The 72089-nt window shown below is 40.2% G+C and overlaps 1 protein-coding gene across 1 annotated transcript; it reads left to right on the top strand.

The window, feature by feature from the left end:
- Positions 1 to 17218: 17218 nt before the first annotated feature.
- Positions 17219 to 44810, top strand: LOC306887785 (angiopoietin-1-like; the record flags this gene model as incomplete). Its single annotated transcript, XM_079445799.1, has 9 exons — positions 17219 to 17542; positions 24738 to 24896; positions 25089 to 25210; positions 25336 to 25568; positions 26868 to 26995; positions 28037 to 28138; positions 33984 to 34150; positions 43404 to 43534; positions 43720 to 44810. 9 exons carry the CDS (start codon positions 17219 to 17221, stop codon positions 43878 to 43880), a joined length of 1527 nt encoding a protein of 508 aa, XP_079301925.1. The 3' UTR covers positions 43881 to 44810.
- Positions 44811 to 72089: the final 27279 nt, after the last annotated feature.

Below are 72089 nucleotides of genomic sequence, written 5' to 3'. Positions count from 1 at the left end.
TTAGTGATCATGTCAGGGGAGCAGAAGTATGTTATAAACAACAGTAACACTTTAGTGTAGGGGCCAATTCTCACTATTAACTAGTTGCTTATTAGCATGCCTATTATTAACATATTGGCTGTTTATTAGTAAAGCACGACCATAATCTACATCCCTAATCAGACCAATACCTAAATTTAACAACTACCTTACTAACTATTAATAAGCATTAAATTAGGAGTTTATTGAGGCAAAAGTCAAAGTTAATAATTTGTTAATAGTGAAAATTGGACCTTAAAATAAAGTCACCTAAACAAATGTTACAAATAACCTATTATATACCATAAAATCAGCATCTTGACCTAGGTAGCTGATATTACTGATCAACTGAATCACATAGTCAGCTGTCAAAATGTGTTCAGACTTAATGGATTCAGTTCAGAGTTCAGAAATATCATGGAAGCGATTGCAGCAAACAGTAATGCTGTCTATCAGTATCAGTGCTACACTGAGGTTAATGTTAGGGGTTAGTATTTGTTTCAGCATTGTATACACGATTGGCATGACCAATGAAATCTTTAGAATCAGCTACGGGGAAAATAAAATCATGTTTTAAAATATACCACCTAAGAGGTCTTGACCTTCTCAACAGCTCAATATCACGACAATTCGTACATATTTCACGAGGTGGCTAATTCGTATGAATACGTACAACCTCATTCGTATAAATTCATAAGATTTTTGCTAAATTGTACGTATTTTATGAGTTGCCAATTTGTATGAATTTGTACGAATGACCTACACCTAACCCCGCCCCTAAACCTACCCGTCACTGGGGTTTAGATAAATCGTACTAAATTGTACGCGTGAGGTCGTACGAATTCGTATGAATTAGCCACCTTGTAAAATATGTACGAATTCGTTGTGAGATAGCGTTGTTCTCAACAGTAAGCTCATACAACATCATTTGAAATAATCATTTGGATTCATACTCAAATTAAAAAGTATTTCACAATATTTGACCAAAAAAGTGTATCCTACATTTTTAATGCAACCGTTTTTTGCATGATTCATGCTCAAGCATTTAATGTTGTAAGAAAGCATTGAAGCATTTATGTTGTAAGAAATAAATGATCAATATTCTTTATTTATGGGAAATATATATCAGTCAACTAATGACAGTGTATTTAGGATAAATTTGAAATCCTTGTTACTCCTTCAGTTTTTTTATATATATATATATACTGTTTATTTTGAACAATTAAAAAAATTACATTGTATCTTGTTTTTCACATTTTAAACTGTATTAAACATACTAAATGAGTTATCCATAGAAAATTAATTATAATTTAAATCAATAGAAAATGCAACAGCCTATGTACTTTCTGAGGTTGATAATGAAAATGTTCTGGAGGTAAAGCAAACTTTTTTGTGTGTGTGTGAAAAGTGGTTTAAAATGTACAGACAGGTTTTATCTTCTTAAAGATAAAATGTTTTATATTTGCAACCAAAACCAGACAAGCCTTGTCTCTTTGGATAAAGAGAGGGTATTCCAAAGACAAGCCTGTTTTCCATTCAATTTTACTGAAGCAGCTAAATGAATATTTCATGCAATATATCTCAGACAGGATTAATCTCTTATGTATCCAATTTGAGCAATCTATGACTACTTTTTGAAGTTAGCTCAACCCATTAGGTAACATATATTGTGAACATATTTCAGTAGGAAGGCACTAAATGTAAGGTTTAACAAATGTTTTTGTGCCATCAGGGTAACTGAAATCAGGTCGAGTTATCATTTCAGTTCCCTGTGAGATTTGTTGTAGCTGGATGATATGTTCAGATGTGGCTGCCAGTGCAGCTAGTTCGTCTCATTTTAGGGTTTTCATCTGGCTTCCAAACATTCAGTGTGTGCTCAACCCTCCACTTTGATTGACACGTTCAGTAAGTAAATTCTGCTGTGTTTGCCTGAGAGTTGGAAGCTATAAGGGAGGACCAGTTCCTATTAATGCTAACGCTAATGCTAATGCCCTGCTGGTGTTTTGGTGTCCTCAAGAAATTTCTGCCTTCAAGAATTTTGTGCTGCATTTATTTTTTTCCGACTTTATCTTTACATGGTTTAGGGTAGGCTTTTTGTATCTGCTGTAGAAATGGACTGAAACCTAATCAAAAGAATCAAGAAAAAGCGATTCAAATTGAGTTCAAGTTCATTTGGCATGTAATAGTTTTTCGCCAATCTGCTTTCGATAAACAGTTCCCTTTAGACTTAAATCATTATTCTCGTTATGTGTTTTCTGAATAAAATATAAACACTGAAAGAAGTAAAAAAATGTATAATAACTGAATGGCTTGAGAAACCATTGAGTAGCTTAACTGGATGGTTTTCTCTCTTTCTGCTCCTATAACTTTGGTGAGTGGATCTGTGACTGCTCTTTAGATGAGTTTCCCACAGCCTCATCTTTTCTCATGGTACAATGGAAGAGAAGGCCACAGCAATCCAGTCTTTTCAATAAAATGTGCAACAGATGCTACAGATCAAAATCCTAGGATTCTGTGAAGCTTAAGTAGAGAACATGGCTAGTTTTGCTGTCTATTCAACATGAAATGAAAAGCTGAAAGCGTGTCCCTGAGAAATACATATCAAATCCTCTTTTGTCCTTTAATAAAACTGAGCCTTTAACATCAATGATAGTCTAGATGCAGCTTATGCCCCGGTGACCGTTTGTGGAGGGGTATTAGATATCTAACGGGTCATGCCCACCACATGAGTAAATCAATATTTAACCTTTCAGTTTAATTATAATCATTTATTTAAATCGACTTTAAGTCATATTTGTCCACAGACAGTATTAGAATTTGTGAAAATGAGCAGAGACAGTTTTTAGGTCTGCCCTATTGGAGAACAGATCTGCTCCACCAGCCTTCAGAAAGTTCATTTGTCCTGACACGGTTTTGACTTTTCTCTGACAGGTTGAAGTGCACACCCACTTAAACTTATATGGCTGATTTTATGAGGCACTTGTCACTTTTTCCTTATTGAAATTGATTTCAAGACCCTGTTATTCTTGAGATTTAGGAAGGAGCGACTAGACTATTGAAACGGAGGCTGTGCTGATGCAATTTAGTGCAATCGAGCGGTATGATAGTAAAACAGCCTGTTCTCCTGCCTATTGTCTGTAATGATTTTCCTCTTCTTTGCTGCATTTTTTTCAGTTTCACTTATAGTAGTCAATCATCCAAATTGTGTAAAGCCGTAGAGGCTATTTATCATTATAGAATTGCACGGGAAAGACTATTGTTTGTGTCTTTTGCAAAAATTATACAATCTTTGTAACATAAGTGTATATGTCTGACGATCATTAACAGCTCTCAGCTCTGTGCAGTTTCATCATTGTCTCACAGCTGGCAACATAGCTAAATGATGTTGTGCTGTTGAATATTTACATTTGCTTCATACTGAGCAATAAAAAGGATGTAAGATGAATTGTTTTGTAGAATTTATCTGTTACAGATGTGCACTCTTCACAAGTTGCTTTGTTGAAAAACAGTCTTCACATTCGCAAACTCTTGTAGGGGAGATGGAGAAGTGCTGTAATACGGGATTAGTTGTACCACCATCACTTTAACCAGTTAGGAATGAGCAATAGGGATGAAATCATTACAATATATGATTGTTACCCCCTGATGTGATAGTAGAAGTTGTAAAACTCTGAGAAGTACAGTAGGTACAAAAATAATTTGGCACAACTTCCGCACAAGCTTTTCATCTACTTCAGAGATGCCCAAAACAAGACCTGCAGGCCAAAGTTGGCCCATGATGACCTTTGATGTGGCCCGTCATGCCATAGCACAAGAAATTATTAATTTAATGTTTTAAAAATGTAATTCATTTGAAAATAACAATTACTTTTGACCTATAGCCTTTCATGTTAAAAAGTCTAGGCATCTGATGTAAATAAATTTATAAACAGTCAAACCAAAATTTATTTAGACACTTTCAACATTTCTCACATTATATCACAGTTTATTCGCTATAGTTTAGAAAATGGTAATAAAATATGACAAGAACTGTTGGGATGTTTTTTAAATTAAAAAAAATGAAAACTAAAAGACTTTCAAATCACATGAGCCAATATTTTATTCACAATAGAACAAAGAGAACATAACAAATGTTTAAATTGGGAAATGTTATACTTTTATCTAAATGAGCTCATTTCAAATTTGATGCCTGCTACAGATCTCAAAAAAGTTGGCACAGGGGCAACAAAGGGCTGAAAAAGCAAGACATTTTGAAAGGATTCAGCTGGGAGAACATCTAGCAACTAATTAAGTTAACTGACATCAGGTCTGTTATAGGATTAGCTGTAAAAGGAATGTCTTAGAGAGGCAGAGTCTCTCAGAAGTAAAGATGGGCAGAGGCTCTCCAATCTGTAACAGATTGCGTATAAAGATTGTGAAATACTTTAAAAACAACGTTCCTCAACGTCAAATTGCAAAGACTTTGCAAATCTCATCATCTACAGCAGGGGTTTTCAACCTTTTAGGACATGCGCCCCCCCAAGTTTGTCTAATTTCACTCGCGCCCCCCCTCAACACAACCATCCCCACCCCCCCCGCCGCGCGAGCCCAAAGTGTGCGAACATCATTCACATATTGTTTGCTGCGATTCCAGTGCATAGCATTAAGAAACATAAACATATAACCAGCTTACCTGATTCAGTGTGATGGCTGAGCCTGTTTCTGAGATAACAACACGCCAATCCGTGGTTGGATTTCTGACATGACTAACCGTAAATCATTTTACACCATTCTCACTGTCGCCTAACAGCGGGAGTCAGATTGCCCCCTAGCGGATGGCTGAAGATTTGAAAGCTCGTATTCATAAATCTTCAAGGCAATGTCTCTGAATTAATTGATGCTCGCGCCCCCCTTGACAGGTGCTGGCGCCCCCCTGGCGCCCCACAGGTTGAAACCCCCTGATCTATAGTGCATAACATCATCAAAAGATTCAGAGAAACTGGAGAAATCTCTGCGTAAGAGACAAGGCCGAAGACTTTTGTTGGATGACCGTGGTCTTCGGGCCCTCAGACGACACTGCATCACTCATCAGCATGATTCTGTCATTGACATTACTAAATGGGCCCAGGAATACTTCCAAAAACCACTGTCGGTAAACACAATCTGCCGTGCCATTTGCAGATGCCAACTAAAGCCATATGTGAACATGGTCCAGACGCGCCGTCGTGTCCTATGGGCCAAGGCTCAATTGAAATGGAAAAGTGTTCTATGGTCAGAGGAGTCCAAATTTGACATTCTTGTTGGAAATCACAGACGCCGTGTCCTCCGGGCTAAAAAGGCGGGAGGCCTTCCAGCACGTTATCAGCATTCAGTTCAAAACCCAGCATCTCTGATGGTATGGGGGTGCATAAGTGCATACGGTATGGGCAGCTTGCATGTTTTGGAAGGTACTATGAATGCTGAAAGGTATATAAAGGTTTTAGAGCAACATATGCTCCCCTCCAGACAACATATATTTCAGGGAAGGACAATGCAAAACCACTTCAGATATTACAACAGCATGGCTTTGTAGTAGAAGAGTCCGGGTGCTGAATTGGCCTGCCTGCAGTCCAGATCTTTCACCTATAGAGAACATTTGGCACATCATTAAAAGAAAACTACATGTCCAGTATTCGGGATGTATGTATGTATGCAAGTATATATTTATTTTCATTATTTTAGTGTTCTGTGTTACCTTGATGTTTTGTCTTTGAATGTACAGTGTTTGGGCAGGTCCATTAGCATTCATCCTTTCAGGTAGATCATTATATATCATACTGTGTCTCTTTATGAAAAATATATATTTTAGAAGTTTTGAAAAATACAGTCAAATGCCATCCCATACAACCATAGTGTTACCATTTTTAAATGGTGAATTTCTGCCAGAGCTGAACCACAGAAAATCATAGCTGCCACTGTAACATAATTTGTACAGTGCTGACATAATTTTAATTAAAATTATTCCTATATGCATTTTTTTTTATATATATATATTTTGTACATACTACAATAGTTTACACAAACTGTTTTCTGTTAGGGTTTAACCCATGCCAGTTGTGGGCTAGGATGTAACAACCGCCTTCATGTAACATTAATTTTCCAAGTATATGAATAAGTAGATGTTTTAAACTATTTCCACATTCATCTGCTACAAAATAGTTTATCACATTTTGAGCAAAAAGCACTTTCAGATTGAGTTTCAGCTCCTCAAACTCTCCCCAATCACCTATGCTTCACATTGTGCTCATTAAAAATGCAGGTCTGCCTTGTCACACAGTCTGCCACATAGTTAGCTGGATATGTCAAAGTGACATGGTCAAAGGTCAGAGGTGGTGTGAGTGTGTGTCAGAGCGAAGTTGAGTCACTAGTGATGAGAAGAGTAAGATCACATGCTTCAATATCTTCTCTTTTCCCACTCCCACACACACTGCAGTCTCTCAGCTATGACCTTTGTGATATAATTTTCTAAATTTGTGTTTCAATTTCCACCTACACAAATTAACTGTTTTTCCATTTCTTTTGCATATATAGGTTTTTCACTTCTGTAGACTAAAAATAAACAGCAAACCAAGGGGAGAAAGTATTAGATGCCAGTTTCACTATGTGCTACATAAGTGTAGTTTAAGCAGTGGTTTGGGGGGGCAGGGGGATGTGGTTATAACTGCTGTCTCCCTCCTCTTCACGGTTAATTCCAGCACTAGCTTACAGACTTCTTGTCTTGATTGACCATTTGCGGTGGTGTAAATGATTACAGTAACGTCATGTGAATGATGCTCCCGGGGTTGTGGTAAGTGATGCAGCTGGAATGATGGAGTGCATGATGAAGTTTCCATGTATTCATCCCTGACCCAAACTGTCCAGAGCTTGTGCCCTGCTCATGTTTAAAATGAGTCTGTGTAAAACACAACAATAAGAGGAAAGTTCACCCCAAACATATACATTCTGTCATTTACTTACCCTTGTGATGGTCAGAATCCTATAATTGTTCTTCTTCCATGAAACAAAAAATGACTTTTAGCAGAATCCTGACGCTGCTTTTATTTCCATACAATTTCATTATGAGCTGTCAAGCTCCAAAAGACAAAAAAAGTGCTCTATATGATTCAGAATGTCGTATATTCCAAGTCTCCTAAAGCAAAAACAATACCTTTGTGTCAGGAAGAGACTGAAATTTAAGTTATTTACACACACACACAAAATTCACTCTTTGAAATCTCATTTGCACTTCCACATATTCAAACTGGATATGTGGCGACTGGTTACAAGATATGCAACAACCAGTGACATTTTCATCGTCAAAACATTACATCCAGTATATTACAGTATATATAATTTGCATTCAGATATGTCAAACCAGACAGAATCCATCCTCATTCACTTTTGTTGTGCAGAAAATAAGCAGTGTGAACATTCTGCTAAACATCTCCTTCATTTGTCACAGTGAAAAAAACAAAAAAGGGCTTCTGAACACATATTAATGTAAGTAAATGGGTGAACCAGCCATATAAACTTCTTCATTTTAAAGTGAATGAAAAAACTTTTCACACATTGAATGATTATTTTATTTGACTATCTTCCATCTAGAAGATTCACGTTTTTACTAAAGCATATGTATATTGATCATACATTCTTTTACTCTTAAATTGAGAAAGAGGTTTCATATTCATCAAAGGCAGGTCCAAGCAATCTGTCTATCAGCTCAGTGTACAATATGCAGTGTGTTAGAAGTAAATGTTTGCTTGATGTAAACACTAGTGTTTTGAAGATTTTGATTAATGATCAGACTTGGTGTAGATGTGGAAAGGCCTGGTCTAACAGTCCATTGTATAATCCTGACATGGAAAGAAAGAAAAACTTTGATGAATCTCTTACAATCGAGCTACGCCAGAAGCTGCAAGATCAGCTCTCTGTGTGAACAACAAATTAAAGAAAAATGGGGGGGGGGGGGAGAATTGCAGCAAACTATGAATACAAATGAACAGTTTAGGAACAGCCGTAAGTGATGGATAGCTCAATATTTCCGGGGTTTTGATGAGTGCATTGCAGTACATCCATAATTTCCATGCCAGGCAGAAACATAGCCTGGGCATCTTAGACATTGTATAAAAACTTTTGCGGGGATTGAAATATATGCCACACTTTTATGAATTCATGATATGTTTACCTCCCAGCGTGGCTTTGCTGAGACAAGCTGTATTTTCTGAATGCAGATGTTTAGTATTTACATTTCAAAACACTTCCAGGAGTGAATGATTCACATTGTCGTATATATGCTCCTGTCATTTGAAACAAATATCTTTCATCTGCAATTATGTTCTTCTCTTGGCGGAGAAAAAACAAGATCCTTAAACTAGAAACAAAGAATGTTTCTGTCTCCGTTACCTGTATTTCACCCTGCAGAATGTAAAGTTGAAGCTGCCTTGCACAGACTGTCTGTTTCATTCAGCTGGTCTCCTCCTGGGCTGATGAGTGGGTGGCACGCTGTGGATTTTCCGCTTCTGTTGTTGATGCTGCAGATCCTATCAGTTTCTGGAACTGGAAACATTATTCCAGTGTTTCATTGAGCAAAAATGCATAAATATTTATGGTGTGTTTCTTGCAAATCCCTTAATATCTAAATATGGCAAATCACGTACTCATCATAGTTTCGTATCGCATCATCACTTCTGTATGACTAAAAAGGTCTGTGTGCCAACAGTAACTAATTTCCCCACAGGGTTTTTTTGGGGGGGTTTTTCCCCTGTCTCTGAAGACATGCTTCAAGACCCTCTGAAACAATTAGGGAAAAATGTCACTTTGAATAAACTATTTTAGGGCTTATGATGTTAAAACATTGTGTACATTCAGGGCTGTAACCACCACAGACATTTATTCAAATTTAGTGGTCAATCAATGTAGCTTTTCAATAGAAAGACTGAATCTTTTTTTATTTGTCCATGCTGTGATCTGTGCTCAAACCAAACTGGGCTCTTCTTTGGAAACCATTTCTAAGGATTCTCTTTTCATTTCAAAACATTTCATGCATCGGATGCAGTTTGCATTTAATTGACTTCAATCTATAGCGTCTGTCCTCCATGTTTCCTTCAACGTAAAATGGCTATATAGATAAACACGGCTGAATTGTACAGCCAAATCAAGCCGGAGGCAGGTGAATTATGGCCCTGTCACCATGTTACTTCAGTTTTTCGGAAACATCTCCTCGTGTTACCCTCCATTTCCTTCAACCGCCTGTCAGCTTCATGCAAATAATCTCTCAGACCTTTCACGGAAGGCTTTTTATATGTAAATCTACTCTGAATCATCTGCTCTTCTCCTTGTAAACATGTTTTATTTGTTGGTTCATCAGTTTATAAGATCCCTGTATAGAATGGGCTCATTATGCGGAAGTGTGAAACACTACATATTGTGGTTATTTGAGATATGGCCTTTTGAGGCAACTGATTTCCGGGACAGAGTAAATTAGAACAGCGTTTGATTTTCATGCAGTTTATGGTGACATCTAGTGAATGATTTAGTAAACAACAAGCGATTTGTATAAAAAAGAGTGGGCCTAAATGTTTGTGAGAGTATAAACATTCTTTCAGAGAAATAATAATGTGTTTAAGTGCAAATAAATTACATTAAGACTAAGTAATGATGAATTTATGATGAAATAAATGTTGTCATCTTCTTCTTTTAGTTTTGAAGTTTTTTTGCTCAAGTTTGTAAACCCAGGTGGTTCTTAGGGACAGAACTTAATGCTGACATTTCTGCAAACCCTCTCTTTGTTGTCGTAGCCTATATTGTTAAAAAACAATGGTACTGTAAAAGGATTGGGATCTTAAAGCAATATAATGATAAAAAGCCAGCAAACTTATGATGAAATAATGCAGAAAACAGACATTGTCCTTGAAGTGACCTTGAACTTGAAATGATGAAATGAAGTCGTCAGCTAAAATGGGCTATCAGGTAAAGTGGGCCAAATAAGGTTGTAGCATCATATCTCTTTAAATTTTTACAGAAAATCACTGATCTTGCATTGTTGCTACAACACTTTATTGGGCTGAGTTTTTTTAAGGCCGGCAGGGCAGAGTGTTACATGAAGCTTGTCAGACAAATTGTAAGGTAACTGAGCCTGACAGAGAAAATTTCATTGATCACTAATAAGTGTACTAAAGCAATTATAAGTAAGCTTACCAACAAAGCAAAGGTTTATGAACAATGTTTTGACATGCTCTTTCAAATAAAAAAAAAGTTTCATTTATAAAAGAAACTTTGATTTTTGTGAAAAAGCTCATTTTAGGTAGAAATGGCTGGTTAATGGCTGGCTAAAATGGGCTGCATACACACACACACACACACACACTTTTAGACAGAAATTGAGGGTGAAAATAGGTTTATAGGCCTAGATATGTATCCATACAAAATCTTAACAGTCTTTTATTGCAGACAGTATGGCAGGAGAACAAGCAAAGAAAGGAAACAGAGACAAGAAGAGAAAGGGAAAGAAAGGAAGATGTCAATAAAATGGGCTGCATACACACACACACACACACACACATGTACAACATGATCAGTTTATTTTTAATTGCATTGTTTAATTAAACATTCATTCAACTATTTAACTTTCTATTTAATGAAATACATTTATGGTGTTGCTAATGCACACTAAAGACAATAGTGTCAGTTTACTGTTAAAAATGAAATGATTTAAGCTGAAATGACCTGTGTTGTTCTCTTTTTATGTTGGCCCATTTTACCTGAATGTTGTGCTGTGGCTCAAGAAGGTACCTGCTCTCATCATTTTAAAATGATACTTTTTCACATTTAAAAAATATAAATATATTTAAGAGACCCATGCTAATTTATAAGAATATCATTAGAGCTCATGCATCAAGCTTATCTGATGATATTATAAGTCATTTACCAAAACGTGGCCCATTTTAGCTGACTTCACCCTATGTTATGCAAAGTAAATCTAAATTTATATAAAAGACATTTTTTTTTGCGTATTTGAAGAAATAAAAAGACATCTAAAATTAGCATAAAATAAAGGTACTGAATTGTAGAATAGGCTATAAGCTTTCACACATCACAAATAATTTTATACTTTATATATTGCGTCCATCTGCTTGCCTGTACAAAATGTGCATCATCAATAAAGTATTTGCTGAATTTGGCCTTTTAATGTCACTGTATTAATACACTAATAGGCCTACTTAATACAAACCTTGTAAAAATAACAGGCGGTCAGTGGAGGAAAGCTTTGTTTTGAAGTCACATGAAAACTATGAATTCATAGTGTAGATCAGTGATGACAGGGGAGTAAAATGTACTGTTCTTTATCTCTCCAGCAGAAGGCAGTGTTGGTTATTACATGTGAGACAGCTGACTTCAAAATGTGTATTAGTTTGCATTATATCTGCGTGCGTACTGATGTTTCTTTACCTACTGTTTTGTTTGTAAAACGTCTGTAAAATATAAAATATATTGTTTCAGGTCTGTGGATTGCACACAATGTGATATTTTAGAGATGCCTCTTATCAGTGGTTTTTATTAAGTGTCTTATCATTTGCCTTAATATCCAGTGTTAACTCTCCTGTCTCTATTATAAAACAGATGATAGACAAAATGGGATATCCTGTACACAATATTTAAACATTAGACTGTGACACATTTACAATGAGTAAATATATGCAGGATTACCAAGAAAAATTCTGTTATATTTAGTTTATAGCCCTTAACTTTACATTTTATCAAGGAAACTAGTGTTGTGAAAGTTATTTGTGCACAGATAAAAGATGCCTGTAATATGGCCACTATAAGACAGGATGAAATGCAGACAACAGACTGTCCTCTGTGACCATCAGAAGAAGTATAAAGCCAAATGGTTGAAGAAGCGTATCGCTCTGCATTAAACAGCTTTGACAGCTAACCCAGAAAACTCCATCTGACCTTGAGAATTCAGGGGATTGAATGAACACAAAGCAGGAAAATAGCTCAGTAGCTCCTTTAGAAGTGCGAGTCTCCAGTCACTTTATATAAGATGATGATACATTAATTATTATATGCTGCTGTCACATTTTCACACAGCAACACATCAGAATCCTGATGGAATTGTGCCGATTGTGAAATATTGTTTTTGTTATACTGTTATACTCTTGTTTTTGTCATCACACTTAATACAAAATTACAGCTTTGATCGTTTTTCAAATGTGTATTTTGTCAAAGAACAAGAGACATGTAATTGAAATAATTAAAGTCCTACAATTGTTTATTAATTACACTGGGCATGCCACCAGTGACGCGCATTACAGTAAAAGTTAACTAATTACTAAAACATCCCCGTTGAGCAATTTTGTTTTATCAAAAAATTGGTTTTATGCAGATTGTTTTGCAGGGTATGAGAGTGATTATTGGAAGAATGATAGAAATATAAAACCCTTGCCTCTTACTGACATTAAAACAGCACAAAATTTCTGATTATATTTAATGTTTAATAATTTATAATGATAATGTTTAAGACTGCAATTGAATATTTTACTAGGGTTAATGACAAAGATGTAAAAGTGGCCATACTGTAAAATATTGTTTAAATGAATTTCATGATTTTTCATTAGTGCTCAATCCAAACATTTATTTCTCAGGTTTATTTAGTTTTGATCAGTATTAAAGGGATAAGTGACTACTTGTTCCAAACCTGTATAAGCTAGTGATGGGAAGTTCGGATCATTTTACAGACTCGGACCTTTGAGTCTCGTTCAGCAAAATGAACGAATCTTTTTTCGAGTCATTTCGTTCATTTTAGCAAAATATAATTCAAATGTTATCTGTTACTTTCCAAACACATCTACTACTTATGCAAACGTTTATCACACTACAAACAATACAAAACTATGCTATAAGAAACAGAAAATATTACTTAATTGTTTACCTGGGTCTTTAGTCTATGATTAGCGCACCACCTCTTATCTGACAAGTGTTCGGGTTTGAGTCGTTCGTTCATCACGTGACAGCCCCATACGCTTAACCAATGCAGCGTGAGCCGGAAAGAGAATTGATTAGTTCGTCTATATCGAGTCTCGGGTTTGAGTCGTTCGTTCTTTTGTCACGTGACCACTTGCCGGATCAGTACATATCAAACAGGCTACTATAAAGTAAAACTGTATTTTTTGTATGTTGGATCATATTTAAGAATTATCATAAAATTATCAAAATATGTGTAATAAGAATTTTCCTAGAAATAAAAATGGTCTGTTCATTTTTTTTAATGCAAACATGCCTTAAAGCATGTTCTAAAATATAGCCACAGTGTTATTTTAAAGCTTATTTATTTTTTATTTATTTAAAAAAGGCCTAGCTTGTTGTGCTAATATATAAAATATATATATATATATATATATATGTATATTAATTTTTTTTTCTGTTTAAATTCATTCGGGATTAGTTATTCTCTTAGCTAGAAAGCTTTTTTTTGCACAAAAGTGTTATTTAATTTAAAGCTTATTTATTTTATTTATTATTAAAAAAAGCCTAGCTTGTTGTGCAGTATTTTGTTTTAGTTTTTTAAGGCTTTAGTATATTTTAATTTTCTTGTATTTTTTTATTTAAATAGTTTAAATTCATTTTGGAATAGTTATCTTCTTTGCTATAGCTTTTTCTGGCACAAAAATAAACAATAAAAAACAATTCAGGAGTGTGTACAGAGTGTTAATGTCTAAAGTGTCATATGTTACAAAGGTATAGTAAGTAACACTATAGTCCAATCTAAAGGGTTAACTCAAAAGACATAAATACAACAAGGTATTGTATTTTATGAAGATTAGACAAAAAAAAAAACAAAGCATAACAAGTCAAGTCTGCTTTATTGTCAATTCTTCCACATGTACAGTACATACAGGTGACCTGGGCTACAGAGAAGCAGCACTGGACTGTTGCTCAGTGGTCCAAAGTACTTTTTTCGGATGAAAGCAAATTTTGCATGTCATTCGGAAATCAAGGTGCCGGAGTCTGGAGGAAGACTGGGGAGAGGGAAATGCCAAAATGCCTGAAGTCCAGTGTCAAGTACCCACAGTCAGTGATGCTGGTGTTGGTCCACTGTGTTTTATCAAGGGCAGGGTCAATGCAGCTAGCTATCAGGAGATTTTGGAGCACTTCATGCTTCCATCTGCTGAAAAGCTTTATGGAGATGAAGATTTAATTTTTCAGCACGACCTGGCACCTGCTCACAGTGCCAAAACCACTGGTAAATGGTTTACTGACCATGGTATTACTGTGCTCAATTGGCCTGCCAACTCTCCTGACCTGAACCCCATAGAGAATCTGTGGGATATTGTGAAGAGAAAGTTGAGAGACGCAAGAACCAACACTCTGGATGAGCTTAAGGCCGCTATCGAAGCATCCTGGGCCTCCATAACACCTCAGCAGTGCCACAGGCTGATTGTCTCCATGCCACGCCGCATTGAAGCAGTCATTTCTGCAAAAGGATTCCCGACCAAGTATTGAGTGCATAACTGAAGATAATTATTTGAAGGTTGACTTTTTTTGTATTAAAAACACTTTTCTTTTATTGGTCGGATGAAATATGCTAATTTTTTGAGATAGGAATTTTGGGTTTTCATGAGTTGTATGCCAAAATCATCAATATTAAAACAATAAAAGGCTTGAACTACTTCAGTTGTGTTGTAATGAATCTAAAATATGTGAAAGTCTAATGTTTATCAGTACATTACAGAAAATAATGAACTTTATCATAATATGCTAATTTTTTGAGAAGGACCTGTACATACAGAGAACTGAAATTGCGCTACTCTCAGACCCTTGGTGCATACAGTTAACATTTAAGACACTGACAGTAGACGTTCAAATACAGATAAATACAATTTAAACATATGTACATACAACTATACAGATATACAAATGAGGACATTTGTAGAAAAATAAAAAAAGAGATAAAGTGGCATAAGGCACATGGCAGAATAGATAGAGTGCAAACCAGTTAAATAAAAAAAACTGTGCAGATATATGTGTAGTGCAAGAAGAGGTTAACCAACTCGTTATTATCTTTTTTTACCACATGGTGTTATGGAAAAGAACCATGTGACAGCAATAATTTGAGACCAGAAAAGCATCACATAACTGTAAGAGTAAATAATAATACTAATAATTCTAATAATGACTATGCACCCGTTTGTAAGGAAGGTTGTAAATTAACTAATTTCTCTGTCCAAAACTGTCACGTCACGTGACAAAAGAACGAACGACTCAAACCCGAGACTCGATCGAAGAACTAATCAATTCTCTTTCCGGCTCAGGCTGCATTGGTTAAGCGTATGGGGCTGTCACGTGATGAACGAACGACTCAAACCCGAGACTCGATCGAAGAACTAATCAATTCTCTTTCCGGTTCAGGCTGCATTGGTTAAGCGTATGGGGCTGTCACGTGATGAACGAACGACTCAAACCCGAGACTCGATCGAAGAACTAATCAATTCTCTTTCCGGTTCAGGCTGCATTGGTTAAGCGTATGGGGCTGTCACGTGATGAACGAACGACTCAAACCCGAGAATGCTGTGCAATGCGCATGCGCGACTGAACGAATCACTCCCCGAGACGACTCGTTCTTCCCGAGTCACATTAAAGATTCGTTCAAAATGAACGAATCGTTCAAGAACGACCCATCACTATTATAAGCTTCTTTCTTCTGTTGAACACAAAAGATGATATTTTGCAGAATGTTGGTAACCAAACAGTAGATGATAGCCATTCGACTCCGGTGCAGGCCAGGCGAAGACAAGATGTCTCCGTTTAAGCGATTGAGGTGTTTAGTTGTTTGATGTAATACTGAATATAGCAGTCGTCATTTACTCCTGACATCTGAGCCGCTGAAGACGCAGAGGATTAATGTTACTTTCGTTTTGAAGAGAATGCGCCGATCCCCGATCTACCTAAATGCATCTATGTTCGTGCAAATCATTCGTGATCCAGCTTCATCTACAGAAGAAGTGAGTATAAGGGTTTTTATGAATCTTTGCAAATTACGTTTCCTAATAATGTGCTAGTTAGCAAGTTTCGTGGCTGAAGTGGGGCGGGGTCAGCAGACCTCATTAGCATTTAAAGCAACATGGACTGAAAAACAGCTCGCTGAAAACAGAGCTGATTTTGACAGGGTAAAAAGGGTGTTTTTTACACTACCATTGAGAAATTTTAACCAAGGTATGTTATAGACTTTTCATTAAGACCCTAAAGAATCATATCAACTTGTGCAAAATGGGCATCTGATGATCCCTTTAACATGTAACAGGTTTTACATGGAAACTGTGAGTTATGTAAATACATACATGGACATTAGATTAGATTAGATTCAATTTATTGTCATTGTGCACAGTACAAGTACAGAGCCAATGAAATGCAGTTACCATCTAACCAGAAGTGCAAATAGCAATTTATATATGCATATGTGATATATATTATCACAGTTAGCATATTTGCAGGGAGAACTAAGGAACAGACAGGAACTAATATACTCAGGATAATTATCAATATTATATATCAATAGTGTATAATTTTGTATGGCCAATGACCATAACAGTGCAACTGGCATTATTCTAGTTGTGGTTTATATCCCGCAACACCATTAATCATTAGAATCATCTTTGCTCTATAGAGGTAAATGTTTGCACTTGCCTTATATGTCTATTTCTGATATAAAAGCGAACACACATACACACACACACACACACACTGACACACACTGACTCATATGCTCTCACTCACATTCTTGCACAGTCACACAGTCTGTCTGCAGTTCACTCTTATAGCACTCAGACCCCTTTAAAATACACACACACACACACACACACACACAGACCAGCCGTCTGTAGATAGAACTGTCTTTTCCGAACACACAGTTTACAAAACCCACTGTTCACTCTCTCACACATGTACAGCACATGCCTGGAGTTCACTTTGAAGATAGAGGTGGCAATCACTTGTTCTATGGTACTGGAGCAGGACGGAGGATTGGCGTCTCAATGGTAAACACTTAAATTTGAGAAGTGCAATCATATGTGGTTTCTGCAAAAAATGGCTTCTTTGTATGTTTAGATGGACTGGCACATCTCCTAAATATGTTTATTTAGAAATGATCACTCATTTCATATGTGCAAGAAGATTTGGCAGTCTGTACCTGTTTGCCATAAAAATGAAGATCAAGATTCTTCTGCATTTGACGTTATTGCTGGTGAGGACATCAAGCATTGAAGATTCACCTGTGGATAAATTAACAGATGTTTCTGGTGGCAGCAGTCAGCATTTAAACTCTGTTCAACATGGAGAATGTAGCTACACCTTCATTCTGCCAGAACCTGAAGAGAGCAGGACTGGTATCTGGCCGGAAGAACATGGTGGTAATTATGAAGGTAACAGTGTCCAGAAAGAATCTCCACAGGGGAAGCAAAACTGCTTAAACCAGCGGATCCAACACCTGGAGCTTGCCATGGAAAATTACACCCACTGGCTCCAAAAGGTAAGTCAACATGTCATTTAATGTGCTGCTATTGACCAAAGCACTGCTGATGGAGAGTGAATGGATCACACACACTTAAAAATAAAGGTTCATTATTGGTATCTGTTGTTCAATGGAGAACCTTTAGCATCAATGGAATCTTTGTATTGTACAAAAGGGATTATTTATAGTGCTAAAAGTTTCTTTGTATTATTCTTCATACTAAGAACAAATGGTTTGCATCGATGTGTGGACCCCCATTTGGCATCTAACATCTTGCCCATTTGTCAAGACATCTAATTTAGGCACATTTAATGTCCAGATATTGTGTAATGTTGCAGAATGTATTTATCTTTGTAGCGTATCACTGAATGTTTTTGTTGTAAAGTGGGTTTTAGTCCCAGAGCACAGATAAATTAGAATGAAACACTTCAGGCTCAGTTCTGGATCCACAATTTCTGTGTCTGTTCAGTTTCTCAATGTCAGGGAATACTTTGGGGAACAGCTTGCCATTCAAGGATTTGATCAGCCTCATTTCCTGCTCTTTATGTTACAGTCTAGTACAACACACTCTCATGGCAATTCCTAACCAAAATGATCGTAATTTTAATGGTTTAAAAAAAAAAAAAACAAGCAAAAAATACTTCTCACAAGTAAAAACTTGGGAATTGGTTAACAGTAAGTTTCCCTAAAACTGTAAGAGATCGAATGGGACATTCCATGTAATTATATAGTAAAGTATATATATATATATATATATATATATATATACACAGGTGCATCTCAATAAATTAGAATGTCGTGGAAAAGTTCATTTATTTCAGTAATTCAACTCAAATTGTGAAACTCGTATATTAAATAAATTCAATGCACACAGATTGAAGTAGTTTAAGTCTTTGGTTCTTTTAATTGTGATGATTTAGGCTCACATTTAACAAAAACCCACCAATTCACTATCTCAACAAATTAGAATACTTCATAAGACCAATAAAAAAAAACATTTTTAGTGAATTGTTGGCCTTCTGGAAAGTATGTTAATTTACTGTATATGTACTCAATACTTGGTAGAGGCTCCTTTTGCTTTAATTACTGCCTCAATTCGGTGTGGCATGGAGGTGATCAGTTTGTGGCACTGCTGAGGTGGTATGGAAGCCCAGGTTGCTTTGATTAGCGGCCCTCAGATCATCTGCATTGTTGGGTCTGGTGTCTCTCATCTTCCTCTTGACAATACCCCATAGATTCTCTATGGGGTTCAGGTCAGGCGAGTTTGCTGGCCAATCAAGCACAGTAACACCATGGTCATTGAGCCAGCTTTTGGTACCTTTGGCAGTGTGGGCAGGTGCCAAGTCCTGCTGGAAAATGAAATCAGCATCTCCATAAAGCTTGTCAGCAGAAGGAAGCATGAAGTGCTCTAAAATTTCCTGGTAGACAGCTGCATTGACTGTGGACTTCAAAAAACACAGTGGACCAACACCAGCAGATGACATGGCAGCCCAAATCATCACTGACTGTGGAAACTTCACACTGGACTTCAAGCAACATGGATTCTGTGCCTCTCCACTCCTCCTCCAGACTCTGGGACCTTGATTTCCAAATGAAATGCAAAAGTTGCTTTCATCTGAAAAGAGGATTTTGGACCACTGAGCAACAGTCCAGTTGTTTTCTCCACAGCCCAGGTAAGACGCTTCTGATGTTGTCTCTGGTTCAGAAGTGGCTTGGTAGCCCTTTTCCTGAAGACGTCTGAGCGTGGTGACTCTTGATGCACTGACTCCAGCTTCAGTCCACTCCTTGTGAAGCTCTCCCAAGTGTTAAAATCAGCTTTGCTTGACAGTATTCTCAAGCTTGCGGTCATCCCTGTTGCTTGTGCACCTTTTCCTACCCAAATTCTTCCTTCCAGTCAACTTTACATTTAATATGCTTTGAGACAACACTCTGTAAACAGTTACACCTTAATAACGACCCTCTGTGACTTACCCTCTTTGTGGAGGGCGTCAATGTTCATCTTCTGGATCATTTCCAAGTCAGCAGTCTTCTCCATTATTGTGGTTCCAAAGAACAAGAGATACCCTGAATTTATACTGTATAGATTATTTATTATAGTCATTTATTGAAACTCAAATGTAAATATTCTAATATTTTGAGATACGGATTTTTGATTTTCATGAGCTGTAAGCTCTAATCATCAAAATTAAAACAAAAAACTTTTGAAATGTTTTACTTTACATGTAATGAATCTAAAATATATGAAAGTTTCACTTTTTGAAATAAGTTATACGAAAAAAATGAACTTTTCCACGACACTCTAATTTATTGAGATGCACCTGTATATATCCCCCCTATAAATTTAAGTTAATTATGTAAAAATTAAATGTTGCTACCATATTTTTTGCTCAGAAAGTTACAGCAACCACAGATTTTTTAGTTTTTCTTTTTTTGCAAAGTAATGACAAATTCTTATGAATTTGTATGCTATCATTCACCCAACTTAGAGGTAAATACTTTATTATTTTTATATATTTATTTATAATTTTATTAATAAATAATTGTGTTTTTATTACTCGAATCTTAAGAATTCATACAAATTTACCACCAATCTACAAAAACATAAACTAGTTTGGTTACACTTTACTTAAAGCCTTAATATCTAATGCATTATAAAAGTAGTTTTAATGCACAATTATGCCTTGCAATGCACTGTATAATCTCATGAATAATTGTAACCATAGATATAATTCTACGCAGCTATTCATTGTTACACCTTCAGAAAGTATAATGCATTAAATCACACTACAAACAAACCTTCAAATATTTATAATGCATTAACTTTGGTTGATATCATTAACTTCGCTTACAATTATTTATGAAAAGATATAATGCATTACAATGTACATTATGAATACCTTTATAATGAATTGTACACAAAGGCTTGAAGTAAAGTTTGACCAACAGGTCATGTACAGATTTGTAAGATGTTCTGTTTATTCTATTGTAGATTAGGAAGCAGGTATTGGCATTTTATTTTAACTTTGCCCTGGTGTTTGGTTATCAATATTTTACATTTTATATCATTTTATTGATTGCGAAATATCATTATTACCATACAAACTATAACTATGAGTCTAAAGTGCTGCACTACATTCCCAGTAGGTTCCCAGCCAAGGTCTTCAGTATTGCTTAATTTGTATTGCAAGAAAATTTCCTCCAGACTACACAGAGAACTGACACTAAACTCTTTTTTTCTTCACACTGTGACCTGGTCAAGGGTTGAGAGGTGTGCTTGTGGCATTGTATATAGTGACAGTAAGGATACTTACATGGATAAAGAGGGCTTGTGAAAAAAAGTGTGCTTAATTGTATTGATTATCCACCTGCAGTGTCTATAAAAAAATTAAATTAAAAAAACAAACAAAAAAAAAATACATGATAAATAAATAAAACAGAAATTAAATTAAGGCTACTCAAGTGTACTTAAAAATAATGTTTTAAAAAGTGCACTTAATATATATTTTAAATGTACTACATTGCAACTTCATTAACCTAAATGTTCCAAGAGAATGACATTAAAGTATATTTTAGTTTACCATAAAAGCTTATCTGTACATCTCACAGTCCACTTTAAGAATATTTAAAAGACAATAGAAGTAATTATCAAATACTTATGAAGGCGTACTTAAGTCCTACTCTTAAGTCAGTGATCCTCAAATCTGGCTCGCGAGATCCACTTTCCTGCAGAGTTTAGCTCCACCCCTAAGAGCTAAATTCTGCAGGAAAGTGGATCTCGCGAGAAATTTGTGCAAAAAATTTTAAACTTTCTCAGTTTAAACATTTGTTATGCCATCTATGTTCTATTGTGAATAAGATATTGGCTCATGTGATATTAAATTATTTTAATTTCATAAAAAAAAAATAAAAAAAAAACAATGTCTCCAGAATTCGGGTTATAATTGCATTTAGTACAAATAACACTATAATATGTTTTCATTTGCTTGTAGGGCAAACAAATCTGTTGACCAATGAGAATGTGCTTCCCATTGCTGTATGCACAACTGGACTGTATTGCTGTATTCCCTCTTGATTTCAAAATGACATGGCTCTTTCCACACCTTCCAAATTGATTTTATGCATTCCTATCGGTCAAGCACTTCGTCAGAGCTTTCTTTAGTGAGTAGGCGCCTCAATGGGGCAAGGTTGTGTGTTTCTGGGCTGATGGGGGAGACTTGATCTGTCCCTGAGAAAACACCCTCTGTCCCCATTTCAAGTCCCAGTGAGCTAAACCAGCCAGCAGTGAGGATGTGTGGGCTTTCAACCATCCCTTAGGGACTATGTTCTACGTGAAATCAGAGGACTGAAGATCGAAACACTGCAGCAAATACCCTTTTTTTAAAAACAAATATGGAAAAATGTCACTTCAGACTAATGACTCATGAGTAATGGAAAAAAGGAAATTAACTTTAATACTTCCATTGTATGCCAACATGTACATGTATTTTGGTCAGAAACAAATCCACTTAATGTTCCATTCTATGAATTTCTTGAGACTCTTTGATCAATGTACTTATGTCAATGTAACAAACAAACAAAAAAACATGTTGAAACATGTTGAAACGATTATTTTAAATACTTTTCAAATGGCCTTTATTTATATATTTTAGTGTTTTAACTATTCAGACTTTTAATCTTAGTCTTTAAAAATTCGTAATAAAACTATTATGTTTAATAATCTAAATCATTGTAATATATATTGTGTTAACGTAGTAGAAACAATAATACAATCAAAAATTTTAAAACATGTAAACACCCCCCCCCCCCCCCCAAAAAAAAAGTCATGACCTCATTTCTACAAAACCAGTTTGCTCCATTTAACATTTATTAAAAAACAAAACATAAAAACAACAACAGGTAGTGCTTTTTTGATGCTGTTGTCTAAGGAGAGCAACATGAGCAGCATTCTTGACATGAAAGACTTCAATATTACTTGTGAGCAGAAACTTTTTTTGTATTGAGCTTCATTCAGAATCAGTCAATTGGTCATTTTATTGTTATATTGTACTACATGTTAAAACATTTTTTTCCATCACCATCACCATCCCTAAACATAATTGAAGATAATTTACCTCAGATAATACACTAACGTTTCTGAGTCTATATTATCTTGACCTATTGAAAAGTGTTCCTGTCTACACCATCTGTAAATCCCAACCCCTGCTCTCTTACCACTGATATGCTCTGAAAGAAGATTGCAACTTGTTTAATCCCTGCCTGTGGCTGTTTGGTCCAGCTAGCACAGTCTTACTAGGATGCAGGACAGTAGATAAACACATCCTGTTACAACACTTCATCTGAGTGTTATACACTCCAGGCCCAGAGGACATACAGCTATCACTTCAATGCAGCGAGTATTTATACATCATGGACTCCATCTCACTGAGAGCAGCTGAAAATATATCTTCCTGTAAACATTGAACAAAGTGCTGATAAGAAACCCAGAGAATGTTCCAGGCCTGAAGCATTGCTATGTGGGATGTGTTCAAATTGTCTTTGTTGTGATAGAGTAAGAGTAAGCAGAAGTGTCATAATATCATTACATTTGATGATATGTTCAATTTATAACTGGTGCTTTGCTTGGATATAGTGGTATTTGTTCCTGCTACAACAATTACTGGCAGGTGCACAAAGTCAAGCATAGAGTCATGGAATTTCCAAGACATTTTTAGTAAATTGGAGATGTTCCCTTTCTGTCTCATTATGACAGTGTTCATGTACACAAAGCAAGGGTCATAAAGTAATGGTTTATTGAGTCTTGTGTGGAAGAGTTTGACTGCAAAACACTGAGAACTCTACCCCATTTGGGTCAGTGACGTATGCAGTAAAAGTGATCACAATAAATGTCACAATGTTTTTTTTTTAGGAATATTAATGACTCTAAAATGTCATTTGTTGTAACCATCAAGTAAAAAGTGAGTGTACACATTCTTTAAAAAAAGTAAACATACTGCCCAGTGTACTGTGTCAATAAAGGAATTTTCCATATTGATTTTTACAGGTGTTTTACCCCTATTTCGAAGGAAATGATCGTAAACTTAACTGAAAATGTACTGGTAATTTTCTGCCAGGATATTATCCATTTTCCTACTGATTGATTGATTGATCGATCGACTGATTATTTTAAGATTGAATATTAATTTCAAATAAGTATATGTATTTTTCAAGTTAAAAAACCTGTTACAAATACAAGGAATTATTATTCATAAATGTCATTAAGTTTTTAGAGAGTCACACCCCTTGACATTCTACATCCTTAACTAACCTCGCCTTGTCATAAAAAAGTCAAATTATCTGATATTATAAGAAAAGCGCTGACCTTGATACCCAGTTGTGAGTGTCTTCAGAGGCTCTCTCTATATGATATTGTTTCCTGCTTTTATTTCGTAGCACATTTCTGCATTTTGTTTGCAAAACATGATTTATTTTTTCAAAGGTTAAATATCAGTGAAGCAGTTTGCTCATTATGGGTAGATGTGTATTCAAGTCACTGACCCACATTGCACATTCCTGTGACTAAGCCCTGGAAGTATCACTAGATGGGCTTCAATAGTTATGCAGACACCTTTAGGATTAATTGAAATGCCAAGACATTTATAAGTGGACTAATGTCTGTATATGGAAGTGATCCAGCTGAACTCTCTGCAAAAGCACAACTGTAGCTTAGTTTTCATGCATTAGATTGCCAGAGCTAACAAACACGTCTATATTTTATCACCAACATGGGATTACAAACAGACTTTGTCTCGAAGCTGTTTTGTTATTTTAACTGGAGTTTATAGATAAATATTCCTCATTCAATGGAGCTTTTATCCCCATTTCGTCTCAAAAAGGATGTAGTGGTCCTCATACTTAAAAGCATTTCACAAAAAGACAATACTAATGATACTTTGGGTGTTCGAGGAATTACGATTAGTATTCCTCATTGTTTTTCTCTTTTTGGTTTCCTCACTTTAATATGAGAAAATTTACAATGGAATATAATAAATATTGTCTCATTCAGGGTATATGTAGTTGCTCAAGACCAGAGTGATTCAATCCTGCACAATGCCCCAAAAAGTACAGCTGAAAGTATTTCAAAATAATGTAAAGGATGTGACTTTGTATTAAGACCATAATGAATAATGCTATGCTCCCATCCACTCTTTCTCTCTGCCTTTGTGTTTGCATACAGATTGAGGTCTTTGTAAAAGAGAGTCTGACAGAAGACACAACACGCCTGCGGAATAATGCTTTACATGACAGTGAAATGACAGTAATGCTGGATCTTGGCACCAAACTGCTTTCCCAGTCCACCCAACACATCAGGAGACTAACAGACATGGAGACACAGGTGTGAATTCATATCCAAAATGTCCAAAGACATTCATCATAACATGCTAATATTAGCTTGTAAGCGTTCTTGGAAAATCATAAATTTACTTAAGAAACACCCTTTTGCAGTGTGTTGATGGCTACAGAGAATTGTGAACCTGGAAATTCTCTAATATGACAATAACACAACTAACATGTCATTATATAACAGGTTTTGAATCAGACTTCAAGAGTGGAGATTCAGTCACTGGACAACTCTTTGTCCTCCATCAAACTTGAGAACAAACTGCTCCGGCAAACCAGTGAGATCAACCAACTTCGGGACAAAACAGAGTAGAGTGTCTTTCAATGACACTTTTTGACACTTTTCTTGACACATGATGCATCTTTCACTTACATTTTTTTTTTTGTTCTTGTTGTTTTCTGGTAATTCTTGTCCTATTCATGTCTGTGTTCAGTGCCCTGGAGCAGCGTATGCGTAACATGGAGGCACGTCATCATGCAGATCTGGGTTGGATAAAGAGTGAGCGGACAAAGCTCCAGAGATTTCTGGCATCCCAGAGCTCTTCAATACAGAGCCTGGAGCTCAATCTAGAGCAGGTCATCACCAACAACAGCGCCCTCTACAGTGAGCAATTGCAACTGAATAGTACCATCAATAATCTGCTTAAAATGTGCCCCAAAAACAAAGGTAAACAAATTGGAGAGAGAGTTATATATGCACACGACAGGGAATAAAATACATGGAGAATCAATTTAGAATTTGTTCCCTCATTTTTTGAGGTCACAAACATTGTAATGCATTGCATTGCATGCTCTGACAGTTTTATCAGTTCCAATGATTAATTTCTTAAAATGCTTTACATCATGTAGAATTCATATGTGACTGGCTCACATCAGGGGTCCGGCAGACCATAAATAACCCACTTTGCTGCCAAATTTTACTTGGATCTGAAACACTGTGTGAAATGTCTTCCCACGTCCCACTTCAACCTCAATATATACTGATATATGAGGCTGAGGACTTAGAGCAGGGGTACTCAACAGGCAGCCCGTCTGCATTAATTTTGTTGCCCGCGTCATGTTGAAGATTAATATATTTTTATTAAAGTTTGCGCTTAAAATGTTTGATTTTATAAAAATTAAATGTAGCCTATACAATCGCAGTAGTAAGAGCTGCTCTATCTTAGCGCTGTAACTAACCACACGTGGCACACCTCAAATAACTTAAAAGAGAAGCCTTGTACAAGAAAAGAGGACAACATGATTTTACTCCACAACATCAGATAATTGTGGATGAGGTTTTTAAAACAGGTCTGTTCAATTAAATTGTTATCAGCACACGTTGAAGTAAGCTAGATTTGTCTCTTGTCTCTGAGAGAATATGCGCTAGCTTTAGAAAACTCTGTCAGTTTTTTTTTTTTTGTTTGCAACGTAACTGCAAACCCCCATGCATATGTATCTTAAACGCAGGGATACATGAAAGAGGAATCAATTCGGTATGTCGCACGGTCTGAAACACGTCTCTATGCTTGTGCGCACTTCGGGTGTGTGTGTACAGCGCGTGAGTAACGAATTGAGTTCAAGGACAAGCAAGACTTAGATAAGTAATAAACTGTATTTCTAAATCAGTAAATCAGCAAATATTGTCTTAAATAAAGTCTGATGATGCAAATTGTAATTTGAGGCCCTTCGCATCTTATGTAGTTTAAATGCGGCCCACTTGGCCTCTGAACTTGAGTACCCCTGACTTAGAGCAAGTCATGTATATAGAGATGGATTCATTCACTTAAGGGTTTTAGGATTCAGTTGGTAGCCCAAACACTTGTGATTTGAGCAAAGGTCTCATTTTTATATCCACAAGGCTGTAACCAGTATTTGTAGTTAGATTTACCCGCAATAGCTTACAAACCCTTTTTTTCTCTATGTACTGTATATGCAAAAACTGAATGCAGTCTTTACTTTCTACATCCATGCTTGTTTGAAGCAGTGAGTCCAAATGTTTTTAAACAAATGGATGAGCAGAGAAAATACAGAGACTGTGCCGAACTCTTCCGGGCTGGATTTAACAGGAGTGGAATTTACACCATCTACATTAGCATGCAAGACATGCATAAGGTCAGTCTAAATGGGATCTGATAACACAGCTACAGGAGTCAGGCCAGTAGTGTTGCATTTGTCATGTTTTGCTGTGGATGTTTCCTCAAACATAACATTTCTTTCCTTCTAAAGTGAAGTGAGTAAATTTTTAGTTTTAAAATACTTCCTCCTTCCATATGTGATGAGACAACTATGAAAAAAGCATCTTGTTGTTTACTTATTTCAGAATCTAACTTTTCTGTGGGGCTTTCCATATTACCAACATACTGTGATGGCAATGAAAACTGGCAAATTTGTATGATCTGCTGATTATTGAAGATAATTAATACAGTATACAGGCACATCAGTGACTCTTCAGTTTAATATAATTTTCAACACGTATAGCATAGATTTAGAATAAAGCATGGGCAACATACTGAATAAAGCCATAACCATACACAAAACTCAAAAATGTTATGTTTACTTTTTCTGGAGTAATCAGCCTACAGTATATCTGTCTCAGAGTACACTGTATCAGTTATTGGCTAACTCAGGAAAAGCAAGAGCTGGAAATACTCTTGGCTGAACTCTCAGAGTAACAGCTGCGTGAATGCTGCACTCCAGAACTTACACTGCCTGCCTATACTGGCCTCGTAACTTATTTCTGAGTTCTGGTGCTCTCAGTAGCAAGCCCATTATTACATTTAATCTGGTCGATGGCCATATGAGCAGAAGAGCAATAAAAGAAAAAAAAAATTAACCTGCCAAAATTAAAAACTTATGCTACTTCAGTTTTTAAGTGGAAAATTGTGAATCTGCAGTAGTAATTTCAACTTGCAGTAATTCAACAACTTTAAATGTTCTTCCTGATGAAGTAAATAATCTGAATTCATAAGTAGCTTTTATTTTGTTTTGCTTACATTGTAAGTGCACAAAAGATAATTTTCCACTCAAATACAATTGTCCTTAAAAGCAACACGATATGCTCAGCTTTTTAAGTACTGTTTTAAATTATGAATAAAACCCTTGAATTTAATGCCGTAAGCCTCCATCTTATCCTGTTGTATCGCCTCTTACTAGGTTTATTGCAACATGGAGAGGGCTGGTGGGGGCTGGACCATCATACAGTTGAGGAAAGATGGAATGTTGGACTTCCACAGAACTTGGAAGGAGTATAAGATGGTAAATCTTATGGAGTGAAACAAATAATTTATTAAGATATTAGAAATGGCAATATATGTCATTGGATCCCAGCTAGGTTTATTAATCTTCTGACAGAAATTACAATTAAAATCTTGTTAAAAATATTAGGGAACATAATTTTTGAACAAAGCACTCCAGCGGTGCAGTTCAGCATGTACAAAGGATATTGAAAGGACAACTCACTGGTTTGGTTTGTACTTAGTAGTGCTGATCGAGGCCTGGCATAACTCCCAGAAGTGACTGGCCTGGTGCACAGAAAGAGGCACACAGCAACTGCCATCTTGATTTGATTCATCTAGACTAGAGGACATAATTTGCCTGTGGTATGGACAAGCCAGTTCTCACTATTCTGATCTTGTTATGGGTAATATCTCCATGATACAGTGCAGCTGTCCCGAAACAAGTCTTTATGAATTTTTAATATTAAGGAGTTTTTTGTCAAACACCAACTAAATTTATTTATTTTTATTTAGTTTATCGAATTACATTGGGAAAAACAGTCCATCACATGACATCCTAGAGACAGATATATATATATATATATATATATATATATATATATAACTATATATATATATATATATATATATATATATATATATATATATATATATATATAAATATATAAATAAAGTCATAAATTAAGAATTTGTTCTCAGTGGGCATGATCTTATGAAAACGTACAAAATTCATACAAATTCACCATCAGTTTGCTGAATTATTTTTTATTAATTTCCCCCTCATTTTAGTTAAATCTTGGCCACAGCTGAACTTAATTAAAATGAGTGAACAAATTAATACAATGGATATTGTTGGACAGGGAGCATTGTACTTGCCTGCAATGTTTGGAATAGTAGCTTTTAGTAACATATCTGTTGTAAGGCTTGCCTGGTCTTCTAAATATGATTTCGATTGTGCCAGGATTTCTGGTTAAATTTTCAAGTAAATTATAGTTTTGAATTCTCACACTAGGCACCAGTGTTAATTTTGGCAGGCATTTTTGATTTAGTCTTAGTCTTTATCTTGAGACGAAAATGCTTAATAGTCTTAGTCACATTTTAGTCATTTGAGTCTATCATAGTTTTAGTCTAGTTTAGTCATTTGAGTCTTTCATAGTTTTAGTCTAGTTTTAGTCGACGAAAAGTCATTGCATTTTTGTCAACTTTTAGTCATTACTTTTAGTCAAACTGCAGTTACCAACATTTATTTTGGAAGCTATTATATATGTAGTATTCAAACAAAAATAGTCATCAATACTTCTCTCTTTAGACCAAATCAATTAAGCTTAGTTATGAGAAATTTGAATCAAGGATTGAATTTGGAAAAACTGGAATACATTTTCATTTTTTGGTAGAAATATAAATTAAACTCATTTTTCAGATACAGTAGGTTTACTTAACAAGTATACATTTATTTAACATCTTTTGTTGGTTAACATTTATGACAGATCATTAGGAATGCTGTTCATTTAAGACGGAAGGTATGTATGTAATAGCCTACTGACATACATTCAGTTTTCACCCACCTGTTTAATCTGGAGTGGCTCGCATGTCCAGGCCATAGAACCTGACGAAGGTCAGAGGCGTGGACCAACCCGCAGCGTTGCAGATGTCCTGAATAGGGACACCTGCGAGAAAGGCCTTGGAGGCTTCCACACTCCTAGTGGAATGAGCCCTGACACCCATCGGCGAGGGGAGGTCAGAGGACTCATAAGCCATGTGAATGGCATCCACAATCCACCGACTGAGGGTCTGCTTGGAAGCAGGCAGACCCCTCTTAGGAGGACCGTAGCACACTAGCAACTGGTCCGTCCTTCTCCACATGGCAGCTCTGTGGACGTAAGCGTCCAGTGCTCGCACTGGACACATACGGTTTAGATTCAGCTGGTCAGGCTCCCGAAAGGGAGGAGGACTAAGGGCCTGCAGTACGACAGGCTGTGGTGTGACAGAAGGAACCTTGGGGACATACCCTGCCCGAGGGTATAGAAAAACTTTGGCCATGCCAGGCGCAAAGTCCAAATGGGTAGGGGCCACTGAAAGGGCCTGCAGGTCCCCCACTCTCTTGAGAGATGCCATCGCCATAAGAAACACGGTCTTCAGAGAGAGATGGCGATCTGAAATCTCCTCGATAGGCTCGAAGGGAGGCCTACAGAGAGCGTTCAGTACCACAGCCAAGTCCCAAGGTGGGACCCGGGACCGTACCGGAGGAAACGTGTAACTAGGGTCTGTGCGCCCACTGTCGATCCACCCAGAGGGGTGTGGTAAGCAGAAATTGCCGCCACATAGACCTTCAAGGTGGAGTGGGCTAACCCTGCGGAGAGTCGAGCCTGCAGGAACTCCAGCACTGTACTTACTGGGCAGTTAACTGGGTCGAGCTGGCGATCTCCGCACCATGAAGTGAAGAGTCTCCACTTCAGGGCATACAGTTTCCTCGTAGAGGGAGCTCTGGACTGGAGAATGGTCTCCACAACCTCGGTTGAGAGACCGGAAGCTATCAGCTGTGCCCCCTCAGGGGCCACACCCACAGCTTCCACAACTCCGGGCAAGGGTGCACAAGGGTGCCTCCTGCCTGTGAGAGGAGATCCCTCCTGACTGGAATCTCCCAAGGGGAGCCGTCGAGGAGGAAAATCAGGTCCGAGAACCATACTCGGCCCGGCCAGAACGGGGCTACCAATAGCAGCCGGTGTCCGTCCCGGCGCACTCTCTCCAGAACTCCGGGGAGCAGAGCAATCGGGGGAAAGGCGTACAGACGCAGCCTCGGCCACGTCTGTACCATGGCATCCAGCCCCAGGGGAGCTGGACGACGTAGAGAGTACCAGAGGGGACATTGCGCTGTCTCCTGAGTAGCGAAGAGGTCCACCTGAGCCTGGCCAAATACTCTCCAGATCTGCTCCACCACCTCGGTGTGAAGCATCCATTCCCCGGATAACAGCCCCTGCCTCGACAGGGTGTCTGCTCCCACATTGAGATGCCCAGGGATGTAAACAGCTCTCAATGAGAGAAGTTTGCCCTGGGCCCACACAAGGATCTGGTGTGCCAACCTGTACAGGGGGCGCGACCGCAGACCTCCTTGGTGGTTGATGTAGGAGACCACTGATGTGTTGTCGGTGCGAACTAACACATGGTGACCTCTCAGGTCTAGGAGAAAGTGTTTCAAAGCCTGAAACACGGCCAACATCTCGAGCCTGTTGATGTGCCAGGCGAGATGATGACCTCTCCACTGACCGTGGGCAGGGTGGCCACTCATGACCGCTCCCCAACCGGTGAGGGATGCGTCTGTCGCTAGTGTTGCGCGGCGACAAGGAGCTCCCAACACCAGGCTCTGGGACAAGAACCAAGGTTGTCTCCACATGTCCAAGGCACATAGGCACCGCCGCGTGACCTTGATCATGCGAAGCGGGTTTCCCCTCGGGGAGAACCCCTTGGTCTTGAGCCACCACTGTAGGGGTCTCATGTACAGCAGGCCAATAGGTAAAACATTGGACGCAGCCGCCATCAGACCCAGCAGTCTCTGAAACTGCTTTACAGTGAGTGACTGGCCTTCTCTCACTCTCTCGACTTCTGTGAGGATCGACTCGATCCGAGCAGGGGACATACGTGCCTGCATCGTGGTCGAATCCCACACCACCCCCAGATAAGTGGTTCTCTGTACTGGAGAAAGAACACTTTTCTTGGCGTTTAGTCTTAACCCCAACACTTTCATTTGGGCGAGAACAGCACCTCGATGCTGAACCGCCCTCCGCTCTGACCAAGCGAGAATCAACCAATCGTCGATGTAATTGAGTATGCGGATGCCCCGCAGTCTCAACGGAGCTAACGCGGCGTCCACACACTTCGTGAAAGTGTGGGGTGAGAGTGCTAGGCCGAAAGGAAGTACCCGATACTGGTAAGCTTCGCCCCCGAAAGCAAACCTCAGGAACCTCCTGTGAGAGGGAAGAATGGAGACGTGAAAGTATGCGTCCTTCAGATCGATCGCGACAAAACAGTCCTCGGACTTGATTTGAGACGCGACCTGCCTGAGGGTGAGCATCTTGAACTTCAGTCTGCTGACTGAGCGGTTCAGATGCCTCAGATCTAAAATGGGACGCAACCCTCCATCCTTCTTTGGAACTATGAAGTACCGGCTGTAGAACCCGGACTCTCTCGAGAGAGGAGGAACCACCTCGATGACCTCCTTCCTTAAGAGAGTATGTACCTCCTGTTCCATTACCAGAGCCTGCTCGGGGCCCACTGACGTGGAAATCACCCCGTGAAATTGAGGCGGACGAGAACCAAACTGGATTCTGTAGCCTTTTTCTACAGTGCGCAGGACCCATCGAGACACATTTGGCAGAAGTTTCCACGCTGCGAAATAGTCTACTAAGGGAACCAGTCTCTCGAGACTGGCCTCTGGTGTAATCAGAGCGGCTCCAGAGTAGGGGAAGGGGTGGCGAGCACCTCAGCTCCGCTACGGTCCCGGGCGGAAGAAACTGAGATACGCGCCCGCTGGAGACCGCTGTGCCCTGAAGCACCGTAGGTGGCAGGGTTGGCAGAACGATCTCCTGAGGGCGCTGGAGGGCGGCGATCGCTGTGTCGCTCTACCCCAGCGGGGGCTACCCTCATAGGCCCTGGTACACCACCATCAGGGCCTCTTGGCCGAAGACCTCCTCGCCTGAAGCATTGTCCTCAGATCCTGCTTAGGCTGAGAGGTCCCCGGCCGCGCACCCTTCTTTCTACCCCGCTTATGAGGAGGTGCACGGGTGGCCACGCTCTCCTTCTGCGCCTCACTATGTGAGGAGCCAGCATGCGGCAGGGGCTGCTCTCGCCCAGCAGCCCGAGAACTGGAGCGTGGCGAGGGAGAAACCGCTGGAACGCCGCCGCCTGCCTCCTGGTGTCTGCTGACAACCGAGTCAACAGCATCACCAAACAGGCCAGCAGGCGATAGCGGGGCATCCAAGAGGAAGACCCTGTCACGTTCTTTAATGTTGGACAGGGTCAACCACAAGTGCCTCTCCGCCGCCACCAGGGCTGCCATAGACCGCCCAATGGCACAGGCGGTCTCCTTGGTGGCGCGGAGAGACAAATCAGCGGTTCTGCGGAGTTCGCGAACGTCCTCCGCAGAAATTCCCTCACCCTCGTCCAGATCTTTGAGCAGGTCCGCCTGGTATGCCTGCAACACCGCCATGGTGTGGAGGCATGAACCAGCCAGACCTGCTGCCACGTACCCCTTGCCCACCAGCGCCGATGATGTACGCAGCGGCTTGGTGGGCAAGGTCGGAGCCTTCAGGGACGATGCCGCGTCAGGAGACAGATAGCTCGCAAGCGTCTGGGGTGAAAGAGGTGGTGCGACACGTTCGGCGCCTCCCATGTCAACCTCCTCAGAAGAAGACAAGAGAAGCGCCGCGGCCGGTGTCCATATGAGTCCATATGACTCACAAGACACAGAGCGCTTAGCTGAATGACAGAAAGCTGATGCCGGTTTCCCCGCACGTGCTTTTATACCAGCTGGTCATTACGCCACCTCGCCCGTGACGTCCCTTCCCATTTCTGGACAGATTTGATTGGTATTCAGAGCCGGTTACGCTGTGGGCGTTCGCCAAAGCGTCGTCGACGCAGCTCGAGTTCCTGAAGAGGAACCTAATAGACTACTAATACTCCAATGAGAGTTAGTTGACTAATACAAATAAGTACAAATTAGATTATACAAATTCTACATTAGTTTGCTGAATTGTAAAATACTTGTACAAATGTTCACAAATTGCCAAGATAGTATGTCTAAACAGAAGTCAAGTCCCTACCATTAAAAAAAAAAGAAAAAAAAATGTGTGTGTGTTTGTGTATTTCAGGGCTTTGGGAGTCTGACTGGAGAACACTGGTTGGGAAATGAGCTGGTGTACAGGTTGACCAATCAGAGGCAGTACACTCTTAGACTGGAGCTGACAGACTGGAATGGCAAACTGGCCTTCTCCCAATATGACAAGTTTAACCTTGGAAGTGAGAAACAAAACTACAGGTAGAGAGTTGGGTACATTTACTTAAATTTAAACTCATTGCTCTTTCAACACAGAATTGTTTTATGACATAGTTGTTGTAAAAACCTTTAAAACACTGCACTGCTTTTCTGGGCTGTTTGACTAAACTCTTCATACCCTCTGTTTCCATAAATACGGAGACATCAAAACAGACACATTTGTAACATTTGCTTATGATCCTTGATGGTCGTTGGGACTTTATGTCTTAAGAGACCCCTTTTAGCCTTTTGGCATTTGCATATAATTCACAGACCTGACCCCACATTCTACCTTTATATGGGTGCTAAATTGCCAATGGTTGTCCCCCCACTGTCAAAAAGACGCTAAACAGATTGACTATCTTTTCTCTCCATCGGACTTCTAACAAATTCCAAAGAGAACTAAATGACCCTCAGTACCAGGCCTGGCTGACCAGTGGACTACCCCCACGATACATAACATGCCAGCTAGTAGTTGACCCTTCCTCACTTGAGTTACGCAACATTGTGCCAAAAGTCATTGCTGTTTGAGTGGTTGCCACCGGGTGCCATGGGTACGAGTAATCGGGAGCCCCTGCAGTTGCATGCTCGGGAGAGTCAAGGGAGATGGCCCAACCATTGGAGTTCACCTGGGCGACCTCAGCTCACCACCAAGCCTAACAACATCTAAGATATAGCCATACACTCAATATGAACCTTGAAGAGGACTAGAGAGCCTCTCTGCTTTAACGTGCTTGGTCTGTCCAGCTATCTCTCTCATCACCTCCCTAGGCAGTAGAACCCCTGAGAGCCCCAGTCCTTGTCACAGCCCCTAGAGGTGGTAGTAAGCCCTTGATTTCCCTCTATTCCTTTCTTGGTTTTAACTTTGATTTATTTGATTAATTTTGTTTAAGTTTGTTTTGGTTGTTTTTGTGTGCCTGGAGACCGAACCTGTCTGAACCATCAGAAAATACTTGCTAATAACGTTTATAAACCGAATATATAAGTCATTAAATGACCTAATCACCCATCAACAGTGTTACTCGTAGTTTTCGGGTGCTCACTCACCAATTATCCTCTCCTGCCTTATCAGCCATGATATTTAAGTGTTTAGTTTGCGTCACTAACTGATCACACTAGTTAACCACGCAACACATAGCCCCAAATATTTTAGCTCACTAGATCTGTACGGACTTGCATTGTTTTTTTTTGTGCTTTTCCCTCTCCACCTGTGTTCCAGCTGTGTCCAGATCATCCAGCCCTGCCACCCACCCGATCAGCCAAAGGCTTGGCTAAGCGCTGCAACAGACGCCCTCCGGTCCGGGACCACTCCTGATCTACAGCAACTGAGCCAAACAGCTGGATGACAACCTGAACTGGCAGACAGACCATGATCAAACCAAGGCTACAGCCACAGAGAGCCAGCCAGGATCAACGGTGCTCTTGCCTACAACTGCATCATCCAGTTAACGCTGAGCGAAAGATGCTTCAACCACAAGGAGGCCCAGAGGACTGCGAGCGTGTGCAGAACTGCCAGACCAGCTGGACCAGCAAGTGACAGCGGATGAAGAGGACAAGGAGCTACAGGAGGAAGTAGAATGTTTCAGGATGCCTCTACAAAACCCACACAGACACTGAGCACAGCGAGCAGCTAGAATAGAAGCCAGAGAGGCTCCAACAGGCTGAAGCTCTCTTAAGTAATGGCCCAGGCGAACCGAAACAATGCCTGTGAATGCTACCTGCAAGCAGCCCGAGTTGAAATCAAGTCCCTGCTCAGCAACGAGACAACTTCAAACACCAACCGGGTAAAATCAAACAAGCCAAGGTGAACTCAATGTCACAAATGAACTGAAATATGCTTGCAGACCAAAAGGTGAACAGAAAGGGAAAACACAACACAGAATTTCCCCTGACAAGCAGGCCCAGGCCCCCCCCAGCCAAGAGTCCAAACCTGCGAAGGGGGGGTGAGAGCCCACTGCTCACACTTCACCAGCCAGCAATCACAGGGGGTGGGGTGGGGGGGCAGGGACCCTTCCAGAGGATCGCTGCAGACGCACACACCGTGTGGCCCCACAGACCCCAACAAGCTGGCCAGAGACAATACGACTGTCAACCTAAATACTGCAGAAGGCCACCACACTTGCCTGCCTGCAAAACATAAACTGTTATGCTTGAACTCTGCCCAATGTGACCACATGAAACAGACTATCCGCTCAGGATCACCCCCAGCCTTAAGGCACACAACATGCTGTACCAGCAGTCTGAAACTGTCAAAGCAGATTACAAAAACTACAAGAAGCCTCCCACAGCCAGCACTGAGTCTACGGCAGATGGCAGAACAGGCCACAAGGGAGGAAGGCTTCAACGCCAGAACCTTCCCTCCTCCCGAAATCCTCATCACATTGTGAGTCACCACCCAAGCATTCATAGAATTGGCCTTAAGTGCGGGAACGTTCACTACACTGCCAGGTCACAAAGATCAGGCCTGACATCACAGCTGGTCGTGAAAACTCAGTCTCAAGGTCAGACCAGCCCACGACCCAGACTCCTCCTGCCCTTACATCTTGAAAGGCACATCACTGTGATAGATGCTTCATCAGAAAGTCAACACAATTCCTCACCAACAAGGACACAGCATGTTGGAAAACAAGGCGAGACTTGGAGCTCTGGTGACACTGGAGTAAATCCAACTTTTATGTCACTTCCAACTCTTTGGCAGACCCCAAGCTGAAGCTCAGAAACAGAACTGAACTCTTAAGGCCCAAAGGTGTGCACTGAACATGCAGTCATACATGCATATCACCTTATTTACTCAGTGATAAAGAGCTGCTGGGTCACATTGACCCTTTGCTGAAATTGAGACAGCTGAAACCCCGGGCTGAAGTACGAGAACCCCTGCCACTCCAGCCAGACAGGTCACTCAGACAGACTGTCAGGTCACCGAGGCCACGGGAAAATCTCACAGCCAGCCATGAGGACATGTCCTGAAGCCTCACACGCTTCAAAATACTCACCGAGTACACACCAGACCTGCCTTCGCAAACCTTGCAACCCCCTGGGGAAGCCCTGTAAAGTGCAAGAACTTGCGGCCAGACCATACCAGATGTTTACTCTGGTAAAAATATGAGACTGCAGTACCAGCGTACACAAAAGGGGAACGGACAGTGACAGTGTGACACACAGACAGCGTGGCCAAACCCTCAACCACACACCTTCAAGGGAAGGGAGGGAACCTGGCCCCACTCTAAGCCACACACCCTTTTTCTAAGAGACATCCTGCACCTGCCGACAACTGCCAGTGCCAAAGCTACTTTTCACAAGAGGCAATGATGCAGAGCTAATGTCAACTATGTGGACTCACTCAAGAACACATTACATCATCAAACTCAAATGGCATCTGCACTCTACACCATGCCTGATTTACTCTCATCCCAAGGAGTCTTATCTGACAGCTGGATTCACCAACTACTGCCTTAGTCCTGATCTACACCAACAACATGGCCAGAACTAAAGGGGTGTTGCCCACTTCAGCAGAACACTGCTCCCACCGGAGCACTAACTACTCAGATGACAAAGAGCCCTGCTCTGCATTTCATGAACCACCCAGCGATTCTCCAGTTACAATGGAACATGGAAAGTTATCACAAAGACGTGCCGCCAACCTGTAATGGCCCTCAACAGCCAAAGCAGCCGTACAGAGGACCAAAGCACCCAAAGCCACATGGTCAATGGCCTTTTAAGGATGCAATGCTGAGGCATGGTGTGCCAAAAGCGGGTGTTTTGTGGGTTAACAGCAAACCTCTCCCAAAGCAACACTTCAAGCTGGACTCCCAGTCATCGCAGTACAAGTGCCAGCCACCCTGATCACCCTTTAAATCGCATCGGCTCTCACAAGAACTGCATCAGAGAACTCCTCATTTACACAGACTTAAATTATGCCAAACTCAGCCTCACACGCCACCTCCTTGTCTAGGAAAAAGATGAGTTTGCCACAATGAACAAGAAGCCAGTCAAGCACCAACACATGTCCCAGGCGTGCAACAACATCACAAGTGCATTGCATGGTGAGCTATGGTCTCAACCAAGACCCACCCACCCATGACATGGCAGCCGTAACCAACAGGAGACCAACTTTTATTTCCATGGTACCCACCTCGCAGCCCTGGCACTAAACTAATGACTATCCATGGATGGCATTGCCATCTAAATAAAACCTCTGACTGATCAATGACACTTATTCTTTGCCACCTCCCTGACCCCTCCAACCACCCTATCACATTGGCTCAACTGGCTTCCCAGAAAGACATGAGAAGACATCTACAGTCTGCACAACAGCTACTAGAGAAAGCTAAAACTGACTTTAAAACAAAGACTCTAAAATAAATGCTCTGGAAGACCACCTGAAAAGGAATTAGAGCCAAGAAGAACGGAGTCCCCCATCCAAGAATGGAAGAAGTGAATGGCCGCAAACCAAAGCATCGCCAGCCTTCACCACAGAACTCTTCCCTTCAAACAAAAGAAGAAAGCCCCTCCGTGCAGACGCCGAAACTGCACATGAGATGACTCTTAAAGACCTTGACAAACTGGCTAAAACATCACCCAGTTTGACCAAACGCGACAGAAGGCCAATATATCCAGAAGTGGAAGCTCATGCGACTGACAGAAACAGGTTACACCTCCTCAGACCCACATCCAGTCCTGAGAGTCAATGTGGTGCAAAGGTCCATGAACAGGTGCACGGCTGCACTTCCTCTGACCTTCAAACGGAACCACCGGAGAAGAGGGACCCAGGCGGAGACAATGCTGAACCTGACCAAGGTTAACACCCAAGCTGGGGATCCAAAGGCTGAGGAAAACTAGAAACCACCTGTCAACTGTCCTGTCTGATCCACCTGATCCACCCCCCCCCCTCTCTCCATGCCTTCCTTGCGTTGGCATCTATGTTTAATGTGTGTATGTTTGTGTCTAGTTCGATGTTACATGTTACATGTTGCCCTGTAGTGTAGTTTAATAAACATCCATATGTATTCACACTTGGTTGTCTGTGTCTGCTGTTCACAGAACGAGGTCACTTTAACGTTCCGGTTTTGTTACATGCTCTATGAGCTATGTATTAGTGAGGAAATTATTTTTCGTGGCCAGAGAAATAATTTTCCATAGAGTCAATAGACGATTAAAAATGTCTGTACTGTGGACGAACAAATCATTTTATTGTACTATTAATGCTACAGTTAATTCCTGAAGATGAATATATAATTGATAACAACCCGTTATGATTAATTATGTTCATCTCACTTTGAGCTAATTTGCTACACATTCTTTCATGCATTCATATTGGCTTCAGTGCTATTATTCATTATCAAAATATGTTTGTCTCATGACACCCAGTTGTTTCACAGGAAGCAATTCAGAAAAATACTCAAAATGCACCTAGGTGTGTCAATAATGCAGATTATGCAGTTAGTGATAGTTTTAGAGCAGGGGTGTCAAATCAAGAAAAATAAAAAAACGTGAAAGACCGCACCGGTGCGGCCTTCGACCCCAGAGTGTACTGAAAGCACTATAGTATAGCATGCTCTAAAACACAGGTGTCAAACTCAGTTCTTGGAGGGCCCTGCAGAATTTAGTTCCTACCCTGCCTCAACACACAAACCATGTATTTTTCAAATAAGCCTGAAGGACTTGATTAGCTGGATCAAGTGTGTTTAATTAGGGTTGAAGCTAAACTATGCAGGGCTGTGGCTGTTGATAAAAGTTCGTCATGACCTGTCATGAATTCATGAATTCAATTCAATGAAATGAGTGCCTGGTGAAGAGGGAGAAAAATTAAGTATATTTTATAGTTATATATAGACTACAATTCACAAATCAGTTTGTAAAAGAAACACTTTTTCAAATTATATTTTAAATGCTCATTAGGCCAATTGCCGCTTTTCTCTTCTTCAAATTATAGCTACATTTTTTGCTATTGATTATTTTTAAATCTAGCTTAAATCAAGGTTTATCTAATAATTATTTTGCAGCAAACTTTAAACCTTTAAAAATAAGCAAGTTTACATTTTAACCCATCATTTTGATCCTGGATTTAATATTTGCACCATAACTTTAAACTCAGATTTAAATCTTGAATATGGATTAACTTTAAACTTAATGGAGGTTTAAATAAAATAAAATGCACATGCAATTAAAATATGCAACTGATTGAACAAAAACGGTGGAGATCTGACAAAAAAAAAGGTCAGAGAGAGAGGTGTTTACCAATAAAAATTTTAATTAAAGCACATCGAGTTGGCAGAGCTGCGACGGTCGTGGCGGGATGCAGATCCGTCACTCATGGTGCACCTCAGTGTCGGACAAACAAAAGAAGTAAGGAATATGTATAGCATTTAACAGCAGTGGTCACGGTCACCTCTCGTTTCTCATGCCCGCTTCGTGTGTTTGCTGGGCGGCGATCAAACGGGCAGGACAGCGCTTTTCATGAGCGAAGATAGCTACTAGACGAATCATGTAATTTTTTTTTTGTATCTCAGTTCTTTTGTTGTAAGTTATGCTATTACTACATTAATTTATACTAGCATATACTGTATATCAAGCGCTCCCTGAATGCAGTCTTGGCTTATTGCCAGTCAAGCACAAGCACGCTGCACCGTCTTAGAGTGATAACGACGCTGATCTGATCATGAAGTCTTTCCGAGTCACAGGGCTCAAGTCCAAGTCAAGTCTCGAGTCATTGCTGTCAAAGTCTAAAGCCGGGCTCATACTGTGCGATTTTTAAAAGTCTCTTGCGATTTTTGCTTGTCACACTGTACGAACATGATCCCCATGTCAGACTGTAGGATCTCAGTTGTCTTAATGTCAGACTGTACGACAGTCAAGACGCGATAAAAACCGACGTCCTCAAGAAGACTTGTCCGGAGTTTTACGTCATCAATACGTGACCCGCGTTCTCTCGCTATAATGGTAGCTAGCAAACAACAGCAACGTGTAGCATTAGTTTTATTAATTACATGCCTTGATGTTAAAAAAAAACAAAAAAAAAACGAAAAAGACGACGTGTGTGGAGCAAGTCATGGCTGGGCAAAAAAGGACTTTATGGACTTCCAGTTCTACAGAGCGAACTTGAGGTAATTTTGTTATTCGAGTTTAAACATCCTGCCCCTTAATAAATCAACTTTAAGTAAACTTTACTTTGTACATATATTGTTTTTACAAATAATGAATGGTTTGTGATGTTTTATTAACAAATTTCGGGAGGAGCACGCGCAGATAATTAACACGGCCAATTCACCATCAGCAATCACTCAGTCTATCCTATCAGCCGAGAGAGAACTTCTATAAATAGACCAAGCCATCTTACCTTCATTCTCTCTACAGTTTCTAGCATCCCACCTCCACCCCAACTCCTCACCATCAGCCCGCTCCTACCCCAGCATGGGGAGGAGCTCGGGGGGAGCGCTCTGGGTCCGGGCTAAATGCCGAGCTCGGACCCCTCTCCCCGGACAGCACGCCAAATATGCATAAACCTTGACTCTGTTCATTATACGTAAGGGCGAACTCGTGAAGAAGTTGTCGCGCTAATTGCGTCATCAAGTTCAGTGCTCCTATTGGTTCTTGGTTTGACGGTCGTCGTAGGAGATGTCACACTGCAGGAAAGTGTTTGAAATCTTCTGACACTGCCAGAATTTAATCGGAGGAAAAAATTGATCGCAACGGCCATTAATCGGCTGTCGGTGAACATGTCAAACAAGCGATCTAGACAACCGATTTTAACCTAGGATTATAGAAATCTTTTAGGATTTTAGGATTTTCTAAATTTGTCTCAGACGAACAAATCGTGGCCAAAATCGCACAGTGTGAGCCGGGCTTTAGTCGAGTCTCAAGTCTTCTTTAATTATGTTGAGTCGAGTTGCAAGTCATCAACTTTGGGACTCGAGTCCGAGTCAAGTCTCGAGTCATGTGACTCGAGTCCACACCCCTGGTAATCACATGCACGAGCAGCTCCTATTTTGATATTGCAGTCATCTACGTGAGACATGTGGACATGCAAATGCCCACATCACCTCCATAAACAAACATGAAGATTCAGGTTCATCTGGGATACTGTTCATTTTTGGAAGAAAATGCACTGAGAGAAATGAGACAGAATTTACCTTAGAAGAAGAACACGATACGGCTTGATCCCGTGGAGAATAACATTCTGATGAGTAAGATTACTTGCATTAGTTATAATTGTGTTATTGTGACATAACTTTTACACATTTTACTAGTTAGACTTTTCCCAAACTATAATTCCTGACTACACGAATGAACTCTGAAACATTTTGAAATATGTGTCATTTCATTGCATGTTTGGCACAAAGGTGTGTGACTGTTCAAGACTCAGTGTTTAGATCAGTATGTTCAACCATGTGTCCTTGACTTTCACTGTGTATATTTTGATCATACTGTGTTGTAAATAGAATACAAATAATCAAAACCCTCATTATTTTGCTCTCCTTGCATTCTTTCTTACCTGCCTCACAGACACATTACTGACTTATGGCTCATTAGGGGAGGCCCTTTGTCTCTCAGGTGTGAATCACCAAATATTCATGGTCATTATCACTCCCTATAGCATACGGTCTTTCTAACTCAAAACATGTCTTACAAAAGTTAAATCAGTATATGTGTATATATATATATATATATATATATATATATATATATATATATATATATACCCAATAAGGTGACCAGGTGTCCTGTTTTTCCCAGGACAGTCCTGTATTTCAGCTCTATTTTTAGTGTCCCACGAGGAGTACCAAGCTCGTCGTAGAACAAAATTACCATCCAATCCACAATTTGTCATCGATTAACTTGCAGTCAGTGAAGCCGGGTTAGGTGGAATCTCGGCCGCGCGCCCGCACAATCATAATTCTCTCGGATAGCGTGTGATACAGTTCTCCTTGCACCTGAATTGTCAAATACACACAGTTGTCAAAATGTCCATCGTGATGACTATCTCACGTAAATACAGCCGGTTATGGCTTAAATTAACGTGGGGGGGGCAAAACCGGATATGTGTCAGTGTATTACATTTGTTTAATGTTGTATTAGTGTTCCTTTAATGTTTAATTTAAGTATCAAGTATGCACAGAATATGCACAGATAATACATACATCTGAATACTTTTGATAATGCTGAGCACATGGTTGCTGTCCATATATATATATATAAACAGGATGCAGTACTGCTTTATTTTATACTCTCTTATTATCTACCTGTCTTTCTGTGTTAGGTTGTTTCTGAAAAGCTACAGTGGTACAGCTGGAAGACAGAGCAGTTTGGTGATAAATGGGGCTGACTTTAGCACAAAAGACATGGATAATGACAACTGCATCTGCAAGTGTGCACTCATGCTCACAGGTGGTAAGTAGCTCGATAGAATTGGCGCAGGGCAAAGTTTATCATTTAATGTAACAGAACTTCATTCCCTTTCACTGTAAAAGTGCTGCTAGCATCTGGAAGTAAAGCAGATGATGATCAATACTGACCTTTTTCTGACCTATCTTTTTGTCTTAACATGACTCTTTTTATTCATTGTTCTTTTGAAGGCTGGTGGTTTGATGCCTGTGGCCCATCAAACCTCAACGGCATCTACTACACCTCTGGACAAAATTCAGGCAAACTTGATGGCATCAAGTGGCACTACTTCAAAGGCCCCAACTACTCTTTACGTGCCACCACCATGATGATCCGCCCACTAGACTTTTGAGAAACCGATCATCTGTCATCAAATTGTCACACATTTTTCCACTATGAATGAAGTTATACAGTATGCTGTGTAACTGGTTAAATATTTTAATCAAGTTTGAGTGGGAAATTCAATGTCAAACTGCCATAATTCTTATATGTTTCTTATCTTTTCCTCATGTTATACATTGTGTTCTTTAAATAGTCTGTTGTGTTGATGGAACTACCGAGGGCTTGACTTGACTTACTGGTGTCATCAGCTTTCAGGAAAATAATGAACTCGTTTCTAAAGTCTGTTTGGTTACATTTTATTTTGATAGTCCACTTTAGACATTGTACTAACTATAAGTAACTGCAACTACATGTCAACTAACTCTCATTAGAGTATTAGAAGACTGTTAGGTAAGTGTTACTGTAGGTTTAGGGTCAGTACAATAAGTTGACATGTACTTGCAAAGATACTTACAGTCAGTAGAATGTCTGTTAGGGAACCATAAAAAAAACAACAAAAGAACAAACATTTAAGCACAAGCACTATTAAAAAACAAACAAACAACAACAAAAAAAAAAACTGTATAATATGCATGATACTTGATATGCATGTAAAATCTTTTGGCTTTGTTGTAATTAAGATTGTTTCTAGAATAATTTCTGAGCTTGGATTGTGTTGCCTTGGTGGCAGGTGTGTCATAAACTAAAATTTTCTATTTTTTTCTGTTTTAAAAAAGTACATTTTAAATTACGGATATATGGAAAAATATGCTTTATTAGCTGTAACCATATGTTTACAGTATGTTGTTAAATGCAGTTTGCTGCATATTATATCTTACAGTATTACAACTGTATGCAGTGAAAGTTGCTGATAACAGTCTGATGTATCATCTGTATCCTCCATGTCATGACAAGGTAGAAGCATTACAAGTATTATTTGAATAAAATGTTGACAAACATGATTATTTTTCTCCCCCAGAGTGTTTTTGTAAAACACACAAGAGGATTTTGTCATGCACCATAAAAAAAGCTAAATACATAAATTACATAAATTCCCCAGTCTTTTTAAGTTTTGGTTTCTGTTTCAATGGTACTGCTGCTTGTGCTAGAAAAAAACAATCAAAACAAAAATCCATTCCCATATCTCTCAACCCCACCCCACACATCACAATCAAGTTTGTGTGGGACATTAAATGTCAAACTGCTGTAACTCTTATATGCTTCTTACCTTTTCCTCATGTTATAGACACTTTTTCTGTTAGAAAGCATTGTGACGTTTTTCTGTGGGCGGAGCTTAGGTGGAGGCAAAAAGATTCCCCTGACCGCTTCACTAACGCTAGCTATGAAGTTTGTTAGCTTGTTTTTTTTAACAATAACTGGAGAAATTCTGATTTAACCTGCATATGTAAGGTCACTCACTTTCTGGGACCGCGATTGTTATTTGAAAAGGTTAACTTTAATGGACGAAACCAGATTGGCTGACCCCCACATGCGTTTACTCAAAGGATGGACGATCTGCCAGGATTCCCTCCGGTTGAGTGACTCACATCTAATGTGTATAGTATAGACAAACTCACGGTGTCTAATTAGTCATGAAGAGGTATATATTTCAGCAGGCAACTATTTTTACAGCTACATTATTATTCCAGCCACAATTAATCACAACAATGTATACAATTACAAATGATTAAACATATAAATCGTCAGTTTGTTGTTTCACATGCACACAGACATTATTTCAAACACGAGATAGTAGTAAGATGCATAAGAAATATTTAGACGAGCCCATAACAACAAAAGATAATACTTTATTGAACTTTTTCTGATAAGAAGTGTGTGCTTCAAAAGCATTTTTGACGATCGTTTCAGCCCAGTCCGCTCGTTTTATCGCGATTATCGTTTTTTTGTCTGGCAGTGGCAGCAGGTATGCATTAAAATTTCAATTTGGAGCCTCTACAACATCGATTCGGGCACCCAACATGACAACAAGATAATATTTTAAGCTCCTTGTGTAGCCGAATCTGCGCTGGTTTGAATGGGCCGCCTCCAGTTGCTTCCAGCTAGCGCTGTGACATAATTGTGATGTAGGCCCTAAAAGGGTCAATATATTATGTTCTTTAAACAGTCCGTTGTGTTAATGGAACTCTCTACTAAGGGCTTGACTTACTGGTGTCATCAGCTTTCAGGAAATTCATGAACTGGTTTCTAAAATATATTACTATGCACTTTACACTTTAGTATGATAGTCCACTTTAGTCATTCTACTAAATATAAATAACTTTGCAACTACGCCAACTACCAGTCATTAGAGACAGTCTGCTTAATATCTGCTAAAACTTTTTGATGGCTCACCAATAGACATTCTACTGACTATAAGTAACATTGCAAGTATATGTCAACTTATTCTACTAAACTCCAGTGAGAGTTAGTTGACATGTAGTTGCAAAATTACTAGTTATATAGTTAGTAGAATGTCTAAAGTGGACAATTAAAATAAAGTAACTCAAAGGATTACCTCATGAAAATACAGTCAACCAAGTCAGTCAAATAAGATTATACAAATTCATACAATTCTACGTCAGTTCACTGAATTGTAAAATACTTTCCAAATATTCACAAATTGTCAAGATAGTATGTCTAAACAGAGGAAGTCAATGTGTAACTGTGCAAAGTGTAACTGTCCAATTTTATTTGGCCACAGTCAGAAAAGAAACTTAAGCACAAGCACTATTTAAAAAAAAAACAAAAAACAAAAACAAAACAGTATACAAAATACACATTATGTTTTTTGGCTTTTTCGTAAATATTGTTACTAGAATAATTTCTGAGCTCGGACTGTCTTGAGGGAAGATGTACCAATATATATATACAGTTGTGGTCAGAATTATTGAAACCCTTGGTAAATATGATCAAAGAAGACTGTGAAAATTAACCTGCTTTGTTAATCCTTTTGATCTTTTATTTAAAAAAATCACAAAAAGCTAACCTTTCATTGGATAATAAGAATTTAAAATGGGGGGAAATATCATTATGAAATAAATGTTTTTCTCTGATACACATTGGTCACAATTAACGACACCTTTTTATTCAATACTTTTTGAAACCTCCATTTGTCAGTTTAACAGCTCTAAATGTTCTCCTATAATGCCTGATGAGGTTAGAGAACACCTGACAAGAGATCAGAGACCATTCCTTCATCCAGAATCACTCCAGATCCTTTAGATTCACAGCTCCATGACGGTGCTTCTTCTCTTCAGTTCACCTCACTCATTTTCTACAGGGTTCAGGTCAGAGGACTGGAATGGCCAGCAGAAGCTTGGTTTTGTGCTCAGTGACCCATTTTTGTGTTGTTTTTGAGGTTTGTGTTTGGATTATTGTACGGTTGGAAGATCCAAACATGGCCCATTATAAGATTTCTAATAGAATCAGTCACTTATTGATTTTCTATCTGTTGGTATTAAGCTCATTTTTTAGTTTCATCTGACCATAGAAGCCAGTCCCATTTGAAGTGCCAGTCCTGTCTGATAACTGAATATGCTGGAGATTGTTTTTGGATGAGTGAGGAGAATTTTTCTTGAAATCCTCCCAAACAACATGTGGTGATGTAGGGGCTGTTTGACAATTTTTTTTTAAGGTTTTCTGACCCCGAGACTCAACTATTTTCTGCAATTCTCCAGCTGTGATCCTTGAAGAGTCTTTAGCCACTCAAACTCTCCTTCTCACCGTGCATTAGGACGATATAGACACACGTCCTCTTCCTGGCAGTTTCGTAACATTTTCTGTTGATTGGAAATTCTTAATTATTGCCCTGATGGTGGAAATGGGGATTTTCACTGCTCTAGCTCTTTTCTTAAAGCCACTTCACTAATTTGTGAAGCTCAATTATCTTTTGCTGCACATCAGAAATATATTCTTAGTTTTTTCTCATTGTGATGGATGATTAAGGGAATTTGGGCTTTGTTTTCCCTCCTATTTATATTTCTGTGAAACAGGAAGCCATGGCTGGATAATTTCATGTTCATAATCACCCTAGAGTGCTCAAAATTGTGAATATGAATGGGAGTATACTTCAGAGATATTTTACTCTTAAGAATTTCTAGGGGTGCAATAATTGTGTCCAACGTGTGTTTGAGAAAAACATTTATTTCATAATGATATTTCCCCCCATTTTAAATTCTTATTATCCAATGAAAGGTTAGCTTTTTGTGAATTTTTTAAATAAAAGATCAAAAGGATTAACAAAGCAGGTTAATTTTCACAGTCTTCTTTGATCATATTTACCAAGGGTTTCAATAATTCTGACCACAACTGTATATATATATATATATATATATTGTAGCGGGCTGAAGAATCACACGACAGGTTGCAGTGCAATAAAGACCCCGGAGGGTGTGTTTATTGTGCCAGACTTGTGAATAAAAGGAAATAGGTGAAGGTGCCAACGTGCTCCGTGCTCGTCCACAATCTCCTGGTGATCTTCTCGGCCGGCCGGCTGCGTGCAGGGTGCTCTGGATCCTGCACGTGGGTGGCTGTGCGATCAACTGGTGTCTGTGGAAATCAGAGAGACAGGGTTAGTTGACCTTCTCTTGGAGACATCGCTCCCCAGTGTGTGCCAGCTCGGCCCTTTTCTAGCCCTCTCCAAACGAGCCGCAGCTGTGATCGCTCAGTCCGCTGTGATTGTGAGCAGGTGCAGCTCCTTCGTTGCCAGGGCGACGCTGATAGGTGCCCGGGACACTTGTCACAATATATATATATATATATATATATATATATATATATATATATATATATATATATATATATATGTCAAGTCACCTTTATTTATTAAGCGCTTTTAACAATGTAAATTGTGTCAAAGCAACTGCACAATATCAAAAAAGGAAAATAGTGAGTCAATAATGTAAAATGAAAAGATAAAAAAAAAATATTTTCAGTTAAAGGCATTTCATTATTGAATTCAGTGATGTCATCATCCAACTCAGTTCAGTTTAAATAGTGTCTTTGCAATCAGGTCGACGATATCGCTGGAAATGAAATGTCCCCAACTAAGCAAGCCAGAGGCGACAAGGATCCAAAACTCCATCAGTGACAGAATGGAGAAAAAAACCTTGGGAGAAACCAGGCTCAGTCGAGGGGCCAGTTCTTCTCTGGCCAAACGAACCAGCAGTTCAATTCCAACTGCAGCAAAGTCAGATTGTAAGGGCTCAACTGGTTCCAGTGGTCTTTCCCGATGGCTGTCTAAGTGGCGGGGTCCTCACTGGGGATCTGTCTCTGGCGCTCATCTCGGTGTCCTGGTCCAGCTGACATTTAGAGCTGTAGAGGTCGTCTCTGGGTGCTGATCCACCATCTGATCTGGATACGGACTGGATCTGGTGACTGCAGTGACCATCTGGGCTGGATACGGACTGGATCTGGTGACTGCAGTGACCATCTGCTGGATACGGACCGGATCAGGTGGCTACGGTGACTGGGGATATGTCCCCGGGGCTCATCCAGGTGTCTGGCCTCCGCCGACGATCAGGGCCACATACATCATCTCCCGGTGCCGATCCACCATCTGATCCGGACACGGACTGAGAAACAGAATAGAAATAGACAAATATTAATGTAGATGCCATTCTTCTTATGATGTAACGAGTACATCATGTGTTATGGGGAGTGTTCTCGGTTCCGGTTGATCTAATTAATGCAGCCTAACAATCCTTTAATGGATTTGAATAATAGAAGTGTATTAGTGTGTTATGTGTAAGCCAGGTTAAAGAAATGCGTCTTTAATCTAGATTTAATCTGACAGAGTGTGTCTGCCTCCCGAACAGTATTAGGTAGATTGTTGCAGAGTTTGGGTGCTAAATAAGAAAAGGATTCAAAAGCCCGCAGTCGATTTTAATATTCTAGGTCAGGGCTCTTCAACTAAAATGGCTTGAGGTCCAGTAATGAACCCTCCCCACCAGCCGAGGTCCGGACAATTCTAAAAAAAACAATTGATGGTTTTTGCCAGGCCAGGGTATATGCAAGATATTTAAGCTTAATTTCAAGACTTTTAAAGACCTTTTTTAAGACCTGCAGAAAAATAAAATAAATAAATAAAATAAAATGACTGTAAAAAGCATGATTTACAGTTCAGATGCAGGTTTCCACAAAAACAATCAAGTATTATATTAATTAAATAACATATAAATATATTTTACTGCCTTAATTGTTTACATTTTACAACACATTATCTTCTTGTCGATCCACCACTACACATTTACAACTCGTGTTTGCTGCTTAAAATCATGGGTTGTTTTCACATTGGTCTTTGACAGTAGCAGACGTACAAGCTGATTGAAAATGGAAAATCATTCTCTTCCAGCGGGTGGCGCTTTCGGAATGGCAGTACACAAGCCCAAGAGACAGACTCCACAAAGCAGCGCAGCAGCTGAATCTGAAACGTGCAGCGCTCATATTTATTGAATGCAGGGACGGATTAACGCACGGGCCCAGGGCACTGGACCAGAGGGGGGCCCAGCCAAAATACCTCTACTCCCAGAACGCGATTTCAACCGTGCCCCCTCAGATTTTTGAGGCAAGTGGATTTTGAATGCAGCTTCCAAAATAAAAAAAAAATAGCCGAATAATATTTTTTATATTTAATAAACGATCACACCGAGATTTTCTACAGCACTGCGCATTTTAACCAATCACACATGATTCTGTTGAGTTTATGAATACAATGGCCAATAAGAGGCGTCCAGATGAGTCATCGCTGAAACAGCTGTTTTGTTCAGTGCGGGTGCTCCCTGAATGAATTCTGCTCTCTGCCGATTTCTCTCATCAGAAACAACAAAGTGCAGAAGTGCGTACGATATAAGCAAGATATTAATTTCACAATGTAAGCAACTTCAGTGATTAATGGGAGTTTTTGAGAGTGCTTTAATTCTGGCAATTTAAGTCAATAATAATGTTCTTTGATAATGTAAACGGAGTGTCTATTTACACTTAGTGCAAATAGCACAGCTTTTGGCAGAGGCTATTTACACTAATTCCACCCACCAACGTGTGATATGGACTGTCAAGATAATAAAAACCGGCTATGATCCGACATCTCCAGTGGTGCAAATGGTAAAGCGCGTACTGTGGTCTTTTTTTTTCTCCCTTTTCAAATCTCATATCACATCGTAAAGGCATTTATTTTTAATAAAAATGAAAGAAATAACCAAAAAGTTGAAAATAAAGTATCGGGTAAGTTAGGGTAGGTGTAGGGAGGGTTTGTCCCAATAAGGTGGCATCCATTTAATAATCTGAATCAAAATTATAATTTACACAATTATTGCATACTGTTTTATAATGTAATGCAATACTGAGGTGCAGATAATTGCCACTATTTTGCAACAAGTAGTATAAATAGCAGAAAATCCTGCTATTTTAACATAGTGTAAATATAATCCATAGCTATTTGCACTTACTGTGCATTCACACTGCCGCCGACGAGAGCGTCACAATTCGCTCTGGCCTCCCTGCCAGCGACGCTGTCGAAAGATTTGTTGATGCTCTGACGATCGAGCGCTTGGTCTTGTATTTAAAGGAGCCGCAAAGGAAACAAGCAGGTTGATCTTGTGCAGATTTGACCACAAGTAGGGTATAAGTTAACCTCATTAAATATTTTAATTGTGAAAGTAAGAAATTGATCGATGGAAAGAACTTAATTATAGTTACATGTTAGCTAACTATATAAACCAATAAAAGCCATTTATGGTGTGTTTTTGTGTTCATGGTTAATTGCTAAATTAGTCTAATTTCAACATGCAGTTTATAGGAGACTTACTAGCCCAGGTCTTTAATTAATATTAACATTAATTTTTGCGCAGCCTACATTCCAAACTGTCCTGGTTGAAGTGTAGCCTAAATGCAATTGGTCAAATCGGTGTTGTTTTGAGGAAATTAATTGCATTTCTGCTGCAAAACAAGCGTTCTAGCGTGAAAATGCTTGGGAACTAATGTGGTCGGAACCAAAGTTTACAGGACTGCGTTCTCTGGAACCCTCTCAAGTGGAGGACTTCTACATTCCGATTGGTTGCCGCCCAACCGCGTCATAGCTCATTACCATTAAGTTGACCAGACTTCAACTCTCCTCGACGCCCTCACCGTCCAAGATGCGCCGCTCCGCTCTCAACGGAGCTCGCCGCCGGCTCACATTGAAAATGAATGACTTCCGGCCACTTTGACACTCTCGCCGGCGGCGGTGTGAACGCACGGTCAGTGTAAATAACATATCGCTAAAAATACTGCTGTTTTCACTTAGTGTAGATAGAATCCATTGCTATTAGAACTTAAGAAAAATGATGGCAATTTCAACTGAGGGGGGCCTATAATCAGTCCGTGCCCAGGGCACCTCTGCGTCATAATCCTTCCCTGATTGAATGAATAGCCTTTTTAAGTTTAATCGCAATTCTTGTAATTCAGTCCCCACATTTAAGACCTCCTGAAATCATAAGACTTTCTTGTACCATATAAGACTTTCCTAAGTTTTGAAAATGCCATCGTTTTTCACTCACTGAAAGTTTCATCTGTCCTAAATTACTGCTGTGCTTTTGGGAAATGCCAACACCTGTTGATGCTTTATTTTTCGTTAATTTAGTGACTGTATTGAATGAATACCGGGGGTTATGTTTGTTTTCTTCTAGAAGAGACGAAAAGTAATCAGATTTAGCAGTTTTTAATGCTTTTCTGTAGGATAGGGTATTTTCCCGCCAGACTATACGAAATACCTCTAGTTTTGTTTTCCTCCATCTGCGCTCCATTTTCCGGGCTGCTCTCTTTAAGATGCGAGTGTGTTCATTATACCACGGAGTCAGACTGCTTTCTTTGATCTTCCTCAAGTGTAAAGGAGCAACTGTATCTAAAGTGCTAGAAAAGAGAGAGTCCATAGTTTCTGTTAGATCATCAAGTTTTTCTGCGCTGTTGGATATTCTGAGGAATTGAGATAAATCAGGAAGATTACTTACAAAGCAGTCTTTTGTGGTAGAGGTGATGGTTCTTACTTGTAACAAGAAGTAGAATTTACAGTTTTAGCTATATGGAGTTTACACAAGACTAGATAATGATCTGAGATATCATCGCTTTGCTGCAGAATTTCAACACCACTAACATCAATTCCATGTGACAGTATTAAATCTAGAGTATAATTTTGACAATGAGTAGGTCCGGAAACGTGTTGTCTAATGAATGCTGATCCTAATGCATATTTTTCATTATCGACATGGATATTAAAATCGCCAACAATTAAGACTTTATCTGCAGCCAGTACTAACTCAGATATAAAATCAGCAAATTCTTTAATAAAATCTGTGTGGTGCCCTGGTGGCCTTTATACAGTAGCCAGTACAAACATCACAGGAGATTTATCACTAACACGTGTTTCTATAGATAATGTTATACGCAGCACCATAACTTCAAATGAGTTATACTTAAAGCCTGCCCTCTGAGAAATACTGAGAATATTGCTATAAATTGTAGCAACACCTCCCCCTTTACCTTTCGGAAGTGGCTCATTTTTATAGCAGTAATCTTGGGGGGTGGACTCATTTAAAGTAATGTATTAATCTGGTTTATCCATGTTTCTCTCAAACAGAGCAAATCTAGATTATTATCATTGATCAAATCATTTACAAAAAGTGCTTTTGTAGAAAGGGACCTGATAATCAATAAGCCAAGCTTTATCAATTGTTTCTCTGTATTGTAAACATTTTTTATTTGTTGAACATCAATTAAATTGTTACTTTTAATTTGGTTTGGACGTTTTCTGTATTTTCTAGTTCGGGGAACAGACACAGTCTCTATAGTGTGATATCTGGGTGAAGGTCTCTATGTGCTGAGAATTAACTGACTTCTGTGATGAGAGGCAGCTAGCAGACTGTCAGTTTAACCAGTCTGTCTGCTTCCTGACCTGGGCCCCAGTTAGTCAAGTACGAACTCTAAGACTATGTGCCATATTTCTAGAGAGAAGAGCGGCATCACCCCAGGAGGGATGAACACCATCTCTTTTCAACGGGTCAGGTCTGCCCCAAAAACTCGTCCAAATGTCTATAAAGTCTATGCTATTCTGCGGGCACCACTTAGACATCCAACCATTGAGTGACGACAGTCTGCTATGTATCTCATCACCCCAGTAAGCAGGGAGCGGACCAGAGCATATTACAGTCGTACTGACATCGTACTTGCAAGTTCATATACCTCTTTAACATTATTTTTAGTGATCTCCAACTGGCGAAGTCGAACATCATTAGCGCCGACGTGGATAACAGTCTTACTGAAATTACGTTTAGCATTAGCCAGCACTTTTAAATTTGCCAAGATGTCAGGCGCTCTGGCTACCGGTAAACAATGGACTATGGTGGCTGGTGTCTCTATTTTTACGTTCCGTACAATAGAATCGCCAATAACTAGAGCACTTTCATCAGGTTTCTCAGTGGGTGTGTCACTGAGTGGGGAGAACCTGTTTGATGTTCTGATCGGAACGGAAGAGCAGTGTTTTGACCCGCGACTAGGCCGCCTTACAGTCACCCACCTGCCCTGCTGCACGGGCTCTACCGGAACCGAACAATGTACAGGACTCCCTGAGCTAGTCGCATCCAAAGTAGTATCTACAGCCCTCACATTCTTACTATCCTCAACTAAAGTTTGCATGCGTGTCTCTAATTCTGAAACCTTCTCTGTCAGCCTAAATATTTCCCTGCATTTATCACATGAGAATCCCTCATCGCCAACAGAGAGATAAACTATACATGTGACATGAAGTGCAAACAACAATAGCAGGAGAATAAGCCATTATGCACCGTGACTGATGAATGATACCAACTTAACTTACCACTTACCACTGTTGTTTGATGAACTCGTGAAAAACGGAGCGTGAGAGAAATGAAAATGGAGTGAGAAAAAAGAAAACAATAATAGGCGCGAATAGAAACGTGAATAGAACCACGAGTAACAAGTTAACTCGTGCTGCACTCGCGGTTTTAAAAAGCGAATCAGTCCAAATTAGTTAGATTAGTTTGATAGATAATACCAGAAATATGGTGGGAATTAAGTTATATATTATCACTTTAAACAACAGAGAGTGAAAGTAAGGTAAAGATTCAATAAAAAAGCGGAGCTACAGATGCAAACCTCTCAGCAGCACAACAGAAAATGTAATCTCTGCGGAGGGGGTGTCCACTGACCCAAGTAAAGTTCAGGCAGTGTCTCAGTGGCATTGTCCGGAGACAGTTAGTGAGTTGCGTTCATTCCTGGGCTTCGCAAGTTACTACCGCTGTTTTGTGGAGGGATTCGCTAAATTGGCTGCCCCTCTGCATCTGCTGGTGGCTGAGTTTGTAGGTGCAAAGCCCAAGAGACGTGTCTCTGAGAGTTTTGTTGCTGCATGAACTGAAGAGTGCCAGCAGAGTTTTGACAGGTTAAAAGGTAAGCTTACGTCATTGCCAGTTCTTGCTTATGCTGACTTCTCCCAGCCTTTTATCTTAGAAGTTGACGCTAGTCATTCAGGTCTGGGAGCTGTCCTATCCCAGGAGCAAAAGGGCAAGGTGCGACCTATTGCGAATGCCAGTCGCAGTCTTCGACCCACTGAGCTTGCCTCTTTTGACTTTGAGGTAAAATATAGGTTTGGGAGGAGTAATAAGAATGCTGATGCCCTGTCTAGACAGGACCCGCCAAGGTTGGGTGAGTTGTGTCGTGAACAGAGGGGTACCACTGTTCCACCTGAAGTACAGCAATCCCTGGTTCCGCCAGTCACCCAAGCTGCTATTATTTCTTTCCTGAGTCATTCTGTTGTAGATATGGGGGAATTACAGAGGGCTGATACAGTTCTTGGGGAGATCCTGGGATTTTGGAAATGGCAGATCTTGCCCAGCGGCAAAGAACGTCGGCTGCTCTCAAAGCCTGCTCTAGTTCTGCTTCGCAAGTGGGACAGGTTAGTTGAGCAAGATGGGATAGTTTACCGCTATGTTTTTCAGTCAGATGGGGGGGAAGAGGTTTTTCAGGTACTACTTCCACAGACCCTGTGTAATGAAGTTTTGACTATGGTGCACCAGGAACATGGGCATCAATGAATTGAGCATACCACGGAAGTAGTAAGACAGCTGTGTTATTGGCCAGGTATGACTTCGGATATAACCCGGTGGTGCCAGGATACAAAGTTTTATTGGTGTTAAATTTCAGCATTCGGCAATATGCATGTTATTTTTAACTTGGCTTTATTGTTTGGGGACGCAGACAGCGATAGTTGACTGTAAACTGAGTGAACAAATGTTTTGTGATACCTAGAGTCCCGCAGCTGTTGATCGGTAGGTCTGAAACATTTCTCATCAACTCTTCTCTATTCTTTATAGCTCTGAATAGCGCTTAACCTAATTTGTATCCGCTGTCTTTATGGATTGCAGGATGAAGTGTTATTCTTTTGCTGTGGCGGTGCCACTGCTTTGTTTCCACCAGATCGCGCTGAGCACATCCTGTATCTATCCTGGTGGGCCGTACTGAGCCCCTTCGTCGATACTTATTAACTTGTAGAACATTTCAGGTTTATTTTGTGTTAGAAGTTATGTTTTGCTAGATTATGTGTTTTTTGTTGTGTTTTCTATGTGTGAAGTGTTTTTTTTTTCATGTATTTTTGTTTGAGATCTGAAGCTAATTATTTGGCCTGATATTCTAAGTTTGTTTAATGCAATTGTTATTTGTTTTGTTTAATTGTTTGATTTTGTCTTTTGGAGGTTTAAGATTTTGGGTTTCTTCATCTGATGCAATTTTCAGTGTAAATTGTTTCTTTTGTAGATTGATTTTTGTACTTTGTTTGCTCCAGCCAATTGAGACATATTTAGTATAATTTTTTTTATATTTTATTTTTATATCTGTTTTCAGTTTGGTTTGGTTGAGAGATTCAGCCTGGTCCTGTATTATTTTCAGATTAAAGTGGTCTATTTGTTTTGTTTTGTTTGACCTGTTTGAATTTCTGAAACCATGTTACTAGTTTGTATTCATTGTGTGTTTGCATGTTTTTTCTTTCTTTCAGAAGCTGCAGGGCTATATAGGACGAGAGAGTGTGGCTGTCCTCCTCTTTGGTGGTGGTGTTCCCTCAATGGTTGCTGTGGCTTGCCGTGTGCACGGGCTATTCTGCTGGTACATGTGGGTGTGTGTGGTGTGAATACGGAGAACCAATTCTTTTTTATTCCTAGTTTGCCCTGTAGTCAAAGCTGCAGCCCTGTTGGATTGTCTGTCCTATGTGTGTCCTGAAGATGATATTTCTATTTTTATTGTAATAAAGAAACCTTTTGTACTTTGACTAGACACCTGTGTCTCCGGTTATTTACATTCTGCTTTGGGGTGGGGAACCTGTACGTAGCCCTAGGGGCAAATTCCTTGGGTGAGATTCCCAGGGTGGTGTAGTCGGGTGTTTCATTTGGGTTGGCTTATATTCTAATTTAGACCTTGTTTTGGGCCCCATCGCCCAGTCACATTTAGAAAGGTGTTTATTTTGTACAAAATTGCCACACTGGTCAAAAAAAGCTGACCATTGAAAGTGAATGGGGAAGAATGAAAGTAAGAGAAACAACTAGTGTTCAGGAGCATGTTGTGCTTGCAAACAGAAAGGCCTTGGACCTGTGCGTGTGTGGATGTATGTATACTCACACACACACACACACACACACACACATTCAAACTGCCTTGCATTGACTTCAAAATAATCTTTTCTTTCACCACATATTCTAGACAAAACATTATATGACAATAGGTGTTGATGCTTTCATGTTCTCACAGAGTAGACGAAAGTTTACAAATAAATGGTTTAGCACAGAGAGAGAGAGAGGAGAATATAATAAGTTTGATATATAATAAATTATTTGTGCCTCAGATTGAGCAGACAAAACACAATGAATGCGGTCATTGCTTTTGGAGGAGGATGCTGCTGTTTGGGAACGCAGTCGTGTAAGACATTTCTGGGAGGCAATTAGAGAAATACTTTGATTACAGACTTTGCTCGGGCATTTGAGAATAACCATAACAACATTTCAGATGCTGTGGAATGACATCGATCTGCTGCTTAGTCAGGTTTTGCCGTCCCATAGTGCAAAGTCACATGACTTTTTTGATGTGCTTGGAGGAATTTATTCGCAAAAATTCGCATTTCCATCTCCCATTATTCACATCAACCCTTTTTCATACAAGTCAAAAACCACCTCTAGTGAGCGTAAAAACGTTTGGTGAACACCACAAGTGTGACTTTTTGCAATTTTGTACAAAATAAAAGCATTTAAAAGCAAACTTCCTGATTAAACATTAAAGCACACTAGTGTGATAAACAGTGCAAATTTTAATAATTTTTGTTTAATATTGTGAAAATACAGTTTAATATTAACTTTAGAAATTTATTTAAATTTACTATTGAATTTTTTATTTATTTATATATATATATATATATATATATATATATATATATATATATAAGATAGTCTTATAGCATAGTTTTGTCCTATTTCAGTTTTACCGGATTATTACTCTTACTCCATGGCTGTTGGAGATGGCAGTGGGACTGAATATTCAGTCCCACTGCATATGATGGTCGCATTCGTGGGTAAGTTGACCATTTCACCACTGATCATTCCTCTGGACCAATAGTAGGGAAAAAAGTGAATATGATACACCTCAAAATATTCTTGTGTCTTGAACTTGAAAAGTCATTTGCATTGTGTGTTCTAATTCTTCTTAATTTTAATCTGTGACCATCTTTTCATACACTGCCATCAAATATCTGTTGAGAATCCAGCTCCGTTTGACAAAACTTGACAACACCAGTTTGTTCAAGCAAAGCCAATCCACTGGAGATGACACTTTGTAACAATGAATCCATCATTCAGGTTTCTGGAAAACATTACAGTGGCTACATCTATGAGATTATTTTTGTCACTAGTCGAGGCCGCTCTTTAAAAGTGGGGCAGCCTTATGGAAACTCATTTAATTTGTACCCGACCAATAGAGGAAGTGAGCTAAGTTTTCTCAGTGGTCGACAGAATGGAAATGGCATCACCTCCATTGGGGCTCACTGGGCTGTCTACTAACACCAGTGACAACAGTGTAACAGTTTAAGATTAGTTCAGTTCAACCCCCTTTACCTTCTTTCTGCCAACATTAAATAAACACTAATTTTATCTGTTTTCATTTTTAGAGACTAGCTTCTCATGGTAATTACTTAAACAAATGCTATGGGTTTTTTGTTTGACTGTTTTAGCCTATTTTATGTTTTAAACTTACAGCATATTCCACTGCTTGAGCATGCACTGTAAGACCAACATTATATTATTATCTAACTTTTTCGTTATGTAATTCTTCAGTAAACAACACTTTTATGTATGGGTTTACTTTAATTTAAATTAACAGATTTTGTTGATTTTCTTTTGTTATATGAAGATCACATTAAAAACTTTCAAAACACTCCAGAACCACATACTGTAGCTATTACAACAGCATGGCTTCATAGTAGAACCCTGTAGTCCAGATCTTTCACCTATAGAGAACATTTGGCGCATCATTAAACGAAAAATACATCAAAGATGACCACAAACTCTTCAGCAACTGGAAACATATATCAGGCAAGAATGGGACCAAATTCCAACACCAAAACTCCAGAAACTCATAACCTCAATGCCGAGACATCTTCAAACTGTTTTGAAAAGAAGAGGAGATGCTACACCATGGTAAATATGCCCCCGTCCCACCTATTTTGAGACCTGTAGCAGGCATCAAATTTGAAATGAGCTCATTTTGTGCATAAAATTGCGATTTCTTAGTTTAAACATTTGTTATGTTATCTTATCTGTGTTCTATTGTGAATACAATTTTGAATCATGTGATTTGAAATTCTTTTAGTTTTCATTTTATTCAAATTTAAAAAACGTCCCAACATTTCCGGAATTTGGTTTGTACATTGTGGAGAAGTTTGTATTATTCCTTGTTTGATTTCTGGAGTGTGCTGGACAGAATATTATATAGAAATATTGCCATTTTTCCCGATTCTTTCTGCAGTTTGTGCCATGGGCATAACAACGTGTGAATTTTACCACACTTCTGTAATTGCCCAGCTTATAAGTAAACAAATAAGTAAATAAGTCTATAAAAATATTTTGTGATTAAATAAATAATATAAACTAAGGAATAATAATCAGTCAGAAGTCAAGTCAATGATAGTTTACCTTCTAAGTTTAGGTAAAATTGTAGCTCTGTCATTCTGCCTTTTTTCATTGTTGAAATACATGTGAGAGTTTATTAGCTATTATTCCCTCTTTCAACTTTACTTGATCTTTTCTCTTACTCGCCTGCTGTTGGAGATAGCAGTGGGACTTAATTTAATCAGCACTCCGTATGTCATAATGACAAAGCAGGTTTGTAACAACTTTGCAAATTTTTTTAGAAACAAAAAAACTGAAATGATTCCATTGCATAAGTATTCATACCCTTTTTTTGGGACATTTGAAATTTTGCTCAGGAGCATTCCTATAACTTGATGTTACTACACTTCTAGTGGAGTTAACCTGTGGCAAATTAATTTGAATATGTATGATTTGGAAAGGCCCAAACCTCTCAATAAAAGGTCTAACAGCTGAAACTGCATATCAGAGCAAAAACCAAGCCCTGAGGTCAAAAGAACTGCCTGTAGAGCTCAGAGACAGAATTATGTCAAGGCAAAGATCTGGGGATGAGTTCATAAAAAACATCTGCACCATTGAAGGTTCGCAGAAGCATGTAGCCTTAATTATCCATAATGGAATAACTAGGACTCTTCCTAGAGCTGGCCTCCTGGCCAAACTGAGCAATTGATGGAGAAGGGCCTTGGTTAGACTGGTGACCAAGAAGCTGATGGTCACTCTATTTGACCTCCATGAACATATATGCAGATGGGAGAATCTTACAGAAGGACAAACATCACTGCAAAACTCCACCAGTCTGGTTTTTATGGAAGTGTGGCCAAATTCATACCTGTCCTCAGTGAAGACACATGAAAACCCACTTGGAATTTTCAACAAATCAGCTAAAGAATTCTCAGATTGTGAGAAACAAAATTCTCTGGTCTGACTCAATTCCAAGCAGCATGGAGGAAACCAGGCACTGCTCATCACATGCAGAGTACCATCCCAGCCTTAATGAAAACCTAGTCCAAAACATTCAGAACCTCAGACTGGGAAGAAGGTTCACCTTCCAACAGGACAATGACCCCAAACGCACAGCAAGAGTGGCTTACAACTCTGTGAATGTCGTTGAGTTGCCCAGCCAGAGCCTGGGCTTGAACCCAATCAAATATTTCTGGAGAAACCTGAAAATGTGCGTCTGCCCCTATCCAACCTGGCAGTGCTTGAGAGGTGAAGAGGTGAGATGAAGAATGGCAGATAATTGCCAAATGCAGATGTGCAAAACTTGTCACATCCTACCCAAAAAGACTTGAGGCTATGAAGGCTCTTCCACGAAGTACTGAGTTAAGGGTATGAATACTTAAATAAATTAGCGAAGTTGTCAAATATCTGTTTTGTGCTTTGTCATTATGGTGTATGGAGTGATATGGCAATTAGAATAGTTTCACGAGTTCACACTTACATATATTTAGCACGAGTTACGTAATGCGTATTTGGCGAGTATGGTAATACGTAGTTGGCGTGCTGTCCTGGGGAAGGGCTCTGAGCTCGGGAATGGCCCGAACCCAGAGTATCCCCCCGTGGTATGGTGAGAACTTAGTGATATTGGTGGAGAAGGGGTGGTGGAGGGATGCTGATAGACCGTCAAATGAGTGGAGGTATGTCAGCTGTATTTATGTCCGTGAGTTGATTGACTTGATTGCGTACCACTTGTGTTTAATTAGGCTAAGTATCTGACGTGCTCCTCCCGAACTTTGTTAATAAAACATCATTTCACGAGTTCACACTTACATATATTTAGCACGAGTTACGTAATGCGTATTTGGCGAGTATGGTAATACGTAGTTGGCGTGCTGTCCTGGGGAAGGGCTCTGAGCTCGGGAATGGCCCGAACCCAGAGTATCCCCCAAAAAGCAATGGTTGTAGGACAGCCGCCAGACAGATCCCCCCCAAAATACGCACTAGAGATCTGGCGGGAGCTAGTTACGAGGAGTGGCCAGTATTGCAGGGCCGGGGGAGCCTATGAGCTCTGAGGGAGCGTATTGGCATGCATGGTTAGGCCCCACCGGTCGCTGGTGTGAACTGCGTGGTTTAGGGCGACCGGTCGGGGAGGGCTCAACCGAAGCTCAACGGTGTGCTCATCACGCTGGGACGGGTGAGCCCTGCCCGCCGATGGAGGAGCAGCTGGTTAAGGCCCTGACCAGGAGGACCCGAGTTGCCTGCAGTGGGATAGTTCACGGAGTCGGCGTACGGGCTCTACTGGCTGTCAGTCCCTGCTAATCAGAGGACAGAGGGCGGTTGTCTGGCCGAGGGGGCCCATGAAGCCTCCGGCTTGAGCTCAATACTCCAACGTCGGACAAGTGGGTCCCATCGGCTTGGCAGATAAAAAGAGTTTGGGACGCCCGGCAAGGACGCTCTCGCGACATCCGACGGGAGATCAAGACTCACGACATCGAATGGATGAGCCTCGCTTGCGGGCGTCAAGCATAGGAGCCCACCGGGAGACCAGCGTCAACGACTGACACGAGATCAAGACTACGATGTCAGACGGATAGCCTCGCCGACGAGTAGGGAGAAGAGAAAACCCGGAACTGGGAGGGCTCTCGCAGCATCCGATGGGAGATTGAGACTCACAGAGCATCGAACGGGTAAGCCTCGCCAGGCGGGGGGAAAAGGTGTGAGGCTAGAAGAGACAGTTGGACGGTGTTCGGCAGGCGGACGAGACCCTTGAAAGCTAGACCTCGTCGCCCGTCGGACGGAAAATTAGGTGGGTGGCCAAGACCGACGCCGACGCTCTACGGGAGGCCAATACTCACTGAGTCTAACGGGTCGGTCTTGCCGACCGTAGGATGAAGCGGTAAGTTGTCTGGCTGTGATACTCTCGCCGACGCCCGACGGGAGCACAATACCCACTGTGTCGGACGGGTAAGCATCTCCAGCTGGAACTTGAAAAGGTGAGGTTGTCTGGCCGGGAGGCTCTCGCCGGCGTCCGACGGGAGATCAAGACTCACTGTGTCGAACAGGTAAAGACGGAAAGGTAAAGTTAGGTCGGGACGCTTAGCCGACATCAAACTGGTGGGCTTGCTCACCCGTTTGATGGGCCAGCGGCGCTGGCGTAGGAGGAAAAGGTTAGGTTGTCCGGCCGGGAGGCTTTCGCGACATCCGATGGGAGATCAATACTCACGAGTCGGATGGTTAAGCCTCGCCGGTGGTGGACTGAAAGCTAATTTCTTGACCGACCGGATGTGTGGCTTCGACGAGGGTTTGATATTGTGGCTTGAGCGGACGGAAAATGAAAGTCTGTCTTGGCTGGGAGGCTCTCGCCGACGCCCGACGGGGGCACAATACTCACGGTGTCGGACGGGTAAGCCTGCTGAGCGTGGGACTTGAAAAGGTAAGGTTGTCTGGCCGGGATAGCTCTCACCGGCATCCGTCAGGAGATCTGGCTCGCTGAGTCGGACAAGTGAAGACAGAAAGGTAGAGTTTGTGTGGTCGGGAGACCTCGCCGACATCTGTCTGGAGACTGGCACTCGCAGCATGGATGGGTAAGTCTCGCCGGCCGTAGGATGGAAAAGGTAAGCTTGTCTGGCTAGGGGGCTGTCGCCGACGTCTGGCAGGAGCTCAATGCTCGCTGTGTCAGATGGCTAGGCCTTGCTAGGCGTGAGACTAGAAAAGGTAAGGTTGTCTGGCCGGGAGGCTCTCGCCGGCGTCCGTCGGGAGATCAAGACTCGCTGTGACGGACAGGTAAAGACGGAAAAGATCAGGTTGTGTGGTCGGGAGGCTCTTGCCTAGCATCCGACTGGAGATGAAACTCGCAGTCTGGATGGGTAAGTCTCGCCGGCCGTGATATGGAAAAGGAGAGTTGTCTGGCTGGGGAGGCTCTTGCCGGCGTCCAGTGGGAGCATGATACTCACTGTCTCGGACGGGTAAGCGTCGCTAAGCATGAGACTTGAAAAGGTAAGGTTGTCTGGCCGGGAGGCTCTCGCCGGCGTCCGTCGGGAGATCAAGACTCACTGTGACGGACAGGTAAAGACAGAAAGGTAAAGTTGGGTGGCCGGGAGGCACTTGCTGTCATCTGACTGGAGATGGAAGCTCGCAGCCTGGATGGGTAAGACTCTCCGGCCGCAGGGTGGAAAAGGTAAGTTGTCTGGCTGGGAGGCTCTGGCTGGTGTTTGACAAGATGCGAAGATTCACAGTGTCAGAAGGCTGAGCCTCGCCAAGCGTGAGACTTGAAAAGGTAAGTTAAGAAAGGCTGGAAGGCTCGCACCAATTTTATTTTTATATATATATATATATATATATATATATATATATATATATATATATTTATTTATATTATTTTTTAAACTCTCTCTCCTCTACGGTTTCGCTATAGAGAACTCTTAGGTCTGAGATAGTGGGGTTGGTGTCCGGATCGAATTTAGAGGAGATGGTGAGCTCTGAGCACCTCAGAAACCCGACAAAGGCTAAAATGAAAACGGCGTCCGACGGGAGATCAATACTCATGCATCGGACAGGTAAGCTTTGCTGGTAGTCGGACAGAAAAAGGCAAGGTTAGCTCAGCCGGGAGGCTCTCGCCGGCATCTGACAGGAGATCAATATTCGCTGTGTCGGACGGGTAAGCTTCGCCGAATGGATGGGTATGGCTTGGAAGCTGAGGTGATGTCGACTTTTGCCAGCCAGGTGCTAAGACCCATGATTTATCATGGATTGCATGATCAATGTCCTACTATTGGGAGAGAATTCGTCGAGGGGAATCGAGGTGTTTGTGTCAAAACGCATAGTTATGCGGAGCTGAAAAAACCTTTAAGGTGTTTTTTTTTTTTTAAACCCCAGAATTTCCTATCAGCCACTCCAATGGGCTAATGCTGAGATCATGAACCCTCGTTTAATTTGCGCCGCTTAGGGGAAAACGGAACAGATTATTCCAGTGAAACGGCTGAACATAATGGAGAATTTGAAAAAAAAATGGCAACTATTGATTTCCATATCTAATAGTTTGTTCAAGTTCATTTGTCTAGCGCTTTTTACGATACAAATCGTTGCAAAGCAGCTCTACAGGAAATTAAGTTTCCACAACATATTTATATATTGCAGAACCTTAATACATTTAACTTATGGCAAAATTGGGTAATTCTGTATGTTGTCTGTATATTGTCATCCTCTGAGGGGTTGGCATTATCTTTTCTCAGGTGTTCAGTCATCTCAGATTATTTAAGGGTTGGATCCAGACTGAAGCTTCTGTAATTCCTAGTTACCACAGGATGTTAATCCCGTGGTAGAAACAGAGAAACAAATAGAGACATAATTAGCGTAGCTACTGTTCCATCCAAGCAAAAATTATTTGTTCAACCCAAGCTAAGGAATAATGATAACGTACATTTGATCAGATATAACTGCAGTACAAGACTACAAAATGCATCACGTGAATGCTTGGCCAAAGAGATGCGTCCCCGATCCAGATCCAAACAGAGAGAATGCGTCCGAACCCCGAACGCCACCAGGAAGGCTACTCCGGAGCCCAGGAGCCAAACGTGAAAAATCTCCACCTTCCCCAGTGGACTCTGCCATCCTAGGCACCACCAAGTCCAAGAGCCCTGCGACCCTAGGGAGCGGGCTGGACCCCATCGTGGTAGAAGACGAGCTAGGTAAAATAATTTACGACTGATGCTGCGTTTCTGTCGTAAAGAAATGGACAAATGTTAGAGATTAGGTGGACATTTGTATGGATGTTTTAGCCGAACGAGGATAAGATCGCACGGTGGCATATAGGCCATAGGTTCCCAACTCATCCCGGGGACCCCTCCCACTTGACACACCCGATCCAACTCATCAACTCATTGATAGAGTCTGCAAGACTTGAAATGGGCGCAGCCCGTGAGAGAGACACACAAAGACGCGCAGTGGCCGGGGGCCCTGAGAACCACCGATATGGACAATTGTCTAGCTATTGGAGCCCTCTGTAGGCTTTGGTGTAATGCGTATGTGCATGATATTGTTTAATACATTATATTAAGTTTAACAAAACCATATGTTACTTACTCTTGATACTTTATACAAATGATTATGGCCTATTGGGAAACTGATAGAAGCGTTAAAAAGGGAGAGTATGAGAAAAAGATGTGTGGGTCTGTGTTGCAAGCGGATGCAGCCTTGCGCTTGCTGTGGCTGTAGGCCACAGGAAGGGAGTCTGGAAAAACTTGTGTAGCCTGCGCTGCTAACGGAGGTAGCCTCGCGCTAGTGTCTGCCACTGGAGGCTGCTGAAAGGACAAAAAGGGGTTATTAGTAGCGGGAGGAAAAAGACTGAGATGTGTGGGCTTGTGTAGCAAGCGGAGACAGCCCCGTGCTTGCTTTTGCTGCTGTAGGCCACAGAAAGTGGCTTGAGATCTTAGCTGGACATGCCGGAATGTCCAGTTAGCCTGCGGCGGTGCCGATTTAGCCATTTATTGCACTACCCTAGTAACTTGTTTTTCAAGCAACTAGCAGCAAATGTGGGGATTTAAAAATTAAAGTGGTAAAGTAAATTATATATATATTGGTCCACTGTGATCAATTGTGAAACTTCCTCTTCCACTGTTGGTTTTACCTACAAAACGAAAATTAATCTTATTCATCTTTTCTATCCATTCATGAAATGCAATGTGTAAATTAATTGTGGGTAAAAATGCTGGTGAAAAATAAGGATAGTTTGAGTAATCCCAGTGTGTATCCCAAGCACTTGCGCCATGGTTACATAGTGGCATTAACATTCAATGATGTCGCGACGTCCTTTAACAACTTTCATCAACAAATTACCTGCCTTTAGCGAATATACTTGATTATTTGATAACACTGGTGGTTGCGCCGCTAGCGGAGGTTGCCTCGCGCTAGCATCTGGAAACAGAAGCTAGAGGCCCGGCTGCATGAGACGCTGCGGCCGGCAGAAACGCGGTGAAGGCTGAGCCGAAGCAGGAAGCTAGTGAGGCTTTGCTGCGGTGAGAACTGGGGCGGGGCCCAGGCTCGTTAAAGGCCTGCGGCAGAGACCCGACGCTTGCGGAGAGCTGGGTCTTTAGCGGGACAATGGTGGTGTCTGCGAGGCGATTTCGGGCTTTCCTCGATCTATTGGCGGCTGGAGTGGATTTAGGAGTGAGGTTTGCAGGGTGATGGAAGATCGTGTAAATCTGCTTGTTTACCTTCCGCGAGGACGGTGCGTCGGATTTAATCAGTGTTTACCTCAGGCTTGAATACAATCTACATTCCGATCTGAGGAATAAAGCCAGGTTCGGACGGTAATTGTTTCTCATATGGACGTCTGTAAAGATTAATTTACATATCACCTCTCAGTGATAAAACTCATGGATTCGACGGCAATTTCACAGTGGAGGAGTGATTTCAGTGATCCTGCGAACGCGCTGCTCACGTGGCCAGTCACATGATTGTGTGCTGTAAATAGAATTTATTTTTATTATTATGTAAAATATATTCTTATTATTCCAAGCATATTTTATAATGTATAATCCTATTTATTATTTGATTATTTAATCTCCTGTTTAGAATAGGGATACGTCCTATGGTTGTATACGCGATATATCCGTTTATGATACACATTTTAAAATTGTATTGCATACTTGCCGCTGCCATAATAAAGACCCACTTCGAATGTTTACGTGCTTTTCTTTTTCTGCTTTCACTCGCTGTGGTGGAGCAGTTATGAAGTATTATTCTTTTAAATACTTTCCAGCATTTCAAAAAATATTTATGCAAATTACACCGAAGTACAACAGACGTACGGTGTTCGGGAGTGTTCAAAAAGGGGTTAAACGCTGAATTTGAATCGATTTCTTCTCGTAAACTCAGAGATGTGGATTCGGAAGGCAATTAATTACCACACAACCTTGGTGTTTGTCAAAAACCGTAGATAATTCGGCCGGGGATTTTTACGGAGGTGGTGAGAGAAAAACACAGGCGTCTTGGATTCGGACGGCAATTAGATCACCAACTACCCCCTGTATATAGTGAAAATCACTTACGTCCCCCTGAGAAACAATTACCGTCAAAATCGGGCTTAAGACGCCGGTGGAGGAGAGCGTGTAGCTGGTTGAGCAGAGAGCAGCGGCCGTGTCTGGTGGAGAAAGACCGAGCCTGGGGCCGGTAGATTGGCCGGAGGATCCGAAAAGATTCCCAGCATAGGTCTCGTGGTTTGGACGGGAGAAGCGGAGTCTGTGATGTAATAGCAAGAGGTGTGGACCGAATGCTGATAGACCGTCAAATGAGTGGAGGTATGTCAGCTGTATTTATGTCCGTGAGTTGATTGACTTGATTGCGTACCACTTGTGTTTAATTAGGCTAAGTATCTGACGTGCTCCTCCCGAACTTTGTTAATAAAACATCATTTAGTTTAGAGCAGTTTCACATAAGGCTGCAACATAAAATGTGAAAAAAATGAAAGGGTATGAATAATGAATTCATATGACAGAAAGGGAACTTTGCGAGCACGCCAACTTATTCTACTAACCCTAACCTAACAGGATACTAATACTCTAATGAGAGTTAGTTGACACGTAGTTGCAAATTTACTTATAGTTAATAGAATGTCTAAAGTTGATTCTCGAAATAAATAGATATTCTACATTTTTATTTAGCCATAATCAGAAAAGAAACATGAGCAAAAACATTACTTAAAAAGCTGCATACAAAATGTGCATGATACATTTATTTTTCTCATTAATAAATAGCTTTGTGGTAAATGTTATTTCTGAAGTTCATTTCCAATTTTGAATTGCGTTGCCTCAATGTCAGTTGTATCATATAAACGGAAACCTGCATTTTTTGCTTGTTTTTTAAAAAAAATACATTTTACAGCATGTGTATCGAAAGTCGAAAGTCGTGACGTATTGTCAAGTATGGTGACCCATACTCGAAATTGGTGCTCTGCGTTTAACCCATCCAAGTGCACACACACAGCAGTGAGTAGTGAACAAATGCACACACACACACACACACACACACACACACACACACCGTGAACACACACCCGGAGCAGTGGGCAGCCATGCTGCAGCGCCCGGGGAGCAGTTGGGGGTTCGGTGCCTTGCTCAAGGGCACCTCAGTCGTGGTATTGAGAGTGGAGAGAGCGCTGTACATTCACTCCCCCCACCTACAATTCCTGCCGGCCGGGGACTCGAACTCGCAACCTTTCGATTACGAGTCCGACTCTCCAACCATTAGGCCACGACTTCCATGTGTATGGATATATATGAAAAAATTAGCTGTAACCATATGTTTGCTGACAGTGTTGGGGGTAATGCATTACAAGTAATGCGAGATCCGTAATCAGATTTCTTTAGAAGGAAATATCGGAGTAACTCTAGTTACTTTGTTTCCCATGTATTGACTGACAGTTCTTGTGTTGCTATTGTCACGAATCTGGTCCATGCCCTTCCGGTTAACCACCACTAGAGGTCATCCGTTCACCACCATCCATTGCACTGAAGTCACATGCACAGCTGTTTTCAATTATCACGCCCACACCTGATCACCATTTCTCAATCACCATCACTCTCTATTTAAGCCTGGGACTTGCTCTAGCTCAGGGCCAAGTATTGTTAGCGTTTATCACTCACCTAGCGATAGCAACTTTACAGAGCCATTGTCTTAGTCATAGTCTTGCCTTGTTTTCCTGCCGTGTTTGACCCTGCTCGTGTTTCCTGGATTTACCCTTCGCCTCTGCCGTTTGGACTCTTTACACTCACCGTTTGGACTATTGCTCTCGTCTCTGGATTATCTCTCTGCCTTGCCCCTTTTGGATACTGTTCGCAGATCGTCGACCCACGCTTGCTCCACGGACTACTTTGTCTTGCCCTTGCCATACCTGTTTACTGACCATGTTTTATAATAATGCTTTGCATATGGATCCGCACGTCTCACGTCTCGTCAGCCCCGTAACAGCTATGTTGAGAGAAATCGGGAATAAGTGCAGAGGCGCTGTGTGAACATGATGTTACTGTAGTTCTAGACTAAAATGTGAACATACATTTACTCATCTCACCTGCACAAAAACAGATTCAGTATTCTTCAAAATTAATAAAAACAGTCAAATGCAAACTCAGAATATTATACAAACCTGCAATAATTAAATGTTAAATAAGACAAATATCATTTATGTACTTAATCCCATTTTATTAACCAATGTCTTTGCTACTGTCCTTCGATGATCCATTTCAACCATACTAATAAACAAAAATGACACATTTGTATGAGGCGCCACGTAGGATTTAAATCAAACTTCGCTTATCAATACATACGTAAAACTCGTGCTTATACACCTATAAATTACTCACATATACATGTATACTATTGGATGTTCAATATATACAAATGAAATACACGTGCACACTAATATGAAATCCATACCAATACATATTATGTTAGTAATGAATGCATATACACTTGTGAATAACTTGCGTATACAGTACATATAAACCTGACGCATGCATACACCTATAGACACTCGCTAATACATCTAAACACGATCCATGCATATACACCCACAACAAGACACGCACATACATTTAAATTCACTGCATGCAGACACACCTATACATACTTGCATATACATGTAAACTTGATCCATGCATATACACCTATAAACACTCACACATACATACAAACTCGATGCACGCATACACACCCATAAAACACTCGTGCAAACAAGTAAAATTCACAAACGTATACAATTCTGATAAGAAAGACGCATGCTTTATTTGTGTATATATGTATATGCAAGTGATTTCATATGTGAACTTTTCAGTGTAAAAGGAAGCAGCGGCACTTCCGGCGGGACATTTGAAAATGCTTAATGTGGCTTAATGCATTAAAAGAGTGTTTTTAACAGACCAAACTCAATAAAAATAAATAACCATAAAATCAAACGAGGCATTTCATGTTCAATGTCATATGATTTGTGAGTTCCAAATAAATACTGTAGACTTGAAAAAAGGACACATCTAATCTAAACTATTTGTCTTTCATTAAGAAAACTTTTACAGTCACCAATACTAGATTATACAAACATTACAAAGCAATGCATCCTTATCTTACTTAAATTCATTTTAATCTTTTAAAATAAAATGTCAAATAGCAAAAAAATGTTAATAAAAACCCTATGATTTTTTTTGATCATGAACACCACATTTATTAATGATTTTCCGTCCCACTTTACATTGTGTCCCTAATACCTGTGTACTTGCATAGTAACTAGATGTGCACGTAGTATGTAACCATAGTGTAAGTACACATTGGTACATAGTATCTACAGCTGTAATGTTTGTGTACACACATGTAACAACCCACAGAATGGTATGTGTAAGCACAAATGTGAAACAGGACTAACAACACTTTTTGGTAAAGACAGTGTTACACTTTATATTAAGTACAAGGACAATTCCTATGGATTTACCATGTAATTACTCTGATGTTACACAGCAGCAGACTGTAAGTTAGGCTTTACTTATAAATTGTGGTTGGTGTCCAGGAGGTTACACTTTATATAAAGTGGACAGTTCCTGAGAAGTTACCATGTAAGTACACTGGTATTACTGTGGTGCACCAACTTAAGATCCAACTCCTCCCACTTTACATATCCCTAAACCTACCCGTTTCCACCCACTGGATCAAATTGTTTCAATTAATCTTATACATACGGTTGTTACAAAATGTAGTTATATAATTCCTGTTACACGGGTACTTAGTGAAGTGAAAACAGTGTTGTTACCAATGTCCTGTTACACATTTGTACTTACACATACCATTCTGAGGGTTGTTACATGTGTGTAGTTACAGAAATATTACAGCTGTAGATACTATGTCCCAATGTGTGCTTACACTGTGGTTACATACTATGTACACATCTAGTTACTATGTAAGTACACAGGTATTAAGGACATTTAATATAAAGTGGGACCTATTGTTCTAGACAATAGAATAAAACTAATGTTGTGTTGCATAAACCTGTATAACACTTATTTCTATTGTTTTTATTTTGTTTTCTTGATTTTGTTTAATTTTAAAGTAAAAAGTTAGATAAGTGAAAATAAGTGTTACACAAAAACAACAGC

This window comes from Barbus barbus (genome assembly GCF_936440315.1).
Source record: "Barbus barbus genome assembly, chromosome: 21".
In the NCBI taxonomy this organism is placed as follows: domain Eukaryota; kingdom Metazoa; phylum Chordata; class Actinopteri; order Cypriniformes; family Cyprinidae; genus Barbus; species Barbus barbus.
The sequence above is the reverse complement of the archived record's forward strand: the minus strand, read 5'-3'. Positions and strand labels throughout refer to the sequence as shown.